Here is a 72089-nt window from a genome sequence, read left to right as displayed (position 1 = left end):
GCTGCTTTCAACATCACACAGAAGTCCTAACTAATGCAATAAGCCAAAAGGAAAAGAAAATGCACACAGGTTGGAATTAAAAGGAAAAACTTCCTTTGTTCACAGATGACAATGTGGGCAGCTTTTCAAAATGATTGAAAATCCCTTTCTGGGACTGATAAGCCAGTAAAGCAATATTGCAGAGTACAAGGTTAGTGTTCAAAACTCAGGCCCTTTCCTATATGTCAGCAATTAACAAGTATGACTTGAAATTAGAACCTCCAAAGTGAAATACCTGGGTCTAAATCCAACAAAACTGATATAAAATCTATATGAAAAAGCTACAAAACTCTAAAAGGAAATGGCAGAGAAGTAAATAGATATCCCCTCTTCGTGGACAGGAAGATACCACATTGTTAAGATGTCACTTCTTCTCAACTTCACTTACAGATTCAACACTATCAAAATTTCAGCAAATTGTCCTGAGATTTTGATACTCTAACACATTTATTCTAAAGTGAGAGGGAGAAGACCCAAAGACTCAGATAACAGCTAACATAGTATTGAGAGTCAGAGGACTGACACTCTTGACTTGAAGAATTTGAAAAAGCTATAGTAATCAAGACAGATCAAACACATCAATTGGATACCATCCAGAGATAGAACCATAGAGAAGCATAGCCCATTGACTTGGTAAAGGGAAACAGAAATTCAATGGAAAACAGATTGTTGATTTCCAAAAAATGGTGCTGGAACAGCTGGACATTCATAGGCAAAAGTTTAACCTAGACACAGACCTTTCACCTTTTGCAAAAATGTGTCCTGGACACACTATATAACATGCAAAATAACCAAACTCCTAGAATGTACCAAAGAGGAGATCCTAGACATTCTTTGGTATATATATCAAAGTTCTGATTAATGAAAGAAATAATTCATAATCTGGACTTTATTAAAATTAAAATCTTTTGCTGTGCTAAAGACACTGTCAAGAGAATGAGAGGACAAGCCACACATTGGGAAAAAAATATTTGTAGAAAACATAACTGATAAAGAATTTTCATTCCAGATACACAAAGAGGTTGTGCAACTCAACAAGAGAATGAATAACTGGACTCAAAAATAGGCAAAAGAATCTAATACAGTTCACCAAAGAAAATTCTTAGGTGGCCAGTAAGCATATGAAGACATGTTGAACACTGTGTGTCATCAGAAAATTGCAGACATAAATGACCAGGAGACACCTCTTATTAGAGTGACCAGAATCCAAGACACTGGCAACACCAAATGCTGGCAAGGATGGGGAGCAGCAGGTATTCCCATTCATCCCTGGCGGGAGTGCAAAATGGTCTGGATGCTTTGGGAGACAGATTGGCAGGTGTGGCAGGTTCTGACAAGGTAAACATCCTGTCAATCAAGCTCCTTGATATCTGTATGAAGGAATTGCAAACACGTCCATACACAAACCTTCAGCTGTATTCTTTTTTTTTTTTTAAATTGCTTTTATTTTTTAAATACATGACAGCGGAATGCATCATAATTCTTATTACACATGTGGAACACAATTTGTCATATCTCTGTAAATAAAATATGTTCACACCAACTTATGTCTTCATACCTCTACTTTGGATAATGATGTCCATCACATTCCACCATCATTGCTAATCCCCTGCCCCCTCCTTTACCCTCCACCCCTCTGCCCTATGTAGAGTTTGTCTATTCCTCACATGCTCCCCCTCCCTACCCCACTATGAATCAGCCTCCTTATATCAGAGAAAACATTTGCCATTTCTTTTGGCGGGGGGTGGATTAGCTAACTTCACTTAGCATTATCTTCTCCAGCTGCATCCATTTACCTGTAAATGCCATGATTTTATTCTCTCTTATTGCTGAGTAATATTCCATTGTGTATATATGTCACATTTTTAAATCCACTTATCTACTGAAGGGCATTTAGGTTGGCTTTACAGTTTAGCTATTGTGAATTGTGCTACTATAAACATTGATGTGACTGTGTCCCTGTAGTATGCTGTTTTTAAGTTTTGGGGGGTATAAGTTGAGAAGAGGGATAGCTGGGTAAAATGGTGGTTCTGTTTCCAATTTTCCAAGGAATCTCCATACTGCTTTCCATATTGACTGCACCAATTTGCAGTCCCACCAGCAATGTATGAGTGTGCCTTTTTCCCCACATCCTCACCAACACTTATTGTTGTTTGTCTTCATAATAGCTGCCATTCTGACTGGAGTGAGATGGTATCTTAGAGTAGTTTTGTTTTGCATTTTTCTAATTACTACAGATGGTGAACATTTTTTTTTTTCATGTATTTGTGGATTGATTGAATATCCTCTTCTGAGAAATGTCTGTTCATGTCCTTGGTCCATTTATTGATTGGGTTGTTTTTTTGGTGTTCAGCTTTTTGAGTTCTTTATATACCCTAGAGATTAGTGCTCTATGTGATGTGTGAGGGGTAAAAATTTGCTCCCAAGATGTAGGCTCTCTACTCACCTCACAGATTGTTTCTTTTGTTCAGCTGTATTCATAGCTGACAAAGTTTGGAAGCAGTTGAGGTGTCTTCCAGGAGACAATGGGTGAATAAACTGGAACATATCCATCCAGACAATGGAATATTATTCTGCACTAAAAAGGCATGAAAAGGCAGAGGAAATTTAAATGCATATCACTAAGTGAAAGAAGCCAATCTGAAAGACTACACACTGTATGATTCCAATTGTATGACTTTTTGGATAAAGAAAAACTTTGGAGACAGTAAAGGGCTAAGTGTTTGTTGGTGGTTGAGGACAAGGAGGATGGATGACCACTCTTAGAGTGCCCTCAGGTCTCTGAAATGCCCTGTGCAATGCCACAGTGGCTTGCTCACATCCTACATTTGTCAAGACCCAGGAAACACATGGCACCAAGCACGAACCTTCACGTGAACCGCGGCTTCAGGTGACCATGATGAGTCGACATAGTTTCCTTGACTGTGACAACGGTGGTCACTGTGGTACGGGGTATCAGTGTGGAAGGCTGTGTGTGGATGTGTGCAGGGAGCACGTGGGAATTCTGCCCTAAAACTGCTCTAAACATTAAGTTTTTTAAAAAGGCAAGGGGTTGGGAGAAGGAAATAAGTTGGACCGACCGAGTTACTTGGGAATAAAATGAGTTAATGGAGAACTGTGGTCATATTGAGAAAGAAAAGACAATATTTTGAATTAGGGAGTTACTGGGACCCAGGTGTGATGGCAAGGGTGGGCATGGAGTGTAAAGGGACATGCAGGAGAGGGCACAGTCACAGTCTGAGATGGAGAGTGCCAACGTGGGAAGCATCAGCAGAACTGAGGTGCGTGCGAATCCTGTACTTCTCTCTGGAGCAATGACCAGAAGGGCCATTCCAATGTGGCCACCAGAGGCCTGCCACATTACCGTGACTGGACTGGTGAATCTGAGGCGTGAGGGACCTGAGACTTCACTGTGGGTCTGCTTGGATTCTGGGTGATGCAATCGTCAGCTGCTGAGTAGGTGTTTGTGAAATACAATGGCAATTACCTCAGGCAGATTTTCCTTTCCATTTTAGCAAAACTGCGGTTGCTGCTAATTATAAATGATGAAATTGGCCCCGAATCGGGGCGCCATCCACGGTACAGTGCTCACTCCAGGTTAGACACATTGGGCTCATGTTTGGTCTTTGGATTTTTCTGTCTGAAGGCATCAGAAATAGCACAAAGAAGGGAAATTTCATGGAGTTTTTCCCCAAAGAATTATGGTTTTGCAGTAGTGCTGATTTATCATCCTAGAAAACAGTTCATAAAATAAAAATGCAATAAAACATAAAGGGGAATGGTTTTCCTCGTCCCTCCACATAGCTCTGATTAACATTAATGGGAATCGTACGTGCTTTTGGAAAGGAGAGCATGCCTGGCGCGTCCAAAGGTTTTGTATTTAGACGGATTCAGGAGCAGGTCTCCTGTGTTTTCTTCAAGCACAATATGCAATAAAGGGAGAGGCACGGGACCTCTCTTTGGAGAGTACTATGCTTTCTGCTGGCGTAATTTGATTTATTTTTCTGTTCAGAAGTGTGAGGACAGTGCAGGGCACCAGGGCACAGGGAGAGAGGGTGCTGCTGCTTTGCTGTGGCCTAATGCCCTGTATATCCTCAGGACCATAATTTTAAAACACACCCTTTTAGGAAGGATCTGTTTCCTCTTGATTTACGGCTCGGCATAGCATATTTCACTCCACCCCCAATTCTGACAACACATAAAAACATCTCAGAGGAGGGGAAAAAAGTCACCCTTTCTTTCCCCCCCTAATTCAATCAGACCTTCAAGTCTCTCTGGAATTAAGGCAATTGCCCTGAGCATCTGCTTTCTCTTGCTTGGTAAGTGTTGTCCGTGAGGCTGTGAGTGCTGTCAAGCAGGAAACATGATTAAGTTAATTTTTAAATTAAGAAATGTATAACACTTTTACAACGCTATATTTGAAAACAATGAGAAAGTACAATGGAAAAAATCGACCAGAAGCCCACCATCCTGAACTGCTGCTTCAGTGCTATATTGTGGGGAAAATATATTTATGTGCGTTTTATGAAACTGGCTGATACAATGTATCTTAATAACTTGCTTTAAATTTATTTTATGATGATTATTTGTTTTTTTCTTCCTTTCTTTTTTTAATCTTTGAAAGTATGTCTTCAACAGCTAAATAATTACCCATTCATGTCACCTTTCCTCTATTGCAGGGCATTTAGATTGTTTCTAAATAAAATAAAATAAAATAAAATAAACAGCAAAAAAAAAATAAAAGATAAAAAATAAAAAAATAAGAAAAAAATGCTTTTGTATAATTTTCCCATGTGTAATTGACACTAGGTATTAGTATTTTAATCACAGATAGGACTTTGGTAGGTAAAGCTATTTTATTGCTATTTTAAATTCTATCTTTCATTAGTTTGATTAATAAAGCAACCGAGCAGCTTTTCAAGTGTTTATTTGGTCGTGCAGTCATTATTTGGTGACTAGACAGCATAATATTTTATAATGCCACATAAATCCTCATATCTGAGGCTGAAGCTCATGTTAAGCTGCATTTAAGTATCAGCTGTGTGCTCATGTTTTAGGCCTGGAAGTCGCAGATTTGATGAGGTAACTGTTAGAAACACCTTGCTTAAAATACACATAATTATTCATGGTTTAAGAAAGAAATTTCAGTGTCCATGTCTCCAAATATTTATAAAATCTGTAGGCTGGGGTCAAAACCTGCTTTTTTGGCAATTTGGAGGGGAGCGTGTTGCCCTGAGAGTGGGGCCTGCTGCTGTCCAGTGAAGTTGGCCTGTTCCCACAGCAGCCTCCTGAGTCACTGAGCTTCCCTTCAGGGCTGAAAACCGCCCTCTGGCAACCTCAGACGACAGTGAGCACCACCAGGTACATGGAGTGGGACGCTTTTAGGGGCTCTATACTTTCTTCTTTACCCCATTTTCCATTCTCATCCTCCTTTAGTAGTAAATTCTAGACTTATTTTGATTCCAAGCCTGACAATAGCCCTAGAATATTGCACAGTAATGAGCTTTACCTAAGTGCGGACTCTGGCTGTAGCTTGGAACTGCTGAGTCGGAATGTTTAAGCGGGGAGGTGGATTTATTCCAAAGCGCTTTCATTATTTTCTGGTTACCCTGAGTCCCAACAAAATGTGTGTGTGTGTGTGTGTGTGTGTGTGTGTATGCTTTTGTAAGGGCTTCTCCATCACATCCATACTAAGTTATAAAGGACAGCTTCCAATGGCTTTACAAATCTTAATTCTTTTAAGCATCATTGTGGGGTTGACTGGAAACTGAATTTGATACCATATAACCCGAAGTTTCTCTAAGTGTTTGGGGAGGAAAATTTTGCTTGTGTAAGGACACCCGATATATTGTGGGATTTATGGAACAGCGGTCCCTCCAAGGACACCTGCATTCCCAGCAGCTTTCAAAGGGGAATGTCAGTAACCCTTGCAGGTAGACCTTAGGGAGGCAGAGGGCATGGCGGAGGGGCATGGCAGAGGGCCACGGCAGAGGGGGACAGAAGAGGCAGGAGCTTCAGCTTCAGATCAGACCAGAACAGAACAGGAGGCACAGAGGTCTGCGGGGTCTGCAGGGACAGAGGGGCGAGGCATGGATGTTCTGCAGGTCTTTTAAAATGAGATTTTCCTTTCTTCTTCTTTTCTTACCTATTATAGGAAGTTTGTTTTAAATAGTCTTCTATGGAGCAAATGACAAAAGCAACTTCATCGGTCCCTGGGTCCCTGGAGCCATCAATTCCAGTTTGGTTTGCTTTGTTTACTGGCATTTATTTCAAGTTACTAACAACATACCTGCAGAGCTCTCCTCTGATGCGGGTTGGGCATCAGGGGAGATGTGTTGTAAGCCGTGTCCTAGGACATGCTGGGACGCCCTGATCCTCCCACACTGACCCCATCACTCCGTCCCCTCATTACTTTTCACTTATTTATGCTTTTGAAGAGAATACACCTTAAAAAGAAGGTGTCCTCCTTATCGCTGTTTCTCCCTCTAAACTCTGACTGAGCTGTCTAGTCTGATTGAATGGAGATCCCATCTCTCCTAGGGTAGATTTTATGTCCTGTTCTCCTTCTTCGGGGCCCCACCTTTCATTCCACACTGCCATTGGTGCTTTTGGGGCTGCCGCTTGAAGGCAGGGAAAATCCCCCTTCCGTAATCCACTGGCAATGGCTTCAGTGAATGCCTCTAAGGATGGATTTTGTGGGAACGAGGGTGGGAAGGTGGCGCAGTGATTTGGGAGACCGGCTTGCGTGAGCGGCTCACCTTGCACCCACAGGTGGGGTGTGAGGGACCTGGCCCTTGGGGTGTGGCCCAGGGTGGAATGGAGAGCAGGGTGTATCTTCTCTCCTGCTGCAGCTCGGGTGGGTGGGGAAGGACACACTGCATCTGTAGCTGTGTCCCACAGCTGTGTCCTGCATGGCGGGGAATGTGGGAAACCAGTGGTGGCTTTTACCAAGAACGTGAAGCACTTCTTGGGAGAGTCACAGGTAGGGCAGGGGCGGCGCTCAAGGGGCAGGAGGGGCCTTTCCATTGTCCCTTTAGGGAGTCCCTCTCATCTTTGGCTGAGGCGTGGCGGTTGGGTCATGGATGTTGGGGACGCTTTGCTTAGCCGCCCAGCTGGCCCCCCGCCCCAGCCCGCGGTTCCTCAGAGACCGTCCGCTGAGTCCACCTGCAAAGCTTGCCCTGTGCTTCTTGAGGCGGGAGAGGCCTCTCTCCCCAGGCCCTGTGCTGCGGCCCCACTGCCCTCCTTTGCTCTGTGGAGGGCAGTAGAGGCCCACGAATCAGGCCTCCCTGAAGCCCTTTGTTCCCTTCCTTCTTCCTCTCTGGGTGTTCCTTCCTTCCCTGAACTCTCACTTTGGCATATTTCTGTCACCCATTCAGGGGAATACAGGTGCCTATTGGGGAGCCCTCGATGTCTGCAACTGCGCACACTTTGTATCTAAATAGCGTGGAGTTGCAGGTATGTAAGGTAAAGGCCAGCACCCTGCAGATGAGCGTGGCTGCCTTCCACAGCGCCTGAGGAGCAGGGGGTCTTGGTGGCTGGAGGCCTCATGTTGGCCTGCCATAGGCTGGAGCTGGAGTCCAGGTCTCCCAATTCTGTCTTTGGGTAGCTGACATTTACCATGTGTTACTAATAAGACAGTGTGACTCATTGTCATGAAACTGGAGCTTTTGATATTTCTGTTGCATTTCATATTGCACCAAAATTGAAGTAGGATTTTTTGTTTTTTTGGTACTAGGGATTTAACCCAGGGGCAGTTTACCACTGAGCTACATCCTCAGCCATTATTTTATTTTGAGACAGAGTCTCACTAAGTTCCTTAGGACATTGCTAAGTTGCTGAGGCTTGCTTTGAACTTGGCGATCCTCTTGTCTCAGCCTCCCGATCCTTTAGGGTTACAGGTTTACATCACTCTGTTCAGCTTGGAGTAGGATTTTTTTCCTCCCCTTTGCAAAGGATTTATTTATTCTTCTTAATATTTGCCACGTGTTGTATACCATTTTAAGCTCTGTGAAGAATTGATTAAAAATAGATGAAAATATGTTTTGTTGGAGAGAAAAGATATAAACAAATAACCAGATGAATTAAAGTAGCATAAAAATTAAAATAGCATAAATGAGTTAGCTAGGTAAAATCAGTTATACCCAGCTGTCAGGAAAGTGCTTGAAGAGCTACAAGTTCTGGTGGAAAAGAGCTTGCTGAGGGGAGAAGGGGGGCTTACAGTGACCTTGAAGGACGGGTTCACTTGGCTGTCTGGAGGACAGGGAGCAACACTCCAGGTGCTCTCCCGTGTCAGCTGCTGCCAGGGGCTGAGCAGACAGATGTGCACCCCAGGAGCTCAGAGTCCAACCAAGCCCAAGGCTGAGCCCCACTGCCCTTCCCAGAGCTTCCAGAGGGCTGGGAAAATGCATCGAAGGTAAAATGGTAATGTCAACAATCTCAGTAAATTGGTTATGTATTTAGTACGTTCCAGGTATTTTATCCATGTTGTGGAAATAAAATTCACAATAACCCTTGGAAGTATGTCTTTCCTAGCACTGATTTACAGGAGAGTAAAACTGAGGTTTCAGGCTCTGGTCTCGATCTTAGAGAATTCAGGGAGCATTTGTTATAAGTACCCAGACCTGAGCCCTGCCCTTAGTGGTTCTGACTTGGAGTCTGAGCAGGGTCTCAGCACTTCTTTCCTTCAATGTAAGTATTTTGCGATTATGGTTTACTGTGGGGACTTAATTTATTTCAAGAAGGAGTTTTCCCTTCCTGTCCTGAGAACAAGAGGGGTTCTCTGGTGTGAAGAAAAGCAGCAGTGTGGTGCAGTCCTAGCTACTGAGACCCCAGGAGTAGTCAGGCGCAGCCAGGGGAGAGAGCTCCTGCCTTAGAGGGGTGCTCCGTGTCCCTGCATCTCATAATTGCAAAGTCTGGGTGGGAGCACGGGGTGGGGCTTACATTTCAGTCAGCTTTCTCTAGAGGGATGTGTGAGTAGGGTGTGTATCTGCGTCTGTTTAGGGGGACACAGGACAGAGTGTGTAGGCAGCCTGCTGAGTAACAAAAGGTAGAAGGAAGGAGATGGGCTTGGAAGAGATGCAGGGCCCTAGGCACCCCCAGAGCATCTTAGAAACAAAAGAAAGGCTGACCACTAGTGTCCAGGTCCCCGGAATGCCCAGCCCACATTTCTGAGAAGGGTTTGATTAAATGCTCTGTGAATGATTGGACCTGGCTCTGGATGGTTGCTAGAAAAGGCTGAGCTCAGGGTTTTGCTGTACATAAATCCAATTGAAATGGAATGGAGAGGAGACGTCACCGAAGCCCAGGGAATAACCGGGAGGAGCGTTCAAGGCCCTTTCCGTACCTCTTCCTTTACCTCTGCCTGTACCTCTGCCTGTGTGAATTAGAATGATCACATCAAGGCCACTCGGCCCCTCCCAGAAGAGGCTCTCTGCCTACTGGTGACAAGGCTTAATTGTCACTATGGTCAGCTCCCTACTAACATATAAGGTGCTCTCGGGGCCTCAGAAAACACCTTTCCAAGAAGGAGGGGGGCTGGTTAACGCAAGACCCTCTGCTCTGTGCTGTCTTTGCAGCTCCATGGAAGGAGCGCGGGGAGGTTGCCAGCCTCCCTGGACGGCCTCGCCAGGGGAGTATGCGCAGGCTTTCCTGCAGCACTCTCCATTTTCAGTCGGGGCTGAGGTGGTAGGGTGGGAGGTCACTCCACATAACCTAGGGTGCTGTCCCGGGGTCTCACACTGAACGTGCTGGCTTCCTCCAGCCTGGCAGCTGCCCGCCCTGGTACACGATGGGCTGACCTTGCTATGCTGGACCTGCTCCTGCCCCTTTTGACCACCTCCTCTCCTCCATCAGGACCTCGCACACAGCTCTCTGGGGAGGAGCCGAGCTGCTCTTGCTCCCAGCGCTGTGCAGTGGTGCAGAGTGGGTGGTGGCTGTAATAGGTCTTTAGAAAAGAATGCATTGATTTCTCTGTGGAGTTTTTTAAAGGCTTTGGGACATGACTGAGGGAATGGCTAATTACTATTTATGACTGTTTCATTCAGAGCTAATTGCCGGAGCTGCTGCAGACACTGAGGCCTTCGCCGCTGCTCTGCACCAAATGTGCAAACACTAATAAAACAGTCGACAGGGGCTGGGTCTTTGCACACCAGTCCTGAGACAGTCAGCGTGTCTCTGTGTGTGTGCGATTGCACCTATGTGTTCACACATGCAGGGTACTGCAGGTCTTAAGAGGAGTTAAGAGGCAATCCCTGAGGCTGGGGGTTCGATTCTCAGAACCACATATAAATAAATACAATAAAAGTCCACTGACAACTAAATTTTTTTTTTTTTTTTAAAAAGACGCAATCCTTGGAACCCTGTTTTTCTAATAGGTTGTCTCCTTGTATATTAGGGTCAGCGTGTCAAAGACTAATTAACAATGCTGGGGGAAAAAAACCCAAATAAACAAACAAGGGATTTTTGTCCCATTTTATTTTGGTGTTGGTTTTTGTCCTGAGTTAACAGAATGAGGCGCATGGCGAGTGGCATGGGAAAGTTAGATCGCTGACGGTCCATTAAAGGGACAGCAATTGCTGTCCCTGGGCTCCCCTGCGGCTTCCCTCTGGTTGATTGTCCTCCCTCTGCGCACTCAGGGCCGCGGTTCTTGCGGACGTGGAGCAGGTGCGCGCAGCTCTGGTTTGGGCCCTGGAAGATGTTCCCCGTGTGTCCCCCCAAACCCCACATCCCGACCACCTTCCACACGCCTGGATGTGGGAGCGAGGCTGGGGTGCTGTGGGGTGCTCCGAAACCTGGCTGCTTCAGAGGGTTCCCCTATTGGGCAGTCAGGTGAGGGAGTCCAGCAGGGGCCTCCGGGGAGCCTGGCTTTGCTTTTGGAGGGTCTCCTGGTTTGGACCTGGAAGGTTCCTGAGAGCTCGAGTGTTCAGCAGCCATGTCCAGGGCAGGGGCGTTTGGGAAGTGAGTGGGTCGCCAGGGCCCGACCTCATCACGGCTCAGTCCTCTTGATGGATTAGTAGTTTGGGCTCCTGGGTGGTAACTAGGGGAATGGGCTGGAGGACGTGGTCGCTGGGGGCTCGCCTGGGACTGGATCTCGCCCTGGCTCCTTCCTCCTTCTCTGCTTCCTGGCGGCCCGAGCCCCCAGCAGCTTTCCTCCACCTCACCTCCCTCCATGTTGTTCTGCCTTGGAGTTTGCTGACTGTGGAGTGAGTCCTCTGAATCCGTGAACCCAAATCAATCTGTCCTCCTCTCAGTTGTTCTGATCAGGTATTTTTGTCACCAAAGTGGAGAAAGACTATTACGGAGTGAAAAGGAGAGTGTATTACACAAAGGAACATATGAAACGTTTCATATCTGTGAAAATGTCGTCTGTTTAGTGTATGAACTGCGAATAGGCGTGGCGTATGTAACAGAGACAGCGACAATTGGTGAGACTTTCCTTCTGACTGCTCCATCAGAGAAGCGGAGAGGGCCCTGTTGGGCTTTGATTAGATCTGGGAGAGGGATCCTGTGGGATCATCCTTTTCGGGTGAGGGCAGGGATGTGAAAGCAGAAGAGGCTCTGGCCCAGGAGGGAGAGGCCTGAGGAGTGGGGAGCCTCCTAACAGGCCCAGAAGGAGGTGGTGCATCCACAGCCTTGGATCCCAAGTCCCGGCTTCAGCCTTGATAAAGACTGATTGACCATCTGCCTTCCTTCCTTCCTTCCTTCCTTCCTTCCTTCCTTCCTCCTCCCTTTTTTCTCTCTATGCCCTTCTTCCCTTTCTTCCTTCCTTCTTTATTTCTGTTTCTCATTTTTACTGTGGTGCTGGGGATGGAGCCCAGGGCTTCCCACACACAGGACAAGTGCTAACCATGGTCCCACACCCTCAGCCCCAGAAGACGGGTGCTTAAGACACAAATACAACTGAAATTTCTCCCCCTCGTTAAGAGAGAGCTTTGGAGTCAGACATAAGTTTATTTTAAAATAAAGTGTAATGTGATATTTGTTTTGCACCCAGGTGTGGTAGAAAAAATTCCACACCCAGTGTGCATGTTTAAAATGTAAATGACAACAAGGAAATCATATACCCGGGCATGGTTTGGGGCCACAGATTAACAGGAATAAAGCTTCCAAGTGCCAGTCCCTTTCCTGATAATGATTACTCACTCTTGAGAGCCTAGACCAGTGCTGTGAGCTGAGTGGCATAAACAGCAGAGGTACTTGTCTCCCCATGGGGCTCGGGCTCTGGGACCAGGTGTGAGCAGGGCCACCATCCTCTGTAGGCTTCAAGGGATTTGTCCCAGGCCTGTTCTCCAGCTGTGGTGACTCCTTGCCCCGTGGCAAGCAGCTGAGCTCAGCCTTCACGTGACATTGTCCCTGTTGACACGTCTCCATGTCCAAGTCCCTCTTTTATAAGGGTACCAGCCACACTGGACCAAGGGCCCACTCAACTCTAGTGGGACTTCATCCTGACTGATTCACATCTTGGTGGCCTTATTCCCAGATAAGTTCACATCCTGAGGTTCTGGAAGTTAGCATTCACGCATGGATTTTCGGGGGAGGAGTGAGGGCACAATCCAGCCATAACAAAGGGTTACATTTGTTTTCTGAAACGTCGACATCTTGTGTCCTCTGGGGAGTTCAGCTCCGAGTCAGTCACTGAGATCTTCAGTGGACCAACGTCTTTGAAATGCATGTTCTAGGAAGGTCCATAGGTGAAGAGAGGCTCTGCTGCATTTTCTGCTTTCCCGCTGCCTCTGTCCACCTCTAGTGACTGTCAGCATGCCCACGTAATTTGCTGGACCAGCTATGGGAGCTGCAGGAGAGGCTGAGTTCCATGAATCGTGAGGATCAGCACGTGCACCTGGGTGTGTTTGGAAGAAAGTGAATGTGATGCTGCTCCCTGGTTCCTGCTCTCTGAGCTACCTGGAGGGTAGAAAAGTTCAATACAGGTGATCCAAGGAATATGACGTGGCTGTTCTTCTAACGGTCAAGGCAATGCGTTTTCTAAACCCTGTGATGGCGGGACGCCCGTGAGTCAGCGTGCGGTCGCTGCTCACAGCTTCCTACAGAGCTACATATCTTTTACACCAAGATTGCACTGCAAACTAAGCTGAGGGCAGAGAATTTGTCTTCTGTCTTCTCTTGTTTCCTGACAATATTTCATTGAGTTACTTGTATAATATAGGTGTTCCTTGACTGCCTAGGGATAGTTTTGAGTTTGAGAGTTTGATCTGTGACCCAGAGTATTTCTTGAGATTCACAGTTTATTTAAACATAGTAACAATCAATGTCTTAAGTATGACATTATAATCCATACATTGAATAAAGATGATTCAAAGCACAATCAGTATACGATTTTATATCTCTTTTCTTTTCTATTTAAGATTTGTTCAGGGGTGAAACGGGCAGGTGTGTGATTGTTTGCTGTCGCTGTGTAGACTTGGGCCAGTTGTGAGTCTTCTCTGCTCACACTTAGGTGTGCAGCCCTATCATTGCTTTCAGTCAAAGTGTGGGTTAGTAAGTACAATACATCCAGGCCCGAACATTAGTAAATGCCTCAATCTTCATTCTATAAAGACTTTTCCTTCTCTGCCAACTTTGGGGTGGATTCCTGGTCTCAAAAACTTTGTATAGGTAGGATTCTGTCTTTCATTATTTCTCCTCTCAATCACTTCTTCCGGCCCTGGCAAGGCATAGATGCTTCCAGTGTGAAGTTTGAGAAGAATAGATAGGGAAGGAATAGGGCAGTCTTGCCTGACCACATGATTTTCTTGTTTCTGGGCTTTGTGGATAGTTGAAAGCTCTTCTGTCCTGGGGCACTGTCATTGGGTGCTGGTGTGCCATTCCTGGGACCTTGCAAGCCGAGGTCTGCCATGATTAGGGTGTCCTCTCTGTTCCTTTCCACTTCCTTTAGGTCTTTCAATAGCTCTTGGAAGCTTAGCACATATTTCCAGGAACATGGCATAAGACTCCTGTGTTCTGACCGTATAAGTTGTCCTAGTACATAAAAAGCAAGTGCCCCACCTTGTCTTCCCCTGCTCTGCGGTCTACCTCTGTTCCTTGGCAAACACTGGTCATCTTTTGCTGAGTCCAGTGAAGTTCTTTCTCCCCTTCCACAGCCTGCTTTAGTTGTATGAGGCTGGGCCCAGGCCCCAGACTCTATGGTTCTCCCCAAAGCCACAAGCCCGTCTGATCTGGATGTTTTTCTCAGATGCTCAGAGGAAAGGCCATAGTAGGTCAGTCCTACTGTTCCTCCTTGGGGTGGGACACGGACCCTCAACAAACATCATTCTCTGCAAAAACAGACATTTTCACCAATGTTCCCTGCTATTTTTCTATGATCTGTGCACTCTTATGTGTTAACTGGACTGCAATCACAAATTTGAAGGCCTTACGTATATTCACAAAGAGTCTTATCGTTTTTGCATCTTAACAGCCCAGACAGATAAGAAGGCAAGTTATCATGTCCCCAATTGGCGGATGAGGAAATCCAGGTGCAGAGAGAGTAAGTCACTGGTGTGAGTACAGATGGTGGCTCAGGGGAGACAGCATAGACCCCAGGTTTCTGATTGCGTGGAAACAGCTACTTAATTTCCACAGGGATCATACAGCCCTAAAGAAGGTGGTGCATGTTGGGAAAATGGCAGAGTGAAGGAAGGAGAATGTACAGAGGGAAGGGAAAAAAAAAACATTTTTTTTCTATTTTTAATTTTTTTAATTAAATCATTGGCCTTTCAAATAACTGCATCTGTGATATTTTATATTTTCATAAGGGGGCCTGGGACTAAGGATAACTAGACCCAAAGGACTCCTTCACCAGTTCTGTTGTCTTCAGCCAGCCAGTCATTGACATAGGAGACTGAGGCAGGAGGATTGCAAGTTTGAGGTCAGCCTCAGCAACTTAGTGAGACCCTAAGCAACTTAGTGAACTTAGTGAGACCTTGTCTCAAAATAAAAAAATTAAAAGGGCTGGGGATGTGAATCAGTGGTCAAGAGCTCCTGGGTTCATTTCCCATAGCACCAGCAACACACACACACATTGATTGTATGCGATGCAGTGTGCCAACAAGATCATGTTGATACTGAGATAACAAGTTAACTTCTTATTTCAATTTAATTTTTAAAAAATTTATCAGTACAAATGCACTTTAAATTGGAGCTAATGAAGATTTACAGACCCTAAATCTCCAGGAAGTTGCCCGTTCAAAAAGCTGCGGGGTCAACCAAATAAAAATCCACCCTAACAAGAGCTCCTCCTCCTGCCCCCTCCACCCGAAGCCCCTCTGACTCTCTGGTTTATTTTAAGCCCATACAGAACAAAACCCTGACTGTTCCTTAACAAGTGAGAAAGACTGGCCCAGACACACAATAAAACATTTGTGACATGCGAGCACGCACACCCCTAATCCAGATCTCGCTCCACACAAGGTTCTCCCTGGCTGGCTGGTTTAACAAAGGGCCTTCTGTCCCTGCTTCTCGCCACGGCTGAGTGCCAGTTGTCTTAAATCCAGTGCTCCTTGAACCCCAGCCCCTCATGGCTGATACGAGGGCCACCCGTAATGCCTGGACCACGAGCTCACTGAGGACGGGGTCTAAGCCAGGTTCCGTGGCCATTCTCGGGACATTTGAGCTGCATCCTCGTTCCTTTCTGCCTCTCTCAAGCCCTCAGAGGTTCATGGCTCTGGCTCCCTCTGCCCACGGCAGCTGGTTGCCAACAGGGACAGGCCATGCTTCCTCTGACAAAGTCACCATGCTCTGAGCAAGTCGAGCCTGTGTTCATCTTGGGGACAGAGTCCTGTCCAGGGTATGAAACCACATGGAGTCCATAGGAACCAAATGCCGGCACAAAGACAGACTGGAGACTGCTTTGGAGAGGAGAAAAGGGAGAAGAATCTGACCAGCAGGGCTGAGAGGCGACCCCTTCCAAGAGCGCTGGCCTGTGGGAAGCCCTTGATGTGATGCACCCTCATCTAACAAGATGGGTCATCTCTTTCCATGGAGCTGTGTCATCCTCTCCTCTTGCTAGTCACTTGTTTAAAAAATAAAAGTAGAATTGCTTCTTTCTAATTGTGGAAGTGATATGTTTGCTATAAAAATCTAGAACCAAAAAACAAGGAAGAAGAGAATAAAAAGCATATCATTTAAGTTCCCCTGCTTCTCCCCTACATACACACTACTGTTCATTTGGTAAACAGAGTATTTTTCTTCAATGAAATATTTTTTTTTTTTTTAAGTTCTTTTTTTTTTATTTTTTTTTTATTTTTTTAATTTTTTCATCTTCCATACATTTGATTTAAATGAGTTATGCATTTCCATTTTTCAATGAAATATTTTGACCACATTTTATCAGTATGTTACTGATAGTATTATTTTACTATTTGTCCAGAATTTTATATGAAATACGATTCTCTATTTTACTGAAAAATACTTTATTTTTTTCGTTTACTCCAGAGCTTTGGAGAGGATGCTGAGATGGTTTAAAGGTTGCCTAGTAGCTGGAGGGAGAGGCTCACCAGAGATGTGGAGGGCTTCTGCAAGGCCACTGGGCTCCAAAGGCTCCTAGTGGTATGTAAGGGTGAGCCTTTCAAAGAGATGCTCCACTCGTGCAGCCTGCAGAGAGGGACCCAGGGGTCACCCATCCTCCTGATGCGTTTCATCTCTGCATCTAGGAAGTGGCTGTCCAGGAAGTCACGGAGATGGGGTCAGTGCAGAGCATATAGGGAATGCACAGCCCAGAGGACCGGAATACGTTCTCCAGGGCCAGAGCAGCCTCAACTGCAGACTCGGTTGGGAGAAGGTGTGGCCAGTGACCCAGGTTTGCATCTTGTAGAGGTGCCTGGGCCCTTGCCCTGTCTCTCCACCAGCTCTCAGGAGCAGTGGCCCATGCCCCTCAACCCCAGGCCACATCATCGTGGAGGAAAGAAGTCAGAGAGAAGAGGGTGTGAAAATGCAGGGGCAAGGAGGCCTGGTGGAGGCCTCACCTTGTCGGGCTAACTCTTTTGGATCTGGGAGTTCACGTTCATTGACTGGCAATTAAAAGCTAACCCTGGGAAGGCGGGGTCCGTTGGTCTGGAAATAGAGGATGGCCAAGAAGATGGCCCTGGAGACTGCAGCCAGAGAGCTGGTTGGAGGATTGTCAGAGGCTGGAAGAGGGGAGTCCTGAGTCTGTCCAGTCCAAACACTGTTGAAACAGGCTGCTGAGCCAGGGGACGGCCTGGCCCGTTGCCATCGTGACGTATTTAAGGATCCTCTACAGTGGATCTTTTTGGATGTCAAAATTTGTTAGATATTCTAATTAGCATTGTAATGGAAATCTTTGTAGCTACATTCCTAATTATTATGACAAATAACTAGTAGTAGGATTTTTAAGTAAAAGAAAATGCACCCTTCAAAATATTTTGATATTTGTTAAAACTCTTCCTACTTCATATATATATCTTTTCTTGAAAAGCACTCCATCTCATGTTCTCCACGAAGACTGTTTTGAATGTACAGAGCAAGTCTTGCATCCTATTGGTCTTAATACGGCTTCATCAACCTATCTTTAAACTCTTAGGCACTGTAGGGTACAAGTAAGAGAATTCTTTTATGTGCTCATGCTGGAATATATTAATGCATTCAATTTATATGTCTATCTCTCTTTCCTCTCTTTCAAGATTAGTTCAAGGCTATATTCATGGTAGGAAGTCAAGAGCGTGTCTTTTGTGGATCCCCTTCATTTGGAAAATAACATACAGACTACTCATGAGGAAATCTTGGGCACCTTATTTAATTTTCAAATTCCCTGTGTTCTGCTTGGAAATGTTTATCTTAGAAGAAGGTAGACATTGTTATCTTCACAGCAGAGTCATTATTCTGCAAAGAATGAGTGAAATTGTCTGGTCATTTGTAAAACAAGCCTTCAAATTCTATTTTGCTAAACTATTTAGCTTCAGGGGGGTTATGGCCATTCCAAAATTAAGTTTCTTTTTTCTCAGAGATTTTTCTTCTCTGCCAGACCCTGTTTTTGCCATACAATAATCATCATTGATTTCTTAATTGTGCTCTTGATTTGTATGTAACAAAATAGGGCAGCAAATTTGATTGGAATGATTCGGGCTGTGTGGCCTGTGTGTGCATTGTCACTGCAAGGGGCTTCTTCTCCTCCAGTGTGTGGGACAAGGACATGTAACTCACACTCCAAGGTGGCCATCCACTGTCCCCTCCTTCACGCACACGTGCACACACACACACTTGCACACACACATACACACAAACACACAAACACGGCCTTGTCAGGAATGGTTAGGCGATCTTTTTCTTTTCTCTTTTTCTAATCCAAATGACTTTATTTTTTAGGGCATAAAGAGCACCTGTGAGTAAATGCAGCTCTAGGTCTGAAGCCGAGGTTGTGGAGTTGTGCTTCTCTTCATTTAATGTTCAGCTTAATCATCAAAGACACAGAATGACAGGGCTCAAAGTTACCTGGGAGCTGGGCTCACCTGCTGGAATGCCAGTGTTTTGAGCCACCTGTTGCTGCCCAGCTGCTGTGTCCCGTACAACCGTTGACCACATTTTGTGAAACGTTCGCCCAGGTTTGGCTAGCTGCCCTGGGACAGAGGCAACAGAGGTGGGAAGTGTCCGCGGAGACCCAGAGAAGTGGGGCAGGAGAAGAGCTCTGCGAGCACCACTGGCAACACTGCTTACAGTTCACGTGAAGAGAGAAGTCCAGCCGGGCACGGTGGCGCACACCTATAGTCCCAGCGGCTCGGAGGCTGAGGCAGGAGGATCGCAAGTTCAAAGCCAGCCTCAGCAAAAGCAAGGAGCTAAGCAACTCAGTGAGAACCTGTCTCTAAATTAAACACAAAATAGGGCTGGGGATGTGGCTCAGTGGTTGAGTGCCCCTGAGTTCAATCCCTGGTTACTCACACCCCCACCCCCGAAAAGAGAGACACCTGTAAAATGATAATCAGTCCAGAGGAAGCTCTCTTCCAGTCTTAATCCACCTCAGTGACTCTGAATCTAGGCTGTTTCCCATTTAATTCCCTCCGTCAGAGGAAGGGGCTTTTCATGGAGATTTTTTTCTAGATGCCATGAGCACCTTCAGTCTCCAAGCAGAATGAGCTCCGTGCATCTTCCCTGCTGATTGATACACACACGGGAAAGAACCACTCGGATGGATGCCACTTCTTCAAAAGGAAAAGGAAAGTTCATGGAAAATTCTTTGTAAGATTTTAAAAATGGGGAGCACAGTGCATCTCTTGGGATCCATCCAGGGACCCAAGCATCTTGGAGGAGGCGTAAGGGATTTATTTTAGACATTCCCTCCGGCATAGAGCAGGAAGCAGGTGAGGAATTTATGGGAGCTGTTGCCTCTGCATATGGGGGTGTGACTGAAGCTGGGGCAAGTAGTGGGGCTGGCGGTGACAAGAAGCCGGGGACAGGCTGAGCTGGAGTCCACGAGGGGAAACGGGAACTTACAACTTTTTACTTGCATTGCATTCAATCCCTGAAATTAAGGTGACTGATGTCCCATGTATGACCCTCACTGAGGGCCAGAGGTCTCCCGGGGGAGGGGATGGGAGCTGCGGACCTTGCAAACCTGGATGCTTCCCCATGGCAAATGGAGGTGGGGTGCCTCAGCAGCCTCTTCCTGAGTGGCAGCGGGAGCTGGCGCCCACCCCAACCTCACGCCACATCCCAGGCACATTTCCCTCAGGCCAGCGTCCCCACAACACAGGACAGGGCATCCAGCAAAGATGCTCCGCTGGGCTCTGTGGACAAAGGACAAAACCCACCCAGCAGTGACGGTTCTGGACTCCTTTTCCACTTGGCCTTGAACTTCATATCTGAGAAATTAACAAGCGGCTTCAGGTTCTCATAACTCTGCTCCTCGATATCCCCATCTCTTTTTAAAGATGTCATAGCATCTAATTCGAATGTCCTTCCTCGTGTTTCCCCACCTAGGAAGCTGCTGATGATCCTGTAGCAGGGCACAAATGCCTTGCTCCCAGAAGTTTCCTGTGTGCTCAGAGACAAGACTTTACTGTGGCACTTGGGACCGAGCACCATGCACTGTGGCTCCATGCACATATCATGCAGCACGAAGTTCGTTCACGGCAGGAATTCGCCTTCTCAGAGGCAGCCTTTCTCTTTGTTTTTCCTCTCACCACATAGAAGTAAATGTATTTGACATAAAATAAAAATAATCTGACTTCATTGTGTTGTGGAATGGACATGAGAACGCGATGATGACCACAGGTTGTCAGGAATTCCTGCAAGATCACGTAGAATAGGAAAATTCCTTATCCTACCTTGACAAAAATACCTTCCATGACATCAAACAATCAGAACACACTCATCAAAATTCTCAACTAGACACGTATTTTCAGGTGTGAAACCGCCATGTGGGCTGTCCTGGAGAGGGTGGCCTCAGCTTGGGCCTCACTGTGCCAACTCCCCGTAAGGCGGGTGACTGAGCTGCCTGTTCCAGACCACAGGACGAGTTAGACCACACAACACCCTGTGGGTCACACAGCAGGCTCTGTACTACCCCAGACTACACCATGCTCTCTAGCTTGCACTGCATGTTCTAGAGATCATGGCACGCTCTCAAGCCCCCGACCGGATCTAGACTACACAGCACACTCGACCACACCACACATTCTAGACTGTACCCCAGCCCTAGTGTGCACTGCAGGTTCTAGGATCACAACACACTGTGGACTATACAACATGCCCTAGACCACACGACCTATTGTAGATCACACTGTGTATGTTCTAGATGGTGCCTCTAGCAATGCTCTAGTCCACATGGAATGTTCTAGACTGTACCGTGTACTCTAGGCTGCACTGCATGTTCTAGGGTACACGGCATGTGGAACGAGGTCATCGACACATAGACGTTTTTAGACATAGCAAGACTCATTTATCAGGATTGAATGACACTTGTAAATAATGATTAAATTTTAAAAAGTACTCAATTAACAATTAAAATAGAAAAATATGGAAAACACATGATTTCAGTTGTGTGGATAGCAATATAAGAGTTAGAAATGAAATGCTGAAATTCATTCCTTAGGACTATAGAATATAGGAAGATGTAGGATACATATCTTAGAAAGATGCCTAACTTAGTTAATTAACTTAATGCCATCCCAGAAAAGTGCAACTATTATTTTCTACAGAGAAGATAATTGTAAAATATACATGGAAAATGCACCAGCAACGATTCTTGGGAAATAAATAGGAAAAAGAAGAGCTGATGGTGGGTGGAGGGCATCTAGACCTGCCAGGAACTAACCCTTGTGATAAAGCCTTCCTAATTACAGCAGTGTGATTGTGGGCAGGAACAGGAGAACACTGGGTCACGGTGGCAGGTAGAGACATTGTAAGTGAGCGCAGTCTCCTGGTGTTCAAAGGATACTCTACAATGAAAGGGGCCTGTGTTCCTTGGAGAAAAGGCTCCTCCCAGGGCTGTTGCAGAAATGGGGTGACATACGTGTGGAATGTGTTGTGTGCCAGGAAGCCCATTATATTATATAAAATATATTTAACATAAATATAAACATATTTTTTATGCGTTTGTAATTTTGGGTAATAAAATGTTCTTAAAATGGTTCTCAGTGAAATGATTAAACATTTAAATAATTTATTTTAACTCTAAAATTAGTCTTATTTTAAAATATACTTTTCAAATTTGGGGCTTGACATTTGGTGGGGGGGAAACCGAGACAGTGGTAGAGGACAGTAGGTCAGCTCTGCTTGGAAATGCAGCTCCTTTTAATAGCACACATGTGTGGCAGCTGGTAAAGTTGAAGCTCCTGGGGAATTTTCTTTAGGCAGGCACAAGGTATCCGGGAGCAATCATGCTGTTCTTCATAGAATCAAACACCCATAACAGAACGTCCAGAGAACATACATCACAAGTTCATTTCCAACATCCGGGATGAGTTTGAGTTGCACCATCTACATCTTTTTCTTGGAAAACAGGACACAAATAAAAAGACTAGATGCCACACCAGCATACAGGCCTATGCCCAGAATCTCAGCTACTCAGAAGGCTGAGGCAGGAGGGTGGCAGGTTCAAGGCCTGGGAAACTTAACAAGACTCTGCTTTAAAATAAAAAGGAATTGAGATGTAGCTTGAGGGAGAAAGAAAGAAAAGCTATATAGTATTGTTTACTTGAAAAGGAAACTTTATTCCTGGCACATCTTTGGTGATGACTTTAATTAAAAAGGTTATCTTTCAGATGTTGATGACCACATCTCATGGGTTTATTAAAATACTGTGCAAGAAAACTATTTCAGTAATAGGGAAGATAGAAGGACAGACACATTCTCTTAGACTCTGGCACTTATGTGCCACTGCCATCTCCCTTCTCCCTTGTAGTGTGAAGACTGACCAGTCCACCCATGATGAGCTGCGCCACTGCAGCTGAACGTGGCCCACAGAACCCGGGAAGGCAGCCTTCCCTTTGCACATGGTGACAGTGGCCTTCCTGAGCCGCACTGCTCCTGTGTACTCTGATCCTGGTCTTTTCTGAGTGCCAGGTGAGGAACAGCAAGGCAGTGCCTAGCCAACAGCTGGTTGGGGCTCCACAAGCCCTCAGAGCATGGGACTGTCAGGGCAAAGCTGCTGGTTCACACTGTGCTTCACTGTGAAATGACTTTTCCAAGAGAAGATCCCAGAAATTGGGTGAAAGCTTTAAAATTCAAATGGCACAATATGATTTTTAAGGTTCATTTTAGTTTCTGTGTATTTTTCCTTAAGAAATCCAGATTGCTTAAGATATGGGGAAACCTGGTGGTATTAATATAATAATAACATATAATACCTAGGGATAAAAGATCTTGAATTTTTATCTTGTTTTTTGATACTGGTAACTGAACCCGGGTGCACTTTACCCCTGAGCTACATCCCAAGCCTTTTTCAATTTTTTTTTTTTTTTCATTTTGAGACAGGGTCTCCCTGAGTTGCTTAGGGCCTCGCTAAGTTGCTGAGGCTAATTTCAAACTTGCAATCCTCCTGGCTCAGCCTCCCGAGTCACTTGGATTACAGGTGTGCATCACCATGCCTGGCTTTATATCTGTCTTTTGAAACATAAATTTATATATCAGATAATAAAGTATTCTTCCCCAGGAGTCTCAGTCCTTGCCCTAAAGAATTCCTAGAGAGACACAGTAGAAAAATGAGCTTATAGAACTATGGGAGTGAAAGAACCTAAATTTAAAAATAGGGCATAAAGGAAATTTAATAAGAAATAAATTAATGGAGATAGACATTCAAATAATGAAGAAAAATTAGGAAGAAGAGGGTTCTATCTTCAAACACAATACAGATAAATAATATGTTAAAAAATGTGGGTAAATATGTGGGTCACATGGAATAGATTATTTCTTGGCTCTGACCCCCAGGTAAGTCTTGTAAAAATTACCTTATATGCTCTGTGTCACAGGTGAGTGTTTCCCATGAGTGCGCATCTAGGTTGCCTGGGGCAGTCCAGGTGCATGCACGCTGTCCCAACATAGGTGGTAATTGCATACTTTGCCACTCTTGAAAATGTCTTCTTAAAAAATTCTGTGAGTCGTCTGTGTGTGATATGTTGCTTTCCCTCTGTTTACAGTGTGTCTGTGTGTGAAAGAAAGGAAAGATCAGAACTTTCCTAACATGCCTCCCAAAACATGGTTTTGCTTGGTCCTTGATCTCGTGGGGTTCCAGTGTTTGTTCACTCTCTGGCAACTTCCTGGAGGAATGGCCCTGGTGGGAGGTGGGTGGAAGTGGTTGAGCCAGCACTTGGCTCTTTCAGGGTCCTCCCTGGCTCTGGAGCTGATCCTGCCTCTGTGCCTTTACTAAGTGAGCCAACTTCAGTGGGGGGAGCTGCCTTTGTGCCCCAGTGTAGACACTTGCACCCCCTCCCCTTCTTGACCGTTTCACACTATTAACAAATATTTGTCACGCACTTAGTATTTTGCAAGCACAATGGTGAAGCAGTCTGCTAGTATAGGAGGGGCACTTTTCAAAGCAACTGACACAACTAAAACACATTTGAGACAGTTGCAGATGCAATAGTTGGCTGGAAACTGGAAGGAGACGCAGTTGCTCTGTTTCCCCTGACAAGCGGCAGAAGCCGGAGCTCCAGGGGTGTGGAGGACATGGCACGCTGGCAGCTCCATTAGTGGCCGGAGAAGCTGGGCACGTTCAGAGTGGAAGAGCTGCATTAGTCGGGTGTCCACAGAAGTGTGTGACACAATCTGGTTTTGCAATCAGGACTGAATGTGCTTTTCCCAAATATGCTCCACAGAGGACCCAAAGGACGCGGAGACGGTGATTCCTGCCACAGCCCCTGCCACCTCACCTGCTTTTCATGAACAAAACACAGACCTTGATGAATGAAAATGGGTGGTTTTGAACTTAATTAAGCTGTGACTCTGATTCCAGCTGTTGTTTCAGACACAACTTATTTGCAGGAGAATATACAGTCCCTGATACCTGGAATGTGTTGTTGCTCTGCTGGGGTTTTCTTTACACATGCCAGTAAGAGACCACGAATAGCATTGCTTCAGTTTCCAGGGCCAGAAATATGCCTCCAGGATTCTGTCTCGGGACCACGTTAGCACTGCAGCCCTCTGTGGAATCTCAGGAACATTGATCATTTCTCCATTCAATAAGACGTCACATTGGACCTCATGCCACCGTCAGGCTGATGGGAATTGGGAGCAGGAACAACTTCCCAAGTTATTTTTGAAAAAAAAAATGCACGTGTATCAGAGGCTGAGAAGTAAATCCCCCTAATATTCATGGTCTCACCTTCTTGCTGAATTATCTAGACGGCATGTCCTTTCCAAGGTGACAGAGAAGTTGCTACATGTGCCCCTTCTAATTATTAAAAAAGACAAATGTCTTCAGGTTAGGAATAATATGAAAGATGGCCACTGTTGAGGTTGTCACAAATCCAAGTTGCAGTGTACTCCCTTCTCACACCTGAGCTGTATCACCAGCTGACAACGTGTCTTGAAGTGTATGGCAGAGAAGAAGGTGGTCTGGAGCCTCTGCGAAGTCACTGCATCTGAGTCACTGCACGGCTGTAGGATTTTAGAACAAAACCACGCTGTTTCCACAGGTACTCCCATTTTGAGAAAGAGCGCCTGGCTTACTACCTGGATCTAGAAGAGACTGAACATGTATCTGTCGGCTCCACAGAACTGTAAGCCTGCGTGCCCATATCAAACTGGGCATGTGACTCTCCACATATTGGGTGTGCACAGCAGAGCGCTTTGATGAAGTTGAAGGGTCCGTAGGAGCCTGCACTCAGCTTTCTTTCAAAGGCACAAGCGAATCCCTGAGGAAGCGGCTCAGAATCTCCTGCTCCTGCTCTATTACTCTAAATCCAAGGTCCTCAATGGCCTCAGGGGTAGTCCCTGGGGATGAGTTGACTGAAGAATAAAAAATGGATCCTGATTTATAGATGACTTTGCATGATAGGCTGCATTTACCCCAAAGCAGGTGTTTGAAGCAGTTTGAAGCAGATCTGCCAGGGAGCTCCTAAGGGGAGTGTGAAGGCACACCATTCCAGGGCATGAAATGCATAGCATCTCACAGGTTTACCACTGTACTTGGAGGAGAAACTGCCCAGATATACAGATCTAGGTTAATTCACGGGCAGCAGTTAATAATTTGGCAAATAGTGGATGATTTTGGAAGGAACATAATTGGAAAATTGGTAATAAGAGGTCTTGTGAAGAAGGGTGTAAGCCAATCTCTTCAAATGACCACAAAATATGAAGATATTTGTTCCAAATGCTCCTAAAAAGAAACATCAAAAGCAGATGTTGGGACATCCTGGATAAGATGGCATACTCTGTGAATCTTGGTCGACCTCTTTCTCTGAACAGGCTCATGGGTAGACGTGGCTGTGTCAGCAAAGGCAGGATTGTGCATGAACTCAGCCACACAGGCATCTATTCGACAATGCTGTAGACACTGTGAGTCCCAAACTGTCGGTAGCCAAAAGCATGAGCCCCCAGCACGGCACGTGGGGTGTGAGCCAGCTATCTGTTGGCAGGTGTTTAAGTTGAAGAATTTCCATCATGGAAGGGGTAGCATTTTCTCTTACTAGAATTGAGCCTTACTCTGGATGTGGATTAGCCTTTCCTATTAAAAATACTGCTCCAAAGCTGTTGCCCATGGACTTTAGAGCGGCTTACTCCCTGACCCGCTATGCCACATGGGCTGGTCCCAGCGGTGGCAACACTGAAGGGCAGCAGAGGGTCCATGCTGAGGAAATGCCAGCGTCCCACTCATCTCCACCACCTGGATCATCCGACCAGCTCTAAAATGGCCTTTTGAAGGCTCAGCAGTGGTGCCAGACACGTTGGGGTAGCGTCCTCAAGGCTGCAAGTCCTCTCGGAGTCAGCAAAATTGATGGTGCTGCTTCTCCCATGGCCAGTGGGTCTGAGAACCAAGGAATGGAAGGTAGCTCCTTTTCTAGCAATTTCCCTCAGTCCTCCACTCGCGTAACATTGGGGTTGCCGTCCCCACAACTTGGGGCCCTGTTGTTTTATAGTTTCAAGGGAGAAATGCTTCAGGAGGGACCACACATTGTTCCCATTCCCTGGAAGATGAGCAGCCCTCCGGCTGATTGGGCTTCTCTTGCGGCTATGAGGCCTGAGGCTGAGATTGTCAATTTTACTAAGACGGAATTCAATTACTACTTTACAATAGATGTAGGGAGGGGTACGTCTAGAACAAAGGGATGCTTCTGGGGCTCCTCTTATTACTAACATATTTTGTAATAAAAGTTAATTACAAACTACAACCCAATGCCGGAAGGACTACATGTGGTCACAGATTCTAGCAATGGTTTAGACCCTGTCATTCAGAAAAGGACCATGGCCGGCCAAGTGGCTTTCCAAGACCACAGGGAGTAGGGAGGATACTGGAGGAAGAGCCTCATGAACAACAAAATGACCACATGGACAGCCTAGGAAATGACGACTTATCTAAGGCTTGTGAGCAATTCGCCGCGTGTTTCAATATTTAATTTATAAAATGTCAAAAGTATTATGTGGGTCACCAACAAGAGAAGAGATCATCAAGCAAAGGAGATATGTTGACATCGTCTATCTTCTCTTGGGTAGAAGGTCGATGTGGTTTTAGTTGTGCTAGAAATGACTTCTGTCAGATGAATCTTGCTGTTCTCTTTGATTGTAAATTGATTGTGATGGAAATAGGTGCACCAGGGTGTCCAGTTGAAAGGGGATGGACTGCCAGACTGAAAGGTCCACCTGGTTCGGCTGCAGGCTGTAATTTACAGAACTCCCTTCCCTGTATGGTTCTAGGTTGGCAGTGCAAAGGGAGGGTCACACACGGTAGGAAAGCAGCTGTTGTACAAGGGAGGTAACTTCAGCAACAGGGGGTGACCCGAATCTGGGGCAGCCAGCAGATCCCAGCCCGTCTCCATCCTCCTCGGCTGAACTCGTCCTGTTTCCTGGCAGCCCACCTTCCTTAATGGATGCACATGTTATAGCCACATCCCCTAAGTCTGAGCGGCACAGAGCCCTTGGTTCCTGGCCATTTCTCTCTTCTATTTCTTATCATTGCTTGTGGCCTCCATAACCAGCCTGGAAGTTACCTAGACAAGACATTACTGCTGCATTCACATTTCTGATTTAGTTGGTTTTGCCTTTATGGGATGAGGTGACTAAATACCTCTAAATAGCCTCATCCCCGTCTGTTTCAAAGCCCACTTGTCTTCTGGTTGCCTGACGGCTGTTTACAGTCTGAGACTCATTTTCAGGGTTCAGCTCAGTGAACCAGTTGAGTGAATTACTATTTTTTGGTATTGGGGATGAAACCCAGGGCCGTGCGCCTGCTAGGCAAGCACCCTCTATCACTGTGCTACATCCCCAGCCCTGGGGTGATGGATTTAACCAGTGCCGTTTACTTCCTCAGGAAACTTTCTGCAGATTCCTGACCCTTAGGATTCATGCCTTTTTGGGGGGTTTCTAAATCAAATAATAGTAGCTCATATTTAGATATGAAACATGTCAAATTATTTCTACGAGAATAAGACAGGGCTCTCCTTTAGAAAATGTCCATGGATTATACTTCATGTAAGCATCGCTAAACTGTGCGCACTTCTGTTATAGATGAGTAGGATTCCCCAGGTGGGATTAAGCTGAAGTTACGATCAGGGCGAAATTCATTAAAAATGACGACAAAACCTGCCTCCTCTTCAAGCCCCTTCGGATGAACTGCTGAGTCTCTAGCCGACCCTTCGCGAGAGGGCCTGGGGTGACTGGGACCTTCCACAAGGCTCCCCTGGTCCTTTCTGGGCAGCTGGCATTTCCCTGGGAATGTCCGCAGGCTGCGCGGGGCAGGACGTTTTGCAGGGCAGGACGTTGCTCCCGCCTCTGCCTTGGGATGCCACTCCTCACTGATGCCAGCAGGCTGTCCACGGATGGCTCCATCACAGCGCTGTCCTTGCCGAAGTGAGTTTCAAACCAAGCCTCAAGCAGGAGTGACACTCATCTGCTTCTTGGAGACCTCCAAACAGCCGATCAGCCCTAACGCAGCCATTGTTTCGTTTTGATGGAACACATCCTGGAACAGTCTCCCAGAGGCTAGTGTGGAAGATGGCTGCCCCCGCGGCCGCTCTTTTCTGCCCGCAACCTTGCACTGATGCCTAGCTAGCAGCCTTGCGCAGAGTCAGCACACCTGAGCGCTCCCCCAGAGCAAGACTCCTCTCCTGGCACCAAGTGGCTAGGGAAGTGAGAAGCTGCCCTCAGTTGCTCCATGCTCTGAGAGTCGGCTGTTCTAAAGCATCCACCTTTGTTCTGTACCCTTCAAAATGCCCTTAAATCCTTCAAAGTATGTTTCCCTGCCCTGCCCTATTCTGAAACACCAGAGTGTGAATGATGAAATTCCTCCCACTGCCTTAAATCTGTATGGTCATCAAAGGGTGAGTCTCAACTTTCCTGACACACCATCAGGGGCATAGAATAGCGACCTACAGAGTTTCTGGGTATTTCCCAAAGCCTCAATGACATATAGGGAAAGATTGTACCTGGGTACTTACATGAAATATGCAATTATACAATAAAGTCATTTTATAACTTCATACATCAAAACGTCAATCATTTCATTTCATTTTTTTTCCTAGTTGACAGGACAGAAAATATCAAAACAGACATTTTAATCATATGAATAGAATATTCCAATTACATAGTGATGTATACCACTATGCAGTAAATGGCACCCTGTGACACACTGGGGAAAATAACTTTATTTGCTCTCTCTTATTATTCCAATTTGGAATGCTAACATTAGTTTGCCTTCAAGATTGGAGGGGAAAAAAATCATTAACCCAGCTATAAAAATGGGACTCTCTTTTTACTGAGGTCTTAAAAACTAACAAGCAAACAATACAGTTCTTTCTTTCAAGATTCATCCAAATAATTCATCAGCTGCTGTTAAAATTCTTGTCCATTCATGGAGCTTAGAAAAAGCACAGGGTCATCAAAAGAATTCAATCTCCCGGCTCCTTCTCACCCCCTAGATGCTAGAGAACTGTGGGTACAGCCAGATAAAAAGTGGCATTATCTCAGAGGTCTCGTTCCACAATGGACTTGGAGCCAGGTCCAGATGCCCCTGAGGCTGGGCTGGCGCTGGAGGGCGCTTTGGCACAGTGGGTGGGTGGGAGCCCTGAGCTTGGGTCTGCTTTGTGTCGTCCAGGTGTTCTCCGAGCTGAAGAAGGACCTTTTTGTCCAGATTTCTTTCAGGACTTTCTTCCCCCCTTCCCGTCAAACCATGGGTCAGACCCTCCACATTGAGAAAGAAAACCTCCTTTTCTATGGGATCACAGAATGGTCTTCACAATGGGAATGCACTAGCTCGAGAGGTCAATCCCAAACTGAAAACCCCAATGAAGGGGCTCAGAACTCTCCACGAGGAGTTGTGGGCCTTTGTCACCTGCTGCTGCTCTCCCGTCTGGTAATAGAGTCACTGCTAATTCACGATGATGAGCCAGAGGACATTAAGCCTAGGCCTGCACAATGGTAAGAAGTGGCACTTTGTTTCCCGGGCCTGCCACTCAACAAAGGCGGCAGTGAGAAGCAGGCTCCGGTTGCCCTGGTAGCCACGGTGCTGACGCCCGCCATCCTGGCATCCTGTCTGCAGGCACCGGCTGCCAGAGCCCTCCCGATAAAAGGGTGAATATGTGGGCCTTCGCACAACATCGGGGCTCAAATTAGCTGGCCCTCCTGCAGCACCTGCCCCGTTCTCAAATTCCAGCTCTGTAGGGAATTATTATCTAGCTCCCGCTCCCTCCCGCTCCCTCTGTAATTATGCTTAATCCCACAGACACCTGCCTTGGCTTCAGGGGAGGACTGATAAAGGAGATGAAAAGACCTTTTTATCCATTTGTATCCAAATCTACCAAGTGAACACAACAGGCCCCGGTTAATTAAACATGTCCAAGGGAAGGTGTGAGAAATCCCGTCATGAACTAGTGGCACTACATGCTCCCCAGTTCTGTTGGGCCATCTTCACCTGAATCCAGACTGAGAAAAACAGGATCCACACCACGTTTCAAACCTTCCATCTGGACTGGCCATGGCAGCTCTGCCTGGATCCTCTTACTATTTTTTTTTTTCCCAACAAGATTATTCGTAAAGTAATGTATTCCTTACTTTTTTTTTTTTTTTTTGATCAAGAGTAAGATAAATAAATTTTAGACTAGCCTTTTATGGTTGAAATAGTGACTTGAAAGTTTTATACCTATAGATAGGAGAGGTTTTCTTGTAAACTGTTTTATTCTTCTTCCTCGTCACCCAGATTTAAAATTAATTATTATAAAGTCACTTTGAAATACTTTGTTTTGCACTAAAATCAACTTTTATGTTGAAACCATAGTACAAATTTTAGCCTGTCACCCTCTGAAATTCCAGTGTTTGAAATTAAACATTGTAGATAACTGAATAGTTTGTTGTGAGCTTTCCTTAGCATGCTGCGTAGACAAAAGTAATATGTATTTTTTGTCTCTAGTCACTGAAAAGATCCTGTGACTTATCACAACTTAACACAAAGCTGTAACGAGGGAACATTTGGAGAGACTGGGCACTAAATGTGAAGAGATTGCAAATAATTCTGAATAATATTTTGACCTGCGAAAATATTACTGAACAGCAGACATATATCCTTTCTCTTTCCATGCTGAGGGTTGAAGCAACAACAATAACGCTGACCAATGTCTGAAGAACTTGTTAAGTTTCAGGAGGCATGGTTCTCATCTGTTTTACTGGTAACTGGTGGAAACAGACTCTCCTCAGCCTGTGTTTGTGGTTTGATGTGGGTTTATGGCTCAGTATCAGGCTGGACGGTCTTTTTGTGTGTGTGCAATAGCATGATTTTCACATTTGGTCTAGAGGTAAAAGAAGAACCATATAAATAAGTGAGCAAGTGTGCAGTCAAAGCCCAAAATCACATGGGCTAAATACCCTGCCTAAAACAAACAAAACACATGCTATATGGAAGTCTCCCATACCATTTTAATTTCATCCTTTAATTCCCTTCTATTTTTTTGTGGATTTAATAATGCATGGACATATCAGCACACTGTGACTTGTGTCTGTCCAGTGACTGCCAGGCGGAGTCTCTTGCTAAACCTAACCTGCAAAACCATTGCAGATGCGAAGTGAGCTCCTGAGCATCCCCTTTTACTGTGTCTGGCACTAAAACCCAAATTAAGCAATCACTCAACCAAACTCTACACACATCTGCCACAGTAGGGCTGGTGTTCCCTGGCTGCATGCACTTCCCCATCTACAGCAAATAGTTCAGGAACATTTAATCTAACATCCCTGGAAACTGTTATTTTGAGAGAGAAACTGGCCTGTTTTGAGAAACAAAGATGGTTTTTCACTGGAGCAGGCAGAGCATCGGGGATGAGGTGCCATAGAGAGGACAGAGGGTGTTTTGATGATGCAAAATCTGCCTTGAGATAGACGATGACCCACGGTGACGCTCTCAAAGTTCAATGTAATAAAAACCTAGATCTGCTACTTATGTTTATTTTTATCAAAAAGAATGAGGAGTTATAAGGGAAGTGTGCACAGTCTGTGAACTGATTTGCTGGGGAACCCCACCCCCGGGACACGTGGGCACCACAAGAAGGTGAGGCACCGGGAAGCAGTGCCGGCCCCCACGGAGGAGCTGCCCCCGTGTGTGCGGACCATTGTCGGGTTCCGCAATTCTGTGATGGGTTGCAATTTGCATGCTCCTAATTAACCAGGATTTTAAACATTATTCTTTTAACTAAACTAAATCCTTATGACATGGGCAAGAGGTTTAAAGAGTCCTGCGGAATAATCCCGAGTCAGAGATAATACAAATCACATAACTGCAGCCAAAAATAAGAGCTGGCAGAGCCAACCCTTGTCTGCTTGAGCTGAGCTCTTTATCAGCTACTTCAGGAGGTGGACAAATGCCCTGATCAGATCTGAGAAAAGATCAGCACACGAGAATTAATATTACAAGGGAGAGTCTTTGAAATATAGACTTGGGAGCACCGTGATGAATGATGAGCTTTGCTGTAACTATACATTCTGCCTCGAGATATCAGCTATCACAAGTAGCCAGATATTTCTAAATACTACCCATCTCATTTTTATTTCATCCTTTACACTCCCTGCTATTTTTATGTGAATTTAATAATACACAGACACATGAGTGCACTGTTGCTTGTATGTGCTATGTGTGCACACCACAATGTCATGTGGTCTGAGAGGCTTTGCTTTGGAATATTGGCTCAGTCAGGTGACCTCTCTGGACATCAGCCATCACAACTAGAAAATGGTGCTCAGTTACCACATCCAAGTTAATCGTTTGGGTTGGTGAAGACTTAATGATGCCTAGCTTCAGGAATCTTATGCCAGGTTTTTAATGAAAAATGAGAAGATCCCATATGCCCCTTCCCAGTATCCCTAACCAAGAGCCTGTTGGCTTTTACTCCACAGAAAAGAAGTCCATGGGTTGCAATCTCACTTAAAGGAAGCAACAAAGTCCTCTCCAGGCTCTGGCCGAGAAAATAAAACATATATGAATGTCTTTTAAAGTGGTGTTGTTACCAAAAATATATGTATATTCAGGAAATCTGCCTGAACTTTGGGTGACCTGAAATCTGCCAGCATGCATTACGGGCTAGGACATCTGGTGGTCAATAAACTGCTTTATTTATTTATTTATTTTACACAAAGCAGCTGTACTTGGGCAGATGACCAGGGGCTGTGCAATCAGAGTGTGAATAGCTGAATTAGTAAATCATATTAGGCTTCTTAGGCACTTGTTTAAGGGCTACATGTGCCTTTTTAATTTTCCTTTATTAAGGTCGGTCTCAAACATAGCAGTGTTAGCAGTAGGGTTATTAGGGACTTATTTGCTTCATTAAAATTTATGGCACTTTTTACATTCACCATCTGGGGCAATCTCTCCCCACCTCACTGTTAAAATGTAAGTTAAAACCATGCCTGGCACTGATAATTCCTGAAAAAAAAAAAAAAAAAAACTCTGTAGATGGAATTCTTTTTTTCTACTGCCAGGATTATCCTGCCAGAAATTCAATACACAAACACCATAACAGCAAAAGCAATATTTCCAACCCCACCACACTCAGTTACTGCAAGGACACAAAGTCTTATGTTCAAGTTTCTTTTGCTATAAATTTCTTGTTTATAGGTGAAGGGAAAAAAGAGGGAGGGGAGAGTCGTTATTTTTAAAATTGCAAACCCTATGGAAAAAAATGGAAGAACTTAAAATGCTTTTGGCAGAAGACGATGTACTTTGAGCTCCTGCAGTTTAATGCAAGGATATTTTGGTTCAGGAAGTTGCAAATATAAAATAACAGGATAATCTTCAATTAAAATTTTGAGATATTTAAGAAGTGGTGCACTTTGCAGATATTACCTATTCCACTAAATCGTATGTTTAAGTTTTCAAAAAATGATTAGCAAAGGGGGTGTCCACCCACAAGCTTAGCCTCATGTTCTAATGTCAGGGATGAAAATCTATATGGTTGGCACAGGAGACTCTTGGAAGGATATTTGACATCATACATGGACATATCTGAATATATATATAGTGGCATATTAAAATGTGCATACATATACATAAAACTCCAATTTTATGTTATTTATGTAACAGTATAATTAGACTTAATAACCACAAATATTTATGGCTATAATGTCTAGAGTTCTTCATTTATATAGCATTCTTTTTCATTTCAAAGATTTATATCAAACTATAAATACACTGTGGCAAAACATTGAGTCATATAATCATGTTCAAAGAGAAAAATTTCTGACCCCATTTATGTTACCGTGGGTATAATTTCTGTGTTTCTGTTTCCTTATCTGTGAAAGAGGGGAAAAATGTCTTCTAGATCTACCACCTAGAGTTGTAATAATGCATTCAGAACATGAATGTCAAACCCAATTATTCTAAGTACATGTATAAATATATAGCAAGGTGAAGGTCACCTTGATGTAGATCTGTAAAGCACCAATTTAAAAAAAAACTAGAAATAAATAGAAGAAAGATCAGCAGAGCAGAGGAAAGGGAGCAGAGAGAGGGAGGAGAGGAAGGAAAGGGGAAGTGGTGAGGACTGGTTTGGAGCAAATGACCTCCCCTGCTGTGTGACCATGTCAAAATGAATTCCAATGCTATGGGTAACTATGCTGTACTAAAAATAAAAGAAAAATAGGTAATTCAGTAGAGATAGATAGATAGATAGACAGACAGACAGACAGATGAAGCGAGCTATGGGCTTGGGACATGCTCAATGGTGGAGTGTGTGTGTGTTTAGCATGCATAAGACCCTGAGTATAATACCTAGCACCAAAACCAAAACCAACCAACCAAACCCAGAAGCTATGTAGTATTAATTTTCCCCATTAAGCAATAAAATGTTTAAATAGAAAAAAAGATCTTCTGAGGTCAGAATTCATCTCTCCAGACGATACTTTCAACAAAACTCAAATAAATGAGATGTTCTTTTCATTTTAAAGAACTTCTGAAAAGGAATTCAGACACTTCTTCCGAGACTCGCAGCAAGGTTTAATTGCCTGTGCCGCCAGGAGGCTTTTCTTCCTTCTACCCTAAATTTCTGATCCTTTATTAGGAGCCCATTTTGTCTTTTGGGAACTACCAAAACAGTCTTCTCACTGGAAATGGGAAAACACACAAAAACACACAAATAAATAAGTAAACAGAAGAGCAAGATCAGAACAAACAACCCCTCTGTTCTTGACATGATTTCTACTAAATCTCTCATTTTTTTTGCTTCCAAATAAAATCATATATTTGTATTTTTCCCCAACTGTCCTATTTTATATCTTTGAAATCTCTTGATAATTAGGATTTCTCCAACCTATTTTATCATCAAGAGAAGAACTGAATATAATAGTTATCCAAATAAATATTTGGCTAAAATTTAGTCCAGATGGAAGTACAATCTGCACTTGCACGACTAAGCTCAATACACAGGTATTTCACACAGACCCAAATAGACAGGAGTTTTGTATATTTGTATTTAGCTCAAGTTCTGTAAGAAGTAATCTAATTTAATCATTTCTAAGTTCCAAAACCTTGACTACAATTTTGAAGTATAGTTTCAGAAAAAACTTGGGAGACTTTTGAAGATAATAAAAGATTTATGAAAGAATGAATGGGTTCCTTCTCTGCTGATGAAAATTGCATTCAGTTGGCCATTCATATTCAATTCAACTCTCTCTACCATAATAAATGGAAAAATTCCAGTTGGACATGGCTCTGTCAGTGTGGATCTTCGTATGAAAACAGTCTGAGTGAATCTGTTGCCCTTCTAAAATGGACAAGTAGGCTGAGAACTATTTAAAGCCAGTGATACTTTGAAGTTATTTGTTATTGCAGAATAAATAACATACGGATCACTTTCAATGCAAATAGGAAAAATGTAAGCTAAATGTGTTAAAATTTACAGATTTTTGCCTCTGCTAAGGAAGTAGATAACTACAAAAAATATCACTTGCACCTGAATAATAAGAAGACTGTTGAATCTTAAAAATTCATGCGTTTCAGCCCACAGAGGAGCTCAAATCGTAAGACAGAGAACAAGAACTTTACAGAGATAAGATCCTCCAAGCAGACAGAGGTGAGATCAATACGCAGTCCTGAGCAAGCACTTCCCATAAAAGCAAGGAAGAAAACTACAGCTGAAGTAGTAACTGATTATTAAAGCCAAATATGGGCTAAACTGTTGGTTTTAGATCCCTGTAATTGTCATTCAAAAGGGGGATCTGCAGCCACCTGCCAGTCATTCTTGCCAGGCATTATCCACTGGCTTTGACCCTGGCTTACATAGAAGAGTGGGGCGAAGGAGGGAGGCCTCGGTGAACCCCCTGTGCAGCGCAGGTGTGCAGGTGCTGTCCAGATGTGCAGATGGGTAGGAGCTACCTGGAGAAGCCCACCTGTACTGGAAGCCCTACATGACAACAGGATGGCATTTAGCTTCTCCTGACACCATGCCCAGACCCTGCAGGGACAGAGCAAGGAGCTGCTCTTGTTGGAGGAAGACACAGATCTCCTCTTACCTTCTTAGTACTAGCTCCGAATTGAGGCCTGGGTCGGCTGTCATGAGGGAGACACAAAAAACCCACCTGCGCCTCACAATGACTCTGTAGGAGCCTGGGCAACTGTGTGGCGGCAGGAAGCCAGCAGGCACCGGGATCCTGCACTGATGCCAGATGGCGGTCCCCTGCTGCAAGGGACCACCGCCTTGGTCCACTCAGGCTGCTGTAGGAGAATGCTACCCATTGATGGCTTAACACAGATCTACTTCTGGCAGTTCTGGAGGCTGGGAAGTCAAGGCTGAGGCTCCAGAAGAGTGGGTGTCTGGTGAGGAGGGGGCTGTCTCTCACTGTGTCCTCATGTGCTGGGAAGGGTGAAGGAACTCTTTGGGGACTCTGTAATGAGGGAACTCACCTATTCACAGGGCTGCATCTTCATGACCTGAATACCTCCTTTGGGCCCCACTTCTGAGCACCATCACCTTGGTCATGAGGACTTAACGCATGCATTTGACCAGGGTAGGATGCCGCAGCCCGGCTGGCTGGGAAAAATAACCGGGGGGGGGGGGGGGGTGTGGTGACAAGCAACTTGTGTAGACTGATACAGCAGGAGTGGGAGCCGTTTATTGTAGGACAGGAGGGGTATTTATACATTCCACACAGCTTATCTAATTAGCATAAACTAGATACAGCAGTCAACCAATAAGGAATCTCCACACTTCATGGCTTGTTGGCGTTACTTCACAAACCACTCCCTCTGGCAAAATGCCAGGTGCCATCCAGACTTGTTTACAGACCCTAACAGTGGGGGTCACAGATATTCATAAAACAGGGTTAGTTTGGCTGGCATGGGATGGTGGATCGTGCCCACTCTCAAGGCCCCGCGGGTGAGCGGAGCCAGAAGGAGCAGACCTGCTGCCGAGGCCCTTCCTCGGCTGCTCAGGGGTTGAGTCCTGTGGAAGGCAAGGCTGGGCTAGAGGCACCCTGCCCTCCTGGACACCAACAGAAAGGCACCCTGAGGAGAGGTCGGAAGTGTGGACAGGGCATCTTCAGAAATCTGGAGGTGGAGCAGGAACAGGACAACCCTGGAGCCTCTCTGCATTGCTCAGAAAGCAGAATCAGCATTGCCCACCACTGGGCAGGGCAGAAGTCTCCCCTAGGCTGAAAGGACCAGATGAACAGTGACACTGACCCAGTCCAGCTGCCAACAGCTGAGCCAAGCACACTACAGGAAAAGCAGCTTCCAGGAGCAAATCCTACCTGCACCAGTCTCCACGTATGGCCCCTTACAAACCCCTGTGAGAAACGAGTGAAAATCAAAGTAAGAAAAGGCAGGCCCCCATCAGGAGACAAAAGCAACCCACAGAAACAGATTCAGACAGAAATGAGTCCGAGGGGTAAATCGATAGGAATTTAAAACTATGATTAATCAGTTAAATGACATAATAAAAGATACGTGGGATGCATGGAGAGATGAGGATTTTCAGCAGAAAGACTAACTATACAGAGGGGTCAAGTGAAAACCTAGAAACCAAAATAGACCATCAGACATGAATCATTCCATCAGCTAGCCTACAAATAGACTGGGCACAGCACCACAAAACCAATCAGTAAACTTGAAAAGAGTTAGATCAGTGAACTTGGAGATAGATGGTATCACCTAACAGCAACACAAGGTAAATAAATGGTAAAAAAGTAAGAGAGAGCTTCCCACAGACTTGAAAATTATATATATTTAAGGTATATGACTTAATGTTGTGATATATGTATACACTGTGAAATAATCACCACAATTAAGTTATTAACATGTCCAACACGGTGTGTTCAGGTGCGCACACACACATACATATGTCACAAAACAGAAAATACTATGACAAAAAAAAATATATTGGAATTTGTGTAATGTACCCAATGACGTGATTGCAAGACAATTTATAATATTAAATGTTTACATTAGAAAAGAAGAAATCTTTCAAAGCAATTATGTCAGAAAACACCTTAAGAAATCAGCAAATAAACAGCAATTAAATACAATTTAAAGTGAAGGGGTCAATAATAAAGATAACAGCAAAACTTGGTGACACAAGTTATGGAAAAACAATAGAGAAAAATCAAAGCAAGCAGCACTGATTATGTGAAAACCTTTACCCAGAGGAATCAAGAAAGAAAAGGGAGGAGACAGACACAGTGGCCAAGACTGAGGATAAAGGAGATCCTTCTAGGTAACTCGGCTACTGAAAGGGTGACACTGGAGTGTCATAAGCAAGCTTATGAAAATAAGTTCCACGTTGCAGAGGTAAAAGGTGGACCACTGGAAAGACACAAACCACAAAAGCTCACTCAGGAAAAAATAGCGTGAAGAGCCTTATGTCAATTAAATAAAATGATTTGTGATTTCACATCTTTTCAAAAAGTAAATTTCAGCCTATATGATTTCACTGTTGAAGTCGGCCAAAATAAATACGAGATAAAAAAAGTATAATTATACACAACTTTTTGACAACATAAAAGATGATAGGAAACTGTCCAACTTGTTTTTGAGCCCAAGACTACCCAGATGCCAAAGTGAAGCAAGACATTACTAGTATTATAGTACAAGCTGGTACCTCACAGGAAGATTCAAAGGCCCTTAATGAAGATATTTCACATTAAATTCTGCCATCTATAAAAATGAAAACTCTTTATGTTCAAATAGTATTTACTCCCCGAATGCAAGGTTAGTTTTAATATGAGAAAAAAATCAATTTAATTAATCATATCCACAGTTTAAAGAAAAAAAATACTATGTTACTAGAGACAGAAAAAGCACTGGACAAAATTCCATATCCACTGATTAAAAAACTAGGAATTCTTAGTGGATGAAAAATGGGAAAAACAAGGAAAAAAAAAAAAGAAAAATGGAAGAGTCCTTTATCTGATAAAGCAAGTCTACAGAAAGCCTGGTGGTCACACTTGCCCAAACACCAGAACACAGCAGTCTTGACAGGTCTCACACACCACTTCTGCTCACCATTTTATCAGAGTTTCTAGTTAGAAAACACAAAGGAGAAAGCAAGAAAACCAAAATAAAGGTATCCTGTTTGAAAAGAAGAAAAAGAATAAATTTACAGGTCAGATTTTTTTTTTTTTAGACCCTACAGAATCCTCTTTGGGGTAATAAAATTTTAGAAAAAGGCGATAGATTACCAGATCTGTACAGAAAACTCTCTGTGCTATTAAGGTCCAAATGGAAGTTAATATGAAAACAAAATATCCAAATACATCAAAAGCATTAAATATTTAAGCCTAATTTTGGCCAAACATAGAAGTCTAGAAATCTCCAAAATATTGTTGAGAAAAATTAAAGAAAATCTAAGTAAATGGAGTTACATACACTTTGGTCCTGATTGAGTCTCAAAATAAAAATACTTTAATTTCTTAGTTTTCACTAAAGATTCAGAGTTGTTCCAATAAAAAACCCTGCAGCTTTTTTTTTTTTTTTTTAATCAATAGGCTGATTTTATGTGACGATACCATGTTCTACAAAGATGTGCTGACGTTCAATTTTCTTTGTGTTAGTCCTGCTTGGAGTCTTTGGCTAAGCTTTTTCAATTGATAAGTTTGTCTCTTTACTTAAATTCTGTAAACTTCTAGTCATTCTTTCTTCTGGTATATTTTCTGCTTCATTTTATCTCTCCTTTCTTTCTGAAATTCCAACAATGATTTGATAAATCTTTTGAATTGTCTTCCATTTTCTGAAACTGCTCTTTTTTACCTTTTTTTTTTTTTTAAAGAAAAACTTTTTCCTGTATGTTATTTATTTCCATTGGGTTGAGTTTAAATTCATAGGATGTTTTCTACACCATCTCTGTTCTGTTGTGAATCACATCTCAATAAGTTTTTTAAAATTTTAAATATATTTTTCAGAGCCAGAGTTTTACTAGATGGTTTTTAATAGTTTCTGTTTCTCTGCTGTGCTTTTCTGCCAATGTGAGCAGACTGTCCTGTGCAGCCTTGAGCTTATTAATGATGGCTGCGTGTGTGCTGATTCCCCGACTTAGGTCACCCTGGAGTTGGCCTTGGTCCACGTCTGCTTTACCTAGAGAGCTTATGCTTTCCTCCTTTCTCTTACATTCAGTCGTCTTGGATTATATCCTGGACACTGTGAAACTCTGGACGTGTGTGTGTGTGTGTGTGTGTGTGTGTGTGTGCGTGCAAACTATTAACTTGGCTTCACTCAAAATGACAACCCTGGTTTTCCTTGTCTTGGGAGGTGATGGCAGCTCGTATTTCAGTTCAGGGCTTTCAGTCTTACCAGGGCTGCTCGGAGTTTGCACAATATGTGCTTTTGAATCATACACGGGTCGCGTGAAGGTCAGCCAGAGATTTAGGCAGATTGTATGCTCAGAATTCGATGTTTCTCCTGACTTGCTCCTTTCTGGATTCATGCCCTCACTTTCCAAGTGCTGTGGCTCAGGCCAGCCCTGCTTAGGATGAGTTTTCTGTTGGAGCCATGGTGATCCCATGTCCCCCCTGGGACCGTTGTCAGGGAAGGGTTGTGGCATAGGACATTTGGCGTGATCCCTGCATTAGCATCCTCGTGTTGCGCCCACAGTTCTGGAGGACAGAAATCTAACTCGAGGTGTCAGGAGGGTTTTCTCTCTCCGAAGGTTCCGGAAGTGGTTAAGAGGACCCTTGCTGACTCTTGGTGGCCTTGGTGGTTTCCAGCCCTCCCTGGAAGTCTTTACAGGCCATGTCACTCCAGCCTCTGCCTCTGCCTTCACCATCTCTGGTGTGTCCCCATGTCCACACGTTAATGAGGAAACTAGCTATCCACTATGACGTCATCTTAACCTGAAAGGCAAAGACCTTATTTCCAAATTAAATCTCCTTCCCAGGTGCTGGGGTGGCAGGGGTGGGGGGTACTTGACCCTCTCTTTCCTCCCTGGAAGCTGAGTCTGTCTACCTACGTGTTGGACCACTATGCATCCACACGAGGGCTACTGCGAGGGTCATGAACATCCTCTGAGTGGCCATCCAAACAGAGGCAGGCCTCGATGACCAAAATGTGGGTTTACATTGATGTCTCCCCCCATGCATCACTTCCCCTTAATAAATATTAATCCAATTTGAAAAAAAATACAACTTTTCAAATATAGTAAAATAGTTAAGACCAATAAACCAGACATACTGGTTTTGATTTAGGTTTTCCTCTAACATTGCCCTTGGGAATCACCCTGGGATCCTAGAGATACAGTTCAGGCAGTACCCACACGGATCCCAGAGAGCTCTCTCAAAAACATTAGTTTTTTTTTTTTTTTTTTCTCATTTCTCTAAAAGTCTTAGACTACATGTGGCTACTTTTTTTTTTTTTTTTTTTGTAAATTCCTCCTTCCTAAGAAGTACTGAAGCCCTTTTGTTAATTTAGTATTCAAGCTTTATAAGAATAGAGTCACTTACTTTTTCCTCTCCCTAGGCACCCAGCTTTGCTATGCCTACAATGTGGATAATAGCACGGGCCTTATGCATGCTTCTGAGAAATGCAAGCAAAGTTAATTAGAAAATGTCAAGAAAGCTCTCCAAGATCCTCAGAGGCAAGAACACCATGTGACTCCATGTATCATTAGTGTAAAAATAAAATCAGTCCCAATCCCACAGCTCTTAAAGGGATTTTACACATTGCTAGTGCATTTAAGAAATAAAATTATAGATTCGTTGAACTGGAAAGAATCTCGGGGTGTCATAGGATCATTCTCTGCTTCAGGAGAGATGATGGTTCTTTCATCCCATAAGACTTTCTAACCTATTTTTAAGATTTCTAAGGCAAAAAGTTTCCAAAACCCACTTGATGATTTGTTTCTACTGCTTCGTATCTCACCCACACAACAGCATTCTGGTCATCTACTGTTTAGGTAACAAAGTGAAATCTCAAAATGAAGAGAACATGATTCAAAATGCACACTGACATATCTTAGTTGAGAATTGCTGACCCCCAATTTTTTTTTTTTTGTACAGCTGCTCAGTATTGTATATAAGGGAGTTGGCCAGGGTTGGATTTGACCCTGAATTCAGGTCAGGTCAATGTCTTGATGATAAATCTTTTATTTAAAATCTTTTATTTAAAATATTTTTCATAAAATCTTGAAAATCTGTTTTTGCCACAGCACATAGAAAACAGTTCATGTCCTCCACTTTGTTTCAATTGCATCTATATTTATGGTATGGATTATAGACTTGAAAATCATATTTTAAAAAGATATCTTTATACTAAAACAGCTAAAATATTAGGAAAAATACTTGAGAGAACTTAATTAAACAAGCACGTTTTTGATATTTTCTTGAGTATTATGGGATTATTGACTACCTATCCATGAGAAGCTCACTAGGCCATGTTCTACAGTAGCTTGAGATTCAGAATAATGCAAACATGGACCCAAAAGGGGTTGCCTTAGGAGACCCATGCACAGCTGCATGGACAGGTAGGCACTAATTTGAATGACAGAAGATTGAACATCATATGAAATTTAAATATTTAAGTTTTCACGTATTTTAAAGAAACCAGAATTGTTCTGTAGTCAAGGAATTCATTTGCCATCTTCCTTCCAAGCAGATAAGTCTTCCTTCTCCTATTAGCGGGTTGGTGTATCCCTTGAGCTGTGTCTGGTTCACATGCGTCTAGTCACCCGTCTGCTTCTTGTTAGTTCTCTGTCCTTTGGCCAGTTTCAATGCCTCTGAGCTCCATTTGCCCTTGAACCTGTTTAGTTTGAGAAATCAATGATGTAAACATGAGGACATATCAGGGGGATAGCTGCAAAAAGCATCAAAATTTACTAATTCAGCAAAATGTAAGCACCTCCTTGGAATCCTGTATCATTAACTTCTATCCAAAGCTTAGGATAACTAATACCATTATCACACACTTTTAGATAACAACCCACCCAGGACTTCCTCCTAGCTGCTACTTTTGAATATTTTGATATTAAAGAAATAGCCAGTCCTACAAACCATAGCAAGTTCTTCAGTGGACACTTAGATCTTCACTCTCTGATTTCTGTAACTCATTTGAGGATATTGGGGCCTTTATACAGGAAATCCACTTATTTATTTGATTATTTCCATGCACCCGATCCTCTAGACAAAGGACATATTGGAGAGAGAGAGGAAAAAAATGAATAATTAGAAGTAGCAGATCAACAGAGAGCATGCGGCTTCTTTTTGATGACTGGGGAACTGAATTTTGGCACAAAAGGACCTCAAAACTAAAGTCAAAAGCTTTTTCCAGTAGCAGTGATTTAAACAAACATATGCTGGGATTTATTTTTAGACACAAACATACATGGCCAGAGGTTTTATTCAGGATTGCTATTAAATAAACTCCCCTCCGGGCCTTGTAAAAGATGATATTTGAATTATAAGTAGACACATCCCGTTTTCCACATTTTGCAAGCCACGGTGGATTTCTCATGGCCTTGGCTGTGGCAAGGGATCTGCTCCCTTTTGTATTTCTATTGAGCTCTGTCTCTACGAGTAATTATGAGTTTGGGGGATCATTAAAATTCCAAATTTTTGTGGGGGTCCATGAGGCTGCTTTTGAAGCTCTGTGGCAGATCAACAGCATGTTCTAAAAGGCTTTTGATGTATACATGACTCATTAACTAAAGGTCAAAATTGGACAATGTCCTGTTAATTTCCTTTTGCTAGAGAAATCAATAACTGCATCAACATTCATTAAATTTGACAGAAGCTAAGAAAGTTAGATGTGAAATGTAAATCAATACTTATTCCTGAAAGGATTAACTTGCTGTACAGAGAGTATAAAACATCAATTTTTTATACACATTGTTCAGCCCAGTGGGCCACGCTGGCTTTACGGACTTATCCTTTGCCCTTTTGGCTTCAACTTGAGTCTGGCTTTGGGTTTCTGGAGCTGAATATTCTACCCTTGAATAAGTTTTCCTTTTAATGTATATTAAATTTTGTAGTATCAAGCTTACTACCTGTTAAGACTAAATCATGCCCTCACATAAGTATTTTAAGTGTTAGAATTTATTGATTTCAATATACAATTTGCAGATAAAAATGTTTCACTTTTCCCTATCACACAGTTATTAGCAATTAAGCTATGAACCCTAGGCTTTGTGGAAAAATGCAATTTATTTACATAAAGTTGTTTGAGTTTTGCTGCTTTTGTTATCTCCAAGATTGGGAGCTGTGGATCTTTGTATTTTCAAGCACACAGGCCCTATTTTAATTGACACTGATGTTCATGATATATTTTATGTGCTGCTGCAAGATTCGGAGACTATTAATAAAAGCATTAAATATTGTGCATCATACCCGCATTGTTCTGTGGATTTTGCTGGGTTTTGATATTTTTAATAGAAAATTTGTATACGGGAGCTACCAGCTCCCACCTTAGAAACTGATAAGGATCATTGAATGTGTCACATTTGTCTGGAAGTCTAAATAAGAAACTACTGCTTTCTCCCTCCAAAGTTCTCAACGCAGAACAGATGCCAGGCAGTGGTCCAGTCCGGGGCGCTCCTCCTCAGCCAAACTCCCCAACCACCCGCGGATTTCTCTATAGCAGCAGAGCTAGGCTTAGTGTGCAAAGAACAAAATCCAATCCTGAAAGAGCTGGGCAGCACCCTGGGTAGGCTTACCAGACTGGAGGAAGTTGCTAGAAGGATTGTAACAGGAATCAAGGGGATCCTGCAGATGTGGGAACGAGGGAGAGATGATGACATTTCTCATGAAGTTAGAGACATCGTGTTGAAGAATAAGAAGGATTTCATCATTTCCTGGTTTTTAACCCTGCCAATAACTTCCCAGGAAATGAAAACAAGCGCCTATGTTTTAATCTGGTCTCTAACACTCTCTGTGGTCTGAGGCCCGCCTCCATGCGTGCACAGTCCTCCAGCACCTGCTGCCTCTTCGCTATGTGCAGTCTTGGGTCTGCCCCTGAAAAATGCCAAGGGCTGAGGACTTTGCTCCTCCCTGCTCCGCCTTTCCTCATCATCCCCTAGGATAAAACAACCCCCCACCTCTGATGTGCCTTTTGCCATTTTTCTCACAGCACGTTTCATTATCTTAAATGATCTACTTTGTTTACTCTTGTTTTTATGCCTTAATCACTGGATAATAAGCTCTAAGCTGAGGAATTTTGTAACTAGTACAGGGCCTGGCATGATAGCTTTTAAATGCATATTCATCGATTAATATACAAATTACCAGGAATAAGTTAGAATGTCTGTCCTGTAGAGTTGTAGAAATGGGATGATGTATGGCTCCTAAAGCAGAAATTTGGGTAGAGGAGACACTAGTAGGGATCCAACGGCTTAGTGCAGAGAAAAATTGAGTCCCCCGTTCTTGGTGTTTTACAGCCCTCTTAGTAGGGTTTTCCTGAGTCAGATTTCTTTTCCTAGAAGAAAAACTTTGGGGACTAGAGCCTTGTTCCCAAATTCCAAACATGCACACAGTTCCTTTTAGTTCTTCTTGGTTCCATATTTCACGCTGAGTGGACATTGAATCCACACAGACTCAGAGGTGGGTGCTTGTCTATCTTCTAGGACCTCTACCTACTTCAAGATGAGTTTCCCACAGGTTGCCCCAGAAAATCTGCCTGGTCCCCCCAGGGACAAGTCAACTTGGAGTTGTCTACATGCCAATAATATGAGGATTTCCAAGATCCCTAGAATAGGATAAGAACTGGCCCCAGAAATCTACTTTTTTGGAGTCTTAACATCATTACCTCCACCAACTGAGAATTTATGAGTTCTTGTTAAGACACGGATGGCACTCTTGAGAAGTCAATAGATCTGTCACATTTAGATTTACATTTCTGGAATTGCCTCGGTCTAGGACTTCCAAGTAGATAATAAAATCAGAAGTCAATCTACTGCATAACTGAAGATAGTCAACAGTCAGGGCCTTTCCTTAGTCACACCCTTCTATGGTCTTGGGAAAGAGCCTGAAAGTTCAACATGGTCACATTTTAATAAACAACAGGAGAGTATTGCATTCCCTTTCTGAAGCTCCTTCCATCACTGTCCCCTCGGGTGTGTTGATGTTGGAGTGACTGTGGCATTTGGGACAATATAGCCAGGAGAAGTTCACTTGGACTGCAGTTATGGGGGACATATTTATGTGGCTTGCAATCACTTTTGTGTGTAGAAAGTTACTGTTCGCCAACCCTACATAGACTCAGGTTTTCTTTCAAATGAGATGTTCTTACTGGTCATTCAATGCTAATACTAAGGAAATGATGGGGATATCATAGATGGTCCTGTTTTGGAAAGATGTCTACTGCTGATGTGCATGGTGGTGCAGGAGGTATGGTTGACATTAATGAGGGCTGATCTTGCATTGGAGGGTCACGTGCTTCTTTTCATTGACTTTCCACCGAAGTTCTGAGTCAGATACATGGGATACAAGAGCTTTAATCATTTCCATGGACCACTGCCTAATGTATAAACACCAGGCATCAATTGCTTAATAATTCTTATAAAACCTGTGTGTTCCTTAGAGAAAATTTGTATCCTTCAAGAATCAAATTTGAACTATGAAGTGTAATGTGACAGGGTTCTCTTAACAAAACAGCGCACTGAGTGGACTTGATTTGTGGTTCCATTTTTGATGTGGGGCAAAGGAGATGTCAGAGGGTAAGCCATGTATTTCTGGGTATGTCTTTGATTAGGGCTTGATTAGGGTGATGGGAACATGGGGCTTGAACAGCCTAATGATGTGTTCTGGTCCTGGCTAGGGCGTTGCGTGTCTCTGAGCTGGGCTATGTCGCCAGGGTGCTCACCTCACAGCTGGTACTACTCGGCTGTGCTTCCTGGGCTGGAGGACAGGACAAAGCACTGGCTGCACTTTTGAGGGGCTGATTTGCTCCAGGCCAGAAGAAGAAGCAGTGTCCTGCTGCTGACGCTCACTGCGCTCACCCTTCAGCTAATCAGAATATCTGTCTCTAGCCCCAGTAGGCTCTGGTCTTCCAGGATCATTACTTCATTAAAAGCATTCTACAGGAAAACACTGTGAGTCTTTCCTTCCTCTGCACTGCCTGGCTGAAAGAGCTTTGAGCCTTCAGCAAGATGTGGAAATTCTCAGTTCAGTGAGAAAGAGGATCACTCAGTACCAGGTGCTTTGCAAAAGGAAAGTATTTGCTCTTGATGCTCAGAAACTTTTGACTTACAGCTGTGTGACACCTAAACAATAACTTGGTCTTGTTGGAGAAGCTGGAGACAGGAAATTTAAAATAAATGAAGAAGAGATCAGATTCTCACTGGTCATTTAATGCTAATACTAATACTACTCACCCCAAGGAAAGGGACCCCATACAGAGGGAAGAGTAGGTAATAAGGCATGCGTGTGTGAGGAACCTTCCAAGGAGGACAAGGAGCAGACAAGGCACCTCCCACCCAAGTGCAGCTGAAACCCAGAAGGAAGAATTAACTCTGTTTCTGCCAATGATCCTTGTTAGAAGACGGGATGCCATTTAAAACAAAATTAAAAAGCACACCTTGAAGAAATAGGCTGAAGTTGCAATATACAACAAACCAAGTCCACATCTCAGGCCCATTATCATAAAGGCTTTTACTTCCTTCCCAATGGAAAAATACCCCCTCAACACACACACACATCTCTCACGATCCCATGGGATAAAGAATTCTGAAGATTAATGAGTTCTTAATGACCTAGTTACCTCTTAATTATTGAGACAGCACGTGTTAATAATCATCAACCTCTCTCAAGGAAAATACTTCAAAGAGGTGCCAGAAAAATATGAATTTTATCCGTTCTAACAAATATGGTACCAGCATTGAGTTAATGGCAGCAAGAAAATGGGGCACGGTAACTACTCATGGTTCTATTAGAGACTTCCCGAGCAATCCCTTGTTAACTTTGTAGGAAGTCCAGGAAGGCCGAGGTGAATGCAGTGGATTCTCCGGTCCACCCTCGGATGGAGCCCTCAGCTTCCCAGGACTAAGAAAATAGCATGTGCCTTTCAACTGGCCGCAGTTTTAATCTCCTATAGTTTGTCCAGTAACTAATAGTGACCCCAGGAATGATTGTGTTTTTGACATTGCGAAAGATAGCACATACTTTTTTTTGTGGTCCAACCTCTTATTCTTTGCTGGAGGGCATTTGAAATTGGATATGGGAGGGGTGGTGATGTTCTTTCCATTATGAGTAAAATGAATTCTTGGAAAGCTTGAGGGGCTCTGTTAGCAATTGTTAATGAGGCTTGATTAACCCAGGACACCACTGTATAGAATCATAGTGTAGTAAAATAGATGTACTCCCAGGACTCACTGGGTTTATTAATAGTGAAGCCGAGAAGTATGGCCCCGGGGAACCAAAATGGCCAGTGGAGTGGGGACTGTGACTTCGCCTCCTAGACCAGCAGCTTACTCTTGCTCAGGTCAGATATGGCCTCCCCCCAAACGCATGCATCACTTTTAGTAAGCCAGTCTCACGGGTTGTTTAGCGCTGAAACTGGCAGCCTTTTATAATCTAATTAGTTAACTGTAATTCTGTATCTAAATGCATAGATATTTTCATTCAAAAAATATAATTTATACCTTTGGGACATCAAGATGTGGGGGAAAAGGAACAAAATAAATACTCACTAAGAGATCACTTGTGTTTTTGGTCTTGTGCTTTTGTTTCCTGGACTTGGAAATTCAATGAGGTCAAAGAAAGCCCAGGCAAAGAGGAAGGAATACTAAGGGGCGTTTGAGCGCTGAGAGACGAAGCGCTTCCACGCAGCGGGGCGGACACAGTGAGCTCCGGGCACTCTCTCACCTCCCAGGGAATCCAGGAGCCCCAGTGCTCACGTCCCTTATATGAAATAGCGTGACATTTGCATATGACCTACATATATCCTCCCAGATACTTTAAATCATCTCCACATGACTTTCATACCTAATGCAATGCAAATGCTCTGTACATAGCTGTTACTGTATATTGCTTAAGAAATAGTGGCAAGAAATACAATTCTGTGCAGTTTCAGTACAGATGTGATTTTTCTTTCCCTTGTCTTTCCTTTCCTTGACTGTCTGAATCTGCAGATGGGAAATGCATGGATTAGGGAGCAATGGTATTAACTTTAGCTGAAAGTTGCCAAGGAAACAACACCCGCCCCAACTCCCTAAATTGACAACTATAAAAATGGCTGATGAACAGTTATCATTCTGGTCCAGCTCCTCTCAGACTGAACTTTCCCGCTTGCTCCAATCAGCTGGCATTTGGCTGTGCCCTACCTTTGAGGGCACAGGTCTTAACTATAGCTAAGGTCTGCTCTGAGGGCTGGAGAGCCAGCTAACTCATGGTTGCAAGCTGGGGCACCAGCGGGCATTGGGGACACAGGGAAGAAACTGCAGTTACTGCCGTCTAGTAAGAGTTTGGATCGGTGACCAATTTAAATGCAAGGACTTTCCTGTGTGTTTAAATATCATTTATCCTGAGGAGTACACATTACTGAAATGAACAGGAGACCCCACCGGGACTTAATTAGAGAAAGCTGAGTTGGGAAGTGACAGTTTCCATGCTGTTTTGGAGCTGGGCTGGAGCCCTTGTTCCTAACTCCTGTGTAATGCAATTAATATCCTGTATCTAGTTTTAATAGAGGCAGTAACTCTAGTAAGACACATTATTGCTTCTTGGCCCAAAGAGAAACATCCATATATTTCTCTCCTTGCTGTTATCTGTCAAGTCGACTGGTTTCGTCTGCACCTAGAGACATTACATATTCAGGAAAGCAGTTGTTTCCATATGTCTTGTGGGAAGGCTATCATTTTTCAGAAAGGCATGGAACATTTTTCGTTCTTGTGTTCCCTCTGCATATATCAGGTGGTGGCCATGATAGCATTCCCAGTGCATGCCCATGAGGTGAGAGCTGGAGCTTCTACAACCCGGAGTTTGTATTTATTTCACTGGGAGATGGAGTTGTAAAGCTGCTTCCTGACACAGGGCAACAGCTGCTGAGCATCTGTACACCCATCTTACGAAAAAGTCAGGAGGAGCAGGAGAAAGTTAGTCAAGGATCGCTCCTAGAAAACTATCATTGGAAAAGGAATTCATGATACCTTCATAGCATCTTCTCTTTAATTTTTTCACCAACAGTAGAGAATAGGGATGATATTACGTTTGTTTTTATAGCCAACTTTTTTATTACAATTTGTTCTCTCTAGGCTACTTCTGCATTTATTGTTCAAGATTCTGGCTCAAAATACAACTTACTTATGAAGCCCAGATGGACTGCAAAAATCTTTATGCTAAGTAGTAAGGAATTATTTTTCCCCTTCAGTAACTGCAGGCTATTTATAAAATGAAAGCTTCCTGTATTTTTATTAATAGTCTTTAATTTTAGATCAGTTATAGAGCTACAGAGAAACTGAATAGAAAGTGCAGAGTTCCCATACACCCAAACCCCGAAATGTATACAGTACCCCTTTTTATGAACACCAAATGTGTTACCTTTGATATGACTGATGAGCCAATGTAGGTAAATTATTAACTGATTTTGCACTAAGTGTTCACTGTCTGCACTATTTTTTTTCCAGATGTGTAATGATACCCACCACTGCAATATCATACAAAAGAGTTCCACTGTCCTAAACATCTTGATGCTTCACCTGTAAGACACTTTTACCCCAGGGCCCCCAGCAAATGCATATATTGCACATATATATGTGTGTCCATAATATACATATATATATTATGGACACACATATTATGTACACACACACACACACACACACACACACACACATATATATATATATTTAAGCTTGACAAAAAAAGTTTACTTCTGTGGAAGGGTGTGCCACTAAACAAAATCTGGGGAACATGCACTTTGCTAGTTTTATTGTCTCCTTAGTTTGGCTCTTCCAGGCTGCCACACAGTTGGAATCATAAACTGTGCAGCCATTGCAGAGAGTGTGTCTCGCTTAGCAATGTGTTCAATGTTTCCCCATGTTTTGTTGTGACTTGAGAGGTCAATTCACCTTATTGTTGGAAAATATTTCATCCTATGGGTGACACACTTTGTTACCCGTTCATCACCTTGAATGACATCTTGACCACTTACAAGGTTGGCTATTGCAGATAAAGCTGCTGTAAACATACACAGAGGGGTTTCGGTGTGGATGTAAATTTTTGTCACCTTTGGGTAAAGACGGAGGAGCTATCTCAAATGGGAAGTAGATTTGTTCTGTGAGAAACTACCAAACTGTCTGTCAGAGTGAGTGTGTCATTCCACAATCCGATGAAGCTGAATGCCGGCTTCTGCTGCTCCACATCCTAGACAGAGCTGGGTCTTACCAGCATTTTGTGTCTTGGGCATTCAACACAATTGGTCATGGAGCTCTTTCTCACCCTTTGATGTCTGTGAGACCTGTAGTGATGTCCCCTTGGTCATTTCTGATATTAGTAATTTGTATCTTTTCTCATTTTTTTTCTTATTTATTCTGGATAGACACTTATTGGTTTTATTGATATTTTCAAAGAACTCAGTTTTTGGTTCCATTGATTTCCCCTTATTTTTTTTTTTTTATTATGTGAAAACCAAATCAACATTTTTTCCTTCCCCGCAAAATTAGATTTCATTTTTACAAGAGTACAATTAATTCCAGTTCCACATCTTTGCCAACACTTATTGTTGTTTATCTTCATAATAGCTGCCATTCTGACTGGAGTAAGATGGTATCTTAGAGTAGCTTTGGTTTGCATTTCTCTGATTGCTAGAGATGATGAACATTTTTTTCATATATTTGTTGATTGATTGAACATCCTCTTCTGAGAAGTATCTGTTTATGTCCTTGGCCCATTTATTGATTGGGTTATTTGTTTTTGTGGTGGTTAGTTTTTTGAGTTCTTATATACCCTAGAGATTAGTGCTCTATCTGATGTGTGAGGGGTAAAGATTTTCTTCAAAGATGTAGGCTCTCTATTCACCTCACAGATTGTTTCTTTTGCTGAGAAGAAACTTTTTAGTTGAGTCCATTCCATTTATTGACTCTTGGTTTTAATTCTTGCGCTATAGGAGTCTTATTAAGGAAGTTGGGGCATAATCCCACATGATGGAGATTAGAGCCTACTTTTTCTTCTGTTAGACACAGGGTCTCTGGTTGTATTCCTAAGTCCTTGATCCATTTTGAGTTGATGTTTTGTTGTGCTGGTTTTTTAGCTATAATTCTTTTAAATTTTGTTTATCATGGAAGGTTTTTATTTCATCTTCAAATCTGAAACTTAATTTTGCTGGATACAAGATTCTTGGTTGGCACTATTTTCTTTCAGAGCTTGATATACGTTGTTCCAGGATCCTCTAGCTTTTAGGGTCTGGGTTAAAAAATCTACCACTACCCTGATTGGTTTTCCCCTATATGTGATCTGATTCCTTTCTCTCATGGCTTTTAAAATTCTCTCCTTATTCTATATGTTGGGCATTTTTATTATAATGTGCCTTGGTGTGGATCTGTTGTGATTTTTGTACACTTGGTGTCCTGTAGGCTTCTTGAATTTGGATTTCCATTTTATTCTTCATGTTCGGAAAATTTTCTGTTATTATTTCATTGAATAGATTGTTCATTCCTTTGGTTTAGACCTCTGTGCCTTCCTCTATCCCAATAACTCTTAAATTTGTTGTTTTTATGATATCCCACATTTCTTGAATGTTCTGCTCTTAGTTTCTCACCATTATCACTGTGTGGTTTATGTTCTTTACAAGATTATATATTTTCTCTTCATTATCTGATGTCCTGTCTTCCAAGTAGTCTACTGTGTTGGTGATGCTTCATTTGAGCTTTTAATTTTATTTATTATTTCTTTCATTTCAAGGATTTCTGCTTTTTTTAGAGCCTCTATCTCCCTGTTGAGGTGATCTTTGGCTTCCTGTATTTGTTTATGTAGCTCCTTGTTGAAGTGATCTTTCTCTGCCTGTCTTTGCTCTCTTATGTCTTCCTTGAGTTCACAGAACATTTTAGCCATGTACATCCTGAACTCCTTCTCTGTCATTTTTTCCTTCCTTGGCTGCCAATGATCCTAATGATGTAGTGTCTTGATTTGTTTGGGGCACTTTCTTCCCTTGTCTTTTCATGATGCTCCTGTGACTTCCTTTCCAGCTCTGTGGGTCTAGATTGTTACTGTTTTTACCCTGTAGGTTTGTAGAGCTCTTGTAGGGTTCCAAGTCCTCTCCTTTGTGGGGAAGGACAATGCTGACAGATCCCAATATCAATAATATGCCACCTATGAAAATTTGTTTGATATTCAGATGCATACAATGTAGTCTCGTTGTACAGAAATGTTGGATTCAATTATTATCTAAAATATAATCAGTAGTTTGTAAAAAGATTTACAGTTTCTGACCGTGGACAGTAATCTGGGGGTGGGGTGTAGGATGATATGCTGAGGAGGTGGGATGTGAGGATATAGAGTCAATATATCGTAGGAAGTGTGAAAAAGAAACCTAGTGAAGAGGTTAGTAGCAAGAGAATAGACAGGAAGTAATCTAGGGTAGGCACATACGTGGGATGACAGTAGAGTACATAAAACTAACACACATATGTATTTAGAAAAATACAGATGTTCAAACAGAAAGATTTGGAAGGGGAAAGAAAAATGAAAGAATAAAAAGGAAAAGAAAAAAAGGGCCTATCCAACACCTCTATATTATACTATTCAGTGACTCAGTCCTCAAAGTCCTACTTCATGCCAAGTTCTTGGTTTCACATATGCTGGGGATGTGAGGGCCGGAGGATGGAGGGGTAGAATAGAAAAAAACAGTAGGTGGCGTCTTCTGTTGTAAGCTGGTGTTTCTGCCCTCAGGATGGTGAGGTAACCAGGGTGGGAAGACTGGTCCTGGCACAGGACTCCTGGATGCAGGGAGTGGCACCCACCAGTCCCTACAGGAAGATTGCACCTCACGGGTCTCTCTTTGGAACCGCTGGCTCGTATGACATGAGCGCCCTGTACTATCTCCCTCTCTTGCCTGGAGATTTCCCAGGTCTGGTCTCTCCCTCTCCCCTGGCAGTCAGTTCCCAATTGAGGAGAGTCTCACCCCGGGGCTCCCGGGAGCAGCTCCCTGGTCGCACTGCACACCTGTGTTGGGCAGCTACTGCGTTGGTTACCGCTGCTGGGGAGAGGGGGAGGTTGGAAACCAGGTACCTGGCCACTGGAGATCCCATCTGGAAACTACCCCCAGCTGAATGGCGAGAATGTTGAGTCAAGATGGTGGCGTCTGCTTTCAGTGCCTGGATGTCTGGTGAGTTGGAGGAGCCTGGAGAGGTGCGGGGGAGCCTGGGGAGGTGGGGGGAACCGGGTGATGGCGCTGTGCTATGTGTAGACAGCAGCTGAGTGACCTGTGGAGGAGAGGAGCGAAGTCTTGGGGACCTGCAGATGTGTTGAGACTTGATTCTGCTAAGGTGCGTGCTGAGCCTTGCCGTGGGCTGGGACTTCAGGCTTTGATCCTGCTCCAACGCTGGGCGTCCTACTGTAATGCTGAGGCCCGGAGGCCCGCATGGGGTCACAGCGGTGTTTGGTGTTCTATTTCCCCTTAGTGACTTCTGCTTTTCATTTCATTATTTTCTCCTCTAATTTTTGTTATTTCTTTTCTTCTGTTTAGTTTGTATTAAGCTTTCTCTTCCTGGTTTCCTAGGGCATAATGAAGATTATTAATTTTCAATTCACCCTTCTCTTCTGATACAATAATTTAATGCTATAATTTTTCCTCTGAGCACTGCTGTTGATGCATCCCATAAGTTTCAATAAGCTTTATGTTTTCATTTGCTTTTATTTCATAATATTTCTAAAATTATTTGAGATTTCTTCTTTGATTCTTATGTATATAGGATCTGTATATTTTGAAAATTCCTTGTATCTTTCTGTTAATGATCTCTGGTTTATTTGTATTGTGATCTGAGATAAGACATTATATTAGTTTCACTATTTTAAATTTGTTACAATGAGTTTTGTTGTCTAGAGTTGTCTAACATGACGAGTGATCCTGGAGAGCTTGATAATAGGGTTTTTGCTGTTGTTGGATGAATTAATTTTTAGATATTAATGTATCCAGTTGATTGACCATGACGTTTAGTACAACTATATTTTTACTGATTTTCTGCTTGTTGGATCTGTTGACTTTTGATAGAGGGGTGCTGCCATCTCTAGCTATGATAGTTGATTTATCTATTTCTCCTTCAGTGCTATCAGCTTCTGTCTTGTGCAGTTTGATGCTTTGCTGAGCTCATACACATTGAAAGACTGTTACGTCTTTTTCATGAATTGGATCTTTTCTCTCTGTTCATTGCCCTTCCTATCTGGTGACGTTTCTTGTTTTGAAGTCTAATATGAATCAAATTAATGTAACTACTGCTATCTTTTGATTATTATTAGTATCAAACATTTTTTGTCATCCATTTACTTTTAATCTAAGTATGCTTTTATATTTAAAGTGAATTCATGTGTGAGTGTGTGTGTGTGAGTGTGTGTGTGTGAGAGAACAACATGTGGATCTTGTAGTTTATTCACTCTGATGATGTCAGTCTTTAATGAGAGCTTGCAGACCATTGATTTTCAGTGATTATTGATATATTTGAATTAATATCTATCATATTTCTGTTTTCAAATTGTTGCTCTTTTTCTTTGTTCCTAGCCTTGTCTTCCGTTTGTGCTGCCTTTTGTGATTTTAATTGAGCATTTTACCTATTTTATTTTCTCTCCTTTCCTAGCATGACTTGTACCTTTTTAAAAAATCTTCAGTGTGATTGTCTTGAACTTTGCAATCCACCTTCACAACTAATCCAAGTTCAGTCTAACCTAGGACTGTGTGCTGCCTCGGTAGGAAGCTCACCCTATGATGAACTACTGTAGCTCCTTCCTTCCAGGCCTGGTATCACGGCTGTCGTCATTCCTTTGTCTGGTACGTGAGCATGTGTAGGTGTGCATGCCCACAAGCAAGCAGGCGGAAAAGATATCATATTGCCCTCATTATTTTGAAGAAACTATTACCTGGCAGATCAGTTAGGAATAAAAAAAACAGGGCTGGGAATGTGGTGTGGTGGTGGAGCATTTGCCCAGCACACATGAGGCCCTGGGCTCAATCCCCAGCAACCCACACATACACACACACACACACACACACACACACACACACACACACTGAGGAGAAGAAAGGTCTTCATTTGGCCTTCAGTTATCCTTTGTCTGCTGCTCTCCTTTTCTTCATGTAGGTTGCAGTTTCTGGCTTACATTGTTTTCCTTTTTCTTTAATAAAATTTTTTTAGTGTTTCTTACAAGGCACAAAGAATGGAAACTAGTTTTTTACTTCAATTTTTATCTGCTCAAGAAAGTCTTTATTTCTCTTTTACTTTTAAAGGAAAAGTTCACAAAGTCAAGATATCAAGGTTGGTGTTTGGAAGATTCTTGGTTTTTTTCCTTCTTAACATTAAGTATTTTACTCTACTCTCTTGTTTGCATAATTTGTTTTTGAGAATTTGTTTTATTTCTTACCTTTCTTCTTCATAAGTAAGGTATTTCCCCATCTGGTTTCCTTCAGGATTTTCTCTTTATCTTTGATTTTCTGTGGGTTGGAAATTCCATGCCTGCGTGTGATTTGTTCTGTTATTTTTGTTTTGTGTGGATTTGACTTTGATTTATCCTTCTTGGTATTCTTTGAACTTCCTCAATTTGCAATTTGGTATCTAACTTTAATTTGAGGAAATTCTTAATCTTTTTCCCATTTTTTTACTTGAAAAGTTTTCTTAAAATTAGTTAAAAGAGTTTTAAGAGTTCTTTGAATAATATGCATGCATGTTCTTTCTTGGATTTATGTTTTACAATGACTTTCTCTCCATCTGTGGCTTGTCCTTTTTTAATTCTCTCCTTCACTATTATTATTCTCTATTATTTTTTCTCTTATTAAATGGTATTGCTTTTCATATAACTTATATAATTAATATTGCCTGATCTAAGACTATTGTAGGTGTAAAGACATATTTACAGTGTCAGTTTTACCCTTTCAGTTCTAAGAAAGTGTGGTCTTTGAATTTACTGTAGCCAGCATAGAAAAACACACAAATCAGCAACTCTAGACTCCTATTGTATGACTAAATGATGACATTGGGAAGTTGCTCTAAATTCCTTGGCATTACATGGAAGATGGAAGTTTAGGGAATTAATGATAATACAGTATTAAAGAAAGTTCCTTATGAGGAGACTTTAAGCCTTTCTAGATCTCTGGTTCAATGGTAATCTGATTTTGTTTCCACTTATTAAATAATCAATGTTTACTGACAACTTGTTAGGCACCAGCAGCTGTGTATTGGGTATCAGGTTCTAGGGATACAGAAGTGGCCAAGACGGACATGATCCCTGCCTGCACAGCCCTACAAGAGAAGAGGACATAGTTGGGTCCAGTTGGGCAGGGCCGGTGTAAGCAGCATACTGATTACTAAGTCACAGACATTGTGTCCCCAAGAAATACACAATGCTAGATGGAATAAAAGGTGGAGCGATTTTTGAGATTACCTATGTAGGATGAAGAAATGCAGGTGTATCAGGGTAAAAAATAAAATCATTCTACAAGATGAAAGAGTGTGGGAATAGAACCTAAGGCAGAGATAAAGCAACCCTTTCAAGAATCAGAAGAGTATGTGGTTTGGTAGGAAGGTAGATAGAAAGGGAGAAAGAAGCCTTACATAAGCCTACTGAAATGATCAAAGGGATGAGAGAGAGAGAGAGAGAGAGAGAGAGAGAGAGAGAGCAGGGATAGTGAGTAGCATTCCTGTTTGAAAACATAACAGTGCAATCATTGAGGATGAGTTTTAGGGGGCAAAGTCAATGAGGGGTCCAATAGTTAGGAGGCTTTTCCTCTAGCACAGGCAAGAGATGGTGAAGCTTGTCTTTCTCGCTTGGACCATACAGCTTGGGGACTCTTGGTATTGTTCCCTGGTCTAGGAAGACATGAAGGAAGATGAGATCTTGCAAAGAAGATAAGCTTTGCATGTGTTGAAACATCTGTGAAGAACCAATTGGAGATGTTATGCAGACAGTTATATGTGTAGCTCAAGGTTAAGAAGAAATTCCAAGCTGATGATGCAAATATTGAATCGGCATTAGCCATAAACACAGGACTAATTAGATTTGATCACTGTTAACAAAATACCTACTTTATCCTCTCCTCTCTTGTAAGAGAGCAATTCACTTCCCTGTCTCTTTAGGCTTGGGCTTGTCACGTGACTTACCATGTTAGAAAATGTGACGCAGTCTTACCTGTGCTTTTGCAACAGGGCTTTCCCTATTGTGCCATATAGCCTTTCTCCAGCCTCGCCAACTGTGGCCCAAGAAGCACTCCGAGGGCAGCAGATCTGGACTGCCCAGCAGCTTGAAGAAAAGCAAGTTCAGGGCTAGAGCCCTTGCACTGGCTGAAATAGAGAGGGCCACCTGAGGTGAGTGTCCTAGTTGTGTTTTATGCTACAGTAGCTAAGACATGACAAAGAGTTTGCTACAGGAAGAGTAAAAGGGACAGAGAAGGGGGAGAGGGTCCTGTTCCCTCAAGATTGAGGTGGTCAGCATTCAAAGACTGGGTCAAGAGGAACCAAGGCGGAAAGTCAGCACCTGCTAATCATGTTTGGGTCCTTCTGACAATCAGCCCTGCTGCCCGGAACTCAGTGGGTGCCTCTGGCCACCAATCATCTCATTAGTGTGCAAAAGGCCCTCATCACTGTGGAGGCTTCAAAGGTTTTAGGAGTTGTTTTCCAGGAAACAGGAACAAAAATCAAAAGCTTATTCTTTATGATATTACAATAAGGCAGCAGCAGAAGTGGAGACTGTGTGAGAGGGAAAACTGTGGCTTCCCATCTTACATTGTATAAGAGGAAGCAGGAGTGGAAATGCAGGTGACCCCAAACCTGTGTTTCCAGTTGGTGCTATTGGGAGGTAAGGGAACCTTTAATAGTCAGGTTCTAATGGGAGGGCTTCCGGTCATTGGGGTTTTGTCCTTGATTCACAACTACTAGGAAGGCTTTGCCCTGCCACATGCCTTCAAGAGCAGCTAAGGCCCAACAATGGGACCAATCAGTCATGGATGAAAACTTCTAAAACTGCAGCCAGAATGAACATTTTCCTCTTTATCAATTAATCTGTCTAGATATTTGTTACAGTAATGGAAATCTGACTAACACAGAGGACTAGACCAACTTTTTATGACTGAGAGATAGCTATTTGAAGGGTTCCACTTAAAGTTTGAAGATTTTTTTTTAATTCATAAGATGGGCATATCTGAGTGAAGCACAACTTAATATGAGTGAAGACATCTGCATTGAGTGGAATCGTTTTATTTTTCTCTCCTCAACCGTCTGTGCTCAGGTATTTTCCATTGCAAATACTAACAGGCTCCAGGTTGAGCTCAAAGCTGTGCTTGCTTCCCCTTTGGTTATGGAATTAATTTCGAATTTTAAATTCACACTCACCAAGTAGACAGGCAAAGCCGAGGCAGTGGGAGAGAGAGAGCGGTTTTCAGCACCAAAACTGGATCATTTAAGCAGCACTGAGTTTGAATCGTGAAGCTCTTCCAGAACTTTCCCTTCACAGGGCTGATGGCCAATTGCCTCCAGACAGGAACACTTCCTACAAATTTCCTTTTAAACGCGACACCCACCCGAGCCATGTTCTGCACTTCCATTCTGGTATCGGCAGAAGTTTCTCTCATCTACACTTAAGTATGGGGAGCAGTAGCCTTAGTAGCAACTCCACCAGAATCCCTGGAATGCACCCCCTCTCCCAGACCAGAGGAGCAGGAGTGCAGAGGAGCAGGAAGAGCGCGGGTGGTATCTCAGAGTCTAAAGAGGTGTTCAGGACCACGGCTGGCAGGAGACTTTGGGCGCTCTGATTCTAACCCTTATGGAAAATCCCTGCTTTAGAACAACACCTGCTCTGCTTTGTCACGGTACTGATCATTTCTTCTTTGGAAAGATGAAGGTCAAAGCAGCTTTGCCTGATTGCTTGACTGACAGGCGTCCTGTACACATCGGGGACATGAAAGCCATCTTCTGGAGCACAGGGCAGACTGCCTGTGCCGCAGCCCCACTGGCTGGGCAAAATAACCGGGGGGTGACGAGCAACTTGTGAAGATTGATACAGCAGGAGTGGGAGCCCTTTATTGTAGGACAACAGAGGTATTTATACATTCCCACAGCTTATCTAATTAGCATAAACTAGATACAGCAGTCAACCAATAAGGAATCTCCACACTTAATGGCTTGTTGGCGTTACTGCACAAACCACTCCCTCTGGCATTTTGCCAGGCGCCATCCTGACTTGTTTACAGACTCTAACATTTCTCTGGCAAAATGCCTACAATAAACGGCTCCCACTCCTGCTGTATCAATCTACACAAGTTGCTCGTCACCCTCCCCCCCCCCAGTTATTTTGCCCAGCCAGCCGGGCTGTGGCAGATGTTGGCCCGTTACGGGGAGCCCCGGGACACAACGAGGTAAGTGACGAAAAAAAAGCTGCCCGTCCACAGATAGGACGGGAGCAATCTGCTCGTCCCTAGGCAGATAGGGCGAGAGGAAAAATGGCCATTTCGAGAAAATGGAGAAGATTGATGCAGTATGTTTGTGTCTTGTTTTGTCTTGAAATGTTGTATTGTCTTTGTGACGAAAATATGGAAGGGGTGAGAAGTAAATTACTAAGGGAAGGAAGCACCCCAATGGAACCAAGAATAGTTAGGGCATGTGTTGATGGAAGCCCAGGAACTCTAGTCAGAAAGAAAAAGAAAGTTCAGAAGAATAAGGATTATCAGAAAAAAAGTTGTGGCAAAAGGCTATTACTGAATACTTTTCGTTACCGGAGGGTGCGTAAATCAGAGCAGCATCTGCCACTGTGCGTGAGCTGGTCATGGCGCAGCAAGGGCTTTCCAAGCAGCAGCAGCTGGCTCTTCCCCACCCCGCTGCCCGGGGTGTAGGATGCCACTGTGAGAGCCCAAATCTAGCCCTGACCTGGAGGCACAGTCTTGCAGGCTCTTGCTCCCTGTGCCCGGAAGCAATTTGAGTCTGGGACTCTCCCCAGGGCCAACTGGGGCTGCCCAGGACACTGCAGGCAGAAGATGGCCCACGTCCCTGAAGTTTAATGTTTCCAAGGCCAGTAACTACAATGGTTCTCCCACACCTGGAAGCTAATGAGTAATGAGCACTATTAAGGCTTATTTAAAATGTAAAAAAAAACCTTGAGATAATGTACTAAATTGTTCAGAAGGTTGTTTTCTTAGTAGAATGCTACAGGATTTTCTTTAGCCATCTGGAGTTCCTGCCTTCATCCCAATGCCGGTGAAAACTAAGGTGGAAGAATTTACAGTGTTACTGAGAACCCGATGAAACTTCGGCTGAGAAATGGACGAGACTTCGGAGCTGTTGCTGTTTCTGCTGCTACAGCTTAGGCTAGCTGCCTGCAGAACTTACCTGGACTGTGATTTAAGCTAGCTGCCTGCAGAACTTACCTGGACTGTGATTTACCTGGACTGTGAGTTAATCTATTGAGACACTGCTTTTTCTGGACTGAGACAACAAACTATAATTTATAACAAATTGTAACTCGGTATCTTTGCTAACGGTGTCATTGCTGGTATAATTTTTCCAAGGGCTTCTTGCATGGAGCCATCAAGTGGCTTGGTATTGTGGCATTTTGTATCCTCCCTTTCTGTTTGTAGCAGGTTATTTATGGTGTTTATGTAAAAACCACTATGGTCATTATTTAAATTAAACAAAAGGGGGAAATGTTAGAGTCTGTAAACAAGTCTGGATGGCGCCTGGCAAAATGCCAGAGGGAGTGGTTTGTGCAATAACGCCAGTGAGCCATTAAGTGTGGAGATTCCTGATTGGTTGACTGCTGTATCTAGTTTATGTTAATTAGATAAGCCGTGTGGAATGTATAAATACCCCTCCTGTCCTACAATACATGGCTCCCACTCCTGCTGTATCAATCTACACAAGTTGTTCGTCACCCCCGGGTTATTTTGCTGCAGTCAGACTTCGACATGCCTGGTTCTCTTTATCACACCATCTCACCTGTTCACCTGATTCCCTAGCTGGTGCCCTGCTTCGCTGCCTAGATCAACTCTTCAGATATGAGATGGCCACTTCCCTAGGAGCTCCTGAGCGGTGCCTGCCAACAGCACACAGAGGGCCCCTACTCCAGGCCTTGCCCTCAAGCAAAAGGAGGCAATTTTGCCCAAGATTATGCCCCATGGGAAATGCGGGGGTTTAGTTCTTGGTTCTTTGCTTTATTATATGTGTCTTTATAGCAATTTCCCAGCCTCCACGAGATCACCTGAGGCCTCTGCTGCAGCTGCACCTGAGTGCACCCTCCCTCTGCATAGTTCCCCTTCCTCTCTCTCTGCAGGTGACCCTGAGGACATGCCCCACTGAACTGTCCGAACACAAGTCCTGCTCTCCAACTCAGCACAAAGTGCCAGAAGTGCTCCTAGGAGACAGACTCTATAAAGGCTTGTAGAACTGGATCATCTCTTAGCCCACTAACAAAGGCCTAATTGCTCTCAGCATGTAGAACCATGATAACCCCTGGGAGGTGGTGGCATATGAGAACATTTGTACCACCAGTGAACCGAACTGGGCTTCCAGTGGGGGGACACATAGGCAGGTAAAACATCTCAGGGATTCGGGAGGTTCCAGGGAAGTAGGGATCACAAGACTAGATGGTAGGCACTGGAGGGTTTCAAAGCACTGGAGAAACAAGGATAAAGGAGATATGCCAATGTGAAGCAAAGAGGAAAAGCCACAGGACCTCTTGGCGACAAACAAAGACGTCTGAAACCAGAAGGCCACGTGAGGGTCCTGACTAGGGAGGAGTGGCAACCTGAGACTTGTGACAGGAACCTATTCTTTTAAGGTCCTCAAAACTCTTGAGTTTTTATGCACTTTTGATTTCTCTGAGTCTGCAGAAGTGGCCCATTTCTTTGTGTTAAAGACCTAGTGTCCCTTCCTCTGTGCGTAAAAAACTGCAGAGGATCTGCCTTTGAAGACAAGATATGTCCCCTGATATGTTTGACTTAGGTGAAGTCAAACATTACCTGGCTGAGGAAGGTACCGATCTGTTAAGAAGCCCATTCTCTAAAGGAGCTGAAAGATGGCTCCAGGAAAATGCACCTCCAGTTCCATTCTGAGGGAACTTGATCCAAGTGAACTTTTTTCTTTAGACAGGATGGATACCCTGGTGGGAATGCCAGGAGGCGATGCCAACACGTTGCTGCAACAGTTCGTGGAGGCATGGAGAAAATGATGAAGTAATTTTAAAATTCTGGTCCTACTGGTTGGCACAGAATATAGAAGAAGAGATTAAAAACACATAGCAGTGGACATTCCAGAGTGCGTATATTACATAATCAGGAAATCTACCAACTGACTCAATGGGACTATGCGAATAGTCCATTCCATTTTCCAGAACGACAAGGCATGAACTGCTGAGAGCATTGTCATTACTGAGAAGCCCAATTGCAGCTGCATTTGACTGGTGCATGAGAGGAGATGGTGTTGGTAAAGGGGTCTCCCTGAGAGCAAGCAGAGGGTAGGACCGCGAAATCAGTGGGTAGCTGACAGTGCTGGAACCTCAAAAGCAAGGTGTGTGCAATTATAATGAACAGTGAACTTGTAGTGACAGCCACAAGGTCCTGAGCTGCAGAGAGCCATGGAGCTGCCTAGTGGAACATGACCTTTCTGATGGCAAAGTAGGCGGTGAGTCACCATTGGTATTTATCAGTGCATATGATCAAAAGAAATCAAGGAGAGATGATCAGGAGACTTAGTACAGCCCCTCTAATAAGAAGTCCTGAGCCTTTCCCCAGGTTCTACCACTTAATCAGTTTTTAAATTCAGAGCTCATTGACCGAAAAAGAGGTGGGTTTCCCAGAGTGGACAGACCCTACAAATTCTCAGCTTGTTAATAAAGTCCAGGTTTTTTTTTTATTTTTTTTTTAATCTTCATCAAAGATTCCTGCAGCCATGGACTCAGGGGAACTATACACTGGGCAAAGGAAATAACCTGTGTTTTGAGAACCAGTGAACGATGGGGAATAGGTAACAAATGGGTCCCAGATTCATATCAGGGAATTTTGTGGCTCTAAAGACACACCTCACATTTATTTTCCTGGTCACCAAATTTATAATAGGCATGGAAATACTTGAGAGTTGGAATAATGATCATGTTGATTTCTTAGATTGTGAGCAGAAAGCTACCATATGAGGAAGGGCAACTGAAGTCTCTGATTTCTCTGTTTGATTGAATCAAGGTAGTACACAAAAGCTGTGTCACATACTGAGAAACTGGCAGACATCGTTTCCAACCTTAGTGACACTCAAGAATGAAAAGGACTCCGTCATATTCACATTTGATTCACCACTCTGGTCTCACAAACATCTGGAAGATGTTTGAAAAATGACAGACTATCACCACTTAAATAATTGGGCCTTTTTTAGCTTGTTTATTTCCTACATGTCTATCACATCTGTCACCAAGAAGGAAAGACAATAAATACCCAATGGACCTCTTCAAGTTATGAAGGCAGCATTTATCACACTTAAGGCTATTTCTCCAACTAAATTGCCAAGTAGCAGAGACAGCTCCCAATTTGATTTGAACCTAGGTCAGGAAAGGGCTCTGCATCCAGTGCAAGCTGTAAGATACCCATCCCTCTCATACTCCAGAGAGAAACCTGTCCTGTGCGGGGAGGGGAACACTCAGAGTTTCTGGGACTCCCATTAGGAAATCACATCATGAACCTTTAGATCCACAACATCAGCAAATCTCAGAGGCCCAGTGTCGTCCATCCTAGCATGTAAAGGCGCCCTCTCCATGCCTCCTGTTGTAGTAATGGTGGCTAATTTATTTATGGACACAGACTTTTGGTTCGCGGCGAAGAGTGCATGTGTCCCTCTTCTCATAAAATCAATAATTGGATTTTTTAAAATAGAATAGTGTTCCTGACCATCTGAGATGGAGCAAGAGTGGGCAGAGATGACACAGGTAAGCCACTCCAGCAGGTGGCATGGACTCTACTGCCAACCACCCACACTGTGTGGACAGATTTCCCTCAGCAGGTACCTGAGGGCCACCTGAAGGAGCTCTGATAACTAGTTGGAGGAGAAAAGAGGCCAAGCTGGAGTCACAAATGAATCTTGCCTGGTCTGTGGGTCCAAGACCCCAAACAGACTGCTTCTGCACTTCAGCTTCACTCCAGAGGTGGCCCTGAGACCACAGCAGGAGGCAAGCATTGGACAGTGTTCCTGGCCACCGCACTGGGTCGAAAGGGGAGCAGCGTGACGGGGTGTGCACACAGGCTCACAGGCAATGGCCAACGGTGTGGTCCATTGTTCAGAAGCCTCAAAAGACACTGTGGACAAGGCAGCCTGGGAGAGGCAGCTGCAGGGACCTGGGCAGAGGGGAAGAGTGTGTAGAAACTTGTGCCACGTGACAGGACCCCCAGAGATCAACCACTATGAAAGACACACCAGAGTGGACAAGAAGAGCCAGCCGTACTCTCACGGTTGGTCCACACCCGCTGGACACTGCAGTGCCTGGAAGGAGTTCTTCAGAGGGATAGGCATGAGGCTGTCACCAGTGAATTTGCGTGGGGAAAGTCACGTGACCTCCAAGTGAGGTCAGAGTCACCTGGACTGTGGTCGTCGCCTCCTTCTCCTAACCCTTTCTCCATCACCTCCTGGCAGGTTTTACTTCTAAGTTCAGGCTCCAGTTCACCTGTGGCAGGAAAATCCCACCTCTAGGTCTACTTCCTGAGGGAACCAACCAAGACTAACACTGAGCCTTGATGGCTACGGGGAATTCATTTTTCTGTAATCGCTTCTGCCTTGTCATTTATCCTGTGTTTTCTTGTAATAATAGTTTACTAGGGAGGGGTGAAGTCAGAGCTTATTTTTTTCCAGGATTTTTTCAGTGTTGCTAACTCTGATATCTATTGTTTGCTTCACTGCTAGTATATAGCCCACGAAATAGGAATTCCTAGCCATAGCCCTTGGTATGTGGTAACTTCCTTCTGAATGTGTGCTCCTGAGATTTGGAAACTATCACAAGGGGTTATCACTGGTGGGGACATAAGGACACAGGTGACATGTCTCTATTTGGAAGAGATACTCTGTCCCAATGTATCTCTTCCCTGTCAATCAGAATTGCCCTCTGGGCATTCAAATGCATAATGTGGGGTTTTAAGTAAGAATTAATAACTGATATGATAAAAAAGAGCAAACCATAAAAACAGTGGGAAAGCAAACTCTTTCTACCCAACACCCTGTTGTCAAATTTCTAATAGGAATTATAATGCTCTTTCAAGTTGTCATCAATGCAAATAAGATTAGCTCAAAACTATTCAGCAATGAGCTATAAAGCAATATATTAACGTGGTGTAAAATGAGTACCATTTCCCTTTCATCAATTAACATATAAATTAATCTAACTTTGACTTCAATATTGAAACAGTTCCTGAGGTTGAGTAACTGGGACAAGTCCTTAAATCAGTTTAGTAGTCTTGTAATTTAAAATATGAAGTTTTTTGAATATATTCCATGCTTTGCTTCAAAACTGAGAACTTTCTGAAATGTGGCTAGCCACAGTGAGAGTGTGTCCGTCCTGCTTCATGGCGTCCTTACTAGGGACTCCATGTGCTGGCCACTCTTCCCTCTTTTATGGTGGAAAGGGAAACCCCCACATAATCAGGAGGCAGCATCCCATCCCCCTTGGTCCCGCTGTGTGATGTCCCTGGATCAACTTGACCGCTGCTGCCGTCTGAGCCCTGAGTCCTGTCCTATGGGCCACGCACCTTACTTCTCTGGGCCCTACCAAGAGCTACTTAGCGCTCTTTCCGTCACCTGTGTGAAGATTCCTTTTAAAGTCTTCCAACTGTGGCAGCTCCCTTTATGACTAACCTTCCTCTTTCCTAAAGTTGTCTTTTAGTGTTTCTGGGTGATGGAATTCTGAGAGTTCCCAGTGTCATTTACAGTTGTAGGAGAGACCTGGTGTGCAGCAGGAAGTCGGCACGCAGAGCAGGGGCCACACGACCAGAAAGCTCTCTGTGAGCCCTCTCCGTGCCTGCTGTTGTAGTGATGGTGGCTACTTTATTCATGGACACAGACTTTGGGTTCGCTGTGAAGAGCATATGTGTCCATATGCTCCTCTTCTCATAAACTCAATAATTGGATTTTTTCAATAGCATAGTGTTCCTGACCACCTATAGGGCATTTAGCTTACTCTAACCAGAATGACCTTGTGCTGTGTGATCGTCCACTTCCCTGCCCCCACCGTCCCTCCCCTTTGGGGTGGCATTAATTAAGAGTCATTGATTCTCACCTATGTCAGTCCATCCATTCTTCCAATTACCCTGCAAATCCCACTAATTCTTCTCTGGCAGTAGCCTTCATGCCAGAGGAATCTGTTCATCCTTTTATTCACCCCCGTTTCTCTTACCAAATCTTCCGGCTTCCTTCAGAATCATCTGTCCTTGACCCGCAAGCTTCTTTCCCTTTCTCCACATCTCTTAGTGGCCTCTTTTGGCTGAGTGCTTTAGTGACAATGACTACATTGACAATTCTGAAACCGCTCTGTCCACCTTTAACCTCTGTCCCAATGTATCTCTTCCCTGTCAATCAGAGTGGCCCTCTGGGCATTCGAATGCATACTCGATCTATTTAAGAAGGAATGGATCTTTCACTTTGTCCCTCTCCCATGCCATCATTCAGAATCACCTTAGGCCTCACCCTTCCAGCCCCTGAATATGCATTTTGATGCCTGTCGAGATCAAGAGGGATCTTTAAAGACAGGCAGTTCTGTGGTCAGAGGCCTCTCGCTGGGAGGCTTATGGCTCACACAAGTCGGGCTGTGGGAGGATGGCTGGGTCCAGGGCAGGGCCTTGGAGGCCACCCAGGGCCGGGGGTCACTTCTCCCAGCAAGTCCAGAGTCTCCACTGTTTCAGCCTGCTCAGAGGGGAGGAAGCCTCGGAGCACAAATTCAAGCCAAACAAACCCAGAGGACTCTGATTTGGAAAACAGAATGTCAGAGGATGAGTGTTCCACTCATCACACAATGAGCCCCATCCGTGACCCCTCCACACTGCTGCCTAAGCAAAGTCTGTAGAAAAACTTAAGACCCCGAAGGCTTCTTAGAGAAGGAGAACCTAAGGGTGTCGTTAGATAGTCAGGGTCTCTCAGGGAAGCCCCAGCTCCAGCCCAGCCCCCTTTTCCTGCAGTGATCAAGTCTTTCTTCCAGTGGCAAGTTTGTGTGGATCTCTGTTAGTTTCAATTTCAGAGAATACAATTTCCATCACTTTGGTCCTTCTCCACCAAATGAAGAATGGTCACTGTATTACTGTAAACTCCTTAGTCTCCTGGTACTGATCCCTGGAGGTGACCTTTTAGATAATCCTCATTTCACTGAGCAGGAGAATCATATCTAAAGAGCACGTGTAGCAAGTAGTTAATCTCTCCTATCAACAGCTCTGGAAATGAGGTCCTTGATACTTGGTTTTTTGATGACTATTAGGATAGGACATTTCAGGAGTAGCTGATACAATCCAGGAGGACTTAATCCTTTCCAAACAGCAGTCTTTAACGGACAAGTGATATTAGCTCATAGAGATTTAACTAAATATAGTTAAATCTAAATTTTTTAGATAAATGCAATCAGCTACAAGTAAAGAGAGAGATTAATCTAGTTTAGTAAAGTTTACCATTTATAGGCAATACTGTCTTGTTAACTATCACATTCAGCATACATCATTATGAATTACATTTTTTGCTGGGTTCAGTGGCATACACCTGCAATCCCAGTGGCTCAGGAGGTTAAGACAGGAGGATCACAAGTTCAAATCAGCTTTGGCAACTTAGTGAGGCACTGAAAAATTCACCAAGAACTTGTCTCTAAATAAAATATTTAAAAAGGGATAGAAAGAAAAGAATTACATTTTATTTCATTTTGGTAGTCCCTGCATAAGCCCTCAGAGGTAGCAAAACACAGCGGAGAAGTCTGATCCTTGGGGCAGGCTGTATTTACAGGCAGACCTCTGCGTCCTGGCTGTAGGACTCCAAGTCTCACCTTAGCCTCTCTGTAAAAATGAAGACTGCAATAGCATCTACCTTGTAGAGTTGTTGGAAGATTTTAAGAATGTACTGAGCACGAGGCCATTGTTTTGTACAGAGTTAGAATTATTTGATGGTTTGCTGTTGTTTTTCTAGGAATAAGTGAAGGTGACTGTTTAAACAGCGGTCTTTCTTGTTTGCTTTCGGCTTGGTTCCCTCCTGTCCCGGCTCTTTCCTCCTCTGCTCTCATCAATGCACTGTGCTCAATTCCACGGAAACCCCAGGTTACCACACTGCCATGTTCAGACCTGATGAGAATGTGTCTACCTTCCCTCCGTGTCACACTATCCTGTGAGGAACATGGGTGAAGAGTTGGCGATCACTTTATACAGATGAAGGACCCTCATACGTAAGCTCTTCTGTGAGTTTCTTCTCTCATTCAAGACTCCATTCCGTCGCAGCGTGAGTTCATGGCTGTCTTGTGATGTGGAGGAGCTTTGATTAGTTGTTCAATGGTCTTTTGGTGGGGATTTATTCTCAGTTTCCTGAACCACTGTAAGCAATGCTGCAGTAAATACCTGGTGTACACACATCTTCTGCGCTGCCATTTTGTTTCTGTGGGGGTCTGGACAGGGCAACTGTTGGTGTGAAGCACATATGAATTGCGTTTTTAATTGATGCCGTGGGGTTGCTTTTCGTCCTCGTAACTCTACACTTTTCCAGTAATGCAAGAAAACGCCTCTTTCCCTGCATCCTGAGGGGCAATGGGTGCTTCCCTTTCTACCTGGTTGACATATCAGAGGACCCCCCAGCCTGAAGCCAACTATACTGCACAAGGGAACAAAAGCAGCAATGAGACAAGGAAGGGGAGGAAAGCAAGCAGAGGCCAGCAGGTGCTCAGTCAAAGCAGCAGTGAAGCGCTGTAGCTCGGGGTTCTGAAAACCCCAAAAAAGTTCCATAGGGTTAATAAGACAATTCCCTTTAGTCCATTTCCTTTGTTTATTAACCAGCTCTATCTATTTAGCATCTACTAAAAGACAGATATGCAAAGGGGACACCACCATGAATAAGATAGATAAGGTCCCCATTCACCCACACATGTGCAAAGTGGCAGGAGCCTCAGTGGCATATCAGCATCCAAGATCCAAAGGGGCCCAATCTGGCGAATTCTGAGTGGACACAGGTTGGTAAGCACAGTGGAACCATCAGGTGCATACCAGGGGCACAGGGAACCTGCTTCAAATGGAAGCACAGGAGGGCGAGGGAACCCACCTCCACTGTGTGTGGGGCCCGAGCAGAAAGCAAGGGGGAGCATCACTACTGCTCAGGGCTGTCCGTGGGACAGGGACAGGTGCCCCCAGGAGCCTACACACCTGAGCTGGAGGGGCCTTCCCCGCAGGGCCGCTCAGTGGAATGGGGAAGTTGCTGTCCTTGGAGTTCAGTTCCAGTGCCCAGTGCTTGTCCTTTAGGTGACAACGTGGAGCTGGACAACCTCCGGGTTCCAGGTAGCTGTGGGACAAAGGTTCACGGCACATTGATGAAACAGGGTCTATTTCTTCCCCAGGGAAAGAATGAAAGGACTTGGAGATGACTGCACACACACACACACACACACACACACACACAGACATTCTGACCACAACATTGGAAGACTTCACTTCTGAGAAGTGATTTGTGCAGGTAGAGTATATAGAGAGAGCGCCACAGTCAAGAGTCAATGGTGGCGACTTCTGGGTGAGTTTTATTCAGTGAATGACCAGTGCCCACTCCCTGTTGGGTGATGTCCCGTCTAGGGCTGGGACGTGATCGTGAACAAGTCCCGGCCCTTGTGGCGCTCGCATTCTAGAGGGAGGTAAAGAGCAGACGTAGAAGGAGCACTGGTAGCGAGTGATCTCAAGAAGAATTAGGAAAGCGGCAGAATGCAGAGATGCAGGGACGGCGGTGTCCCGTGAGCAAGCCTCCGAGAGCGGAGGTGACTAGGTCAGTGGGAGCAAGTCTTCTGGGGGAGGAGACCCAGGCGGAAGGTGCAAAGACCCTGGGGCAGGGAAGCTTGGAGGAGCCCAGGGGGTGCTCCCTCAGGGTGCGCTGGGCTGGGGGAGCTGGTGACTAAGGACCTGTCAGTCTTAGGAAGCACAGGAGACTACTCAGATACACTGGGGAGCCATGGGTGTGCTTTGAGCGTGGGCATGGCCTGGCCAGGATCACATTTGAACCGAAGTGTTCTGGCCTCTGTGTGTGGACAGAGAGTGAGGGGCCTCAGAGGGCCCGGAAGACCAGGCAAGAGGTCTTGCCAGGGTCCCTGTCAGAGGGTTAAAATCAGATTGAATGCCACATAAAGAGTTTTGCTGATGGAGGGTTTGGTTTTCCATGTTGTTAGATCTTGCCTTCCCATGGGAATGTACCATCTTTATAACTCAG

Source organism: Callospermophilus lateralis, chromosome 6 (genome assembly GCF_048772815.1).
Source record: "Callospermophilus lateralis isolate mCalLat2 chromosome 6, mCalLat2.hap1, whole genome shotgun sequence".
NCBI classification, from domain to species: domain Eukaryota; kingdom Metazoa; phylum Chordata; class Mammalia; order Rodentia; family Sciuridae; genus Callospermophilus; species Callospermophilus lateralis.
This window is presented reverse-complemented; position numbering follows the sequence as displayed.